General features: G+C 45.9%; 2 protein-coding genes across 5 annotated transcripts; one reads left to right on the forward strand and one right to left on the reverse strand.

Annotated features, from left to right (window-relative positions):
* Window positions 1-11,443: 11,443 nt before the first annotated feature.
* On the forward strand, window positions 11,444-25,010 carry MKS1 (MKS transition zone complex subunit 1). Of its 4 annotated transcripts, XM_010372925.2 has the most exons (18): window positions 11,444-11,592; window positions 12,016-12,125; window positions 13,701-13,771; window positions 14,178-14,333; window positions 15,587-15,684; window positions 16,649-16,777; window positions 17,169-17,273; window positions 17,948-18,056; window positions 18,608-18,664; window positions 20,023-20,065; window positions 20,321-20,386; window positions 21,852-21,922; window positions 22,260-22,329; window positions 22,432-22,539; window positions 23,215-23,348; window positions 23,895-23,977; window positions 24,063-24,160; window positions 24,262-25,010. In XM_010372925.2, exons 1-18 carry the CDS (start codon window positions 11,513-11,515, stop codon window positions 24,351-24,353), a joined length of 1,680 nt encoding a protein of 559 aa, XP_010371227.2. In that variant the 5' UTR covers window positions 11,444-11,512; the 3' UTR covers window positions 24,354-25,010. The 4 variants fall into 4 exon arrangements, with proteins under 4 accessions (XP_010371227.2, XP_030779915.1, XP_030779913.1 ...); XM_030924055.1 differs by lacking the exon at window positions 23,895-23,977 and having other exon boundaries at window positions 24,262-25,009; XM_030924053.1 differs by lacking the exon at window positions 16,649-16,777 and having other exon boundaries at window positions 11,458-11,592; window positions 24,262-25,009.
* A 264-nt stretch (window positions 25,011-25,274) lies between these two features.
* EPX (eosinophil peroxidase) lies at window positions 25,275-36,788 on the reverse strand. The gene is made up of 13 exons (XM_010372924.2): window positions 36,592-36,788; window positions 36,384-36,477; window positions 35,969-36,144; window positions 35,697-35,814; window positions 35,417-35,546; window positions 34,348-34,554; window positions 32,357-32,675; window positions 30,410-30,570; window positions 29,817-30,072; window positions 29,215-29,385; window positions 26,810-27,047; window positions 26,020-26,232; window positions 25,275-25,711 (listed from the first exon to the last, which is right to left on the reverse strand). The coding sequence occupies exons 1-12, from the start codon at window positions 36,665-36,667 to the stop codon at window positions 26,031-26,033; spliced, it is 2,148 nt and encodes a 715-aa protein (XP_010371226.1). The 5' UTR covers window positions 36,668-36,788; the 3' UTR covers window positions 25,275-25,711; window positions 26,020-26,030.
* Between the last annotated feature and the right edge of the window lie 20,945 nt (window positions 36,789-57,733).

The following is a 57,733-nucleotide window of genomic DNA, read 5'->3' on the forward strand; positions in this document are numbered from 1 at the left end:
AAATATGGGCAGACTCTAAAAGGTTGACCAAGATGTCATAGTCACATGATCATATTTCAGCCATTTTTAAATTGCAGTTCATAGGCAGAGAGAACCCTTTTTTTTCTTTTTCAGACGGAGTCTTACTCTGTCACCCAGGCTGGAGTGCAGTGGCGTGACCTTGGCTCACTGCAACCTCCGCCCCCTGGTTCAAGCAATTCCCCTGCCTCAGCCTCCCGAGTAGCTGGGATTACAGGCACCTTCCACCGCGTCCAGCTAATATTTGTATTTTTAGTAGAGACGGGGTTTCACCATCTTGGTGGTCTTGGCTAGGTTGGTCTTGTACTCATGACCTCGTGATTCACCTGCCTTGGCCTCCCAAAGTGCTGGGATTACAGATGTGAACCACCGTGCCTGGCCAAGAGAGAACCTCTCTTAACAGAGATGTATTTTCCTCTTTGTTTTCACATAGGCCAGTGTGAAACTAAGGGCCTGTCTCTGGTAGAACATTACTGAGGGCTGTAAGAAGTTGGTAACACAATCCAACATCCTGAATCTTCCCCACCATCCTCCTAATGCAACAGCCTGCATAGTATATGGTCCCCATTCCCAGGCACATCAGCGTAACTCCTTGCTATCCGAAGTGTGGTCCACGGCTCAGCAGCAGTGGCATCACCTGGCATCCTAACAAGCCTGCATTCTCTCAGGAATGCAGACTGTTAGGAATACAGACTCTCAGTTCCCACCAAATCAGGATCTTCATTTGAACAAGATCCCCAGGTGATTTTTTTGCACATTAAATTTCAACAGGCAGAGAAACCAGTTCTATTTCACAATCCTTAAACAGGATCGCTAACTTTCTAGCTCAGGATCAAGCCCTATCTCTTCAGCCAATTCCATCAAGTATAAGCCTGTTGATTGCAGGATGCCTACTTCCAGGCATACATTCCGTATTACTTAGCATATGTTTGCTGCGTCCAGGTCACCAACAAACTAGCTCAAATTGGCTTAACTAACAAGGCAAATTTCAAATTGAATGCTGGCCACATGGATGGTAATTATACAATTTGTTCCATATTTGTGTTGCTGTTGTTGGCATAATTTTTTTTAGTCGTGGTAAAATACACATAATATAAAATTTACCATCTTAACCATGTTTAAGTGTACTGTTCATTTTTGCCAAGTATTCACATTGCTATGCAACCAATAATTGTTCCATATTTTTTGATCATTTAAACAAACAAACAAACAAAAAACACCTCTAACAAGAGTCCAGGGATAGGATTGACTTTAGGGTTGACTTACTTCAATGGGCCTGGCTTCCTTCATCCTGCAGTTCTTCTGGCTTTGCTTCCTCTCAGCTTCAACTCCATCCTTCCCTCACAGGCAAAATGGCACACAACCCTCTGCAGGGGAAGGCAGAGAATCTCACAGAAGAGAAAGAATAGCTTTCCCAAAAATCCTGGCAAGGCTTTTCTTACATCTCACTGGTCTGAATTGGAACATGTGCCTGTTCCTTAATTGGCAAAGAGATTTTATGGGTCATCAGATTATTGCTCTAGACAGATCACTTGGCTTTAGGGTGGGGAAGAGTTGGAGGGTAGGACTGGAGAGAGGAAGGTCAGGAGGCACCCTGTTGCAATGATGAAGGTAGGAACTAATGGTAGTCCTGGTGGTCCTGGAGGTGGAGAGCTGGGGAAGGATTCCAGAGATGTTAATGCGATTGAGATCTTAATTTTCTTCTGTTCAAAGACTAAAAATACCTCTCCCTTCACCCTCTCTCAAGAGAGCAATTAAAGCTTTGTGTCCTGGAGGGCAGAATTTTCTTTGTCTTTAGGAAGATTAACAAGACTTTGTTTTGAAAAACAAAATAAACAACAAGCAAATAAACAATAAACCAAACTAACCAAATAAATAACAACAAACAAAAACACAACTGATAAACAAATGTAGCTCACAGGGCGAGGGAGCTCAATTGAGGTGGGTGGGGGCAGGAGGGAGAATGGAGAGGAAACTGGTAGGTTGCTGAAGCCTACAGGATGGAGGAATTGGTAGTTAACCCTGGAGATGCAGGACCAAGAAACGGAATTTCAGCTCTCATGCAGCATTCCTACATGGGACAGGACCTCTGACAGGGTGGCACATGGATATCTGGGACTGGACTCTATAGGCTGTGGTCTTTGGAGGCCAAGTTAGTCACAAGGAGGAAGACGGACATGGTAAGCAGAGAGCAGCCTGCTCAGCTGGGAGCTTGGGGCATGACCATCCCAGCACTGACCAGCATGGATTGGAGGCCCCTTTCTAGGGCATAGGAACTCTACACTGAGTCCAGGAAGTAGAAGGGGCCACAATAACAACATTGAACATCTCATCAGCTCTGCTGAAGGGGAGCTTAGAGACCAGTTTAATTTAACAACATAAACTATTCTAATTATTCATATATAATGATAGTAACAGGAGGCAGCCAAATGCCTAGACACACAGGGGTGGGTACCAGATGAAACCCCACCTCCAAGTCGAAGACAATTTAAAGCCTGAAAGCCAAGCTATAAGTTAAATCCTCAGACTGGATTGAGAACTTGTCCTCCTGTCTGATGTGCTTTCCTCTGATTGATCCCCATCCTTCACCTATTTCACATATATCTAGCTTTTCCTAAGTGGTTTTCTACACTGTCATGCCCACCTTTGAGTGGTGTTTTCACTTTAACTTTTTTTGCATACTCACAAACCAATCAGCACACGCTCCCCATCTTGTGCCTATAAAGACCCCAGGCTCAGTCGGTAGAGGGGGAGACCCCAGACTTTGTGAAGAGACAACCTGACTTCAGGGAAGATGACCTGCCCTTCTCATTGCCTCTCCTGCTCCCCTCTCCAGTGAGCCATTTTTATCACTTAATAAAATTCTTCACCCTCGCCATCCTTCAACTGTCCATGTGACTTCATTTTTCTTGGACCCTAGACAACAGCTTGGGGCCCACCAAGTGCGGGTACCTAGAAAGGTTGTCACACTGGCCCTTTGCCCTTGCTGGTGGAGGGCAGCTGCCCCACGTGATGAGGCAAGGGGCCAACTGAACTGTTAACATATCACTGTCCGTGGACGGTGGAACTAAAGGAGCACTGTAACAATCCCTCTGGGCCTTTAGGATTTTGGGCACCCTTAGTTGGGTGCCTCTGTAGGCCCTGCATGGAGGTTGCTCCTGTGTTGGCACTTGGAGTGGCTGGTTGGACCCCACACTCACTCATTCATGTGCTCCCTCGTGCAAAAGGTTGAGCATGGTGGGCTGAGTAGAGGGGGTACCCCTGCTGTGAGTCCAGTGAAGGGGCTGAGAAAAATCCTGCGTCAGTTTTAATGCAGTTGAGACAAAATACACCCATGCCCCAGCACGCAGCTTTGCATTTCCTGTTTCATCTGCCTGGAATGCTCATTCTCCAGATATCCACATGGCTCATTTCCTCACCATCTTTGAGTACTTGCTTATATATCACAGTCTTAGTTAGTGTTTCCAGATTTCCCTTTTAAAAAATGTCAAACTCTTCTTTTTCTACAATACTTTTTTTGCTTTTTTGAGACATAGTCTCGCTCTGTTGCACATGCTGGAGTGCAGTGGCATGACCACGGCTCACTGCAGCCTTAAACTCCTGGACTTAAGCAATCCTCCCACCTCAGCCTCCTGAGTAGCTACACCTATAGGCATGCACCACCACACCTGGCTAATTTTTTTTTTTTAATTTGTGTAGAGACAAGGTCTTGCCATGTTGCCTAAGCTGGTCTTGGCCTCACGCAATCCTCTTGCCTGGGCATCCCAAAGTGCTGGGATTATAGGCGTGAGCTACTGTGTCTAGGCCTTCCTCCCGTAATTCTTATTATCTTTGTTTTCTGTTGCTTATAACAGAATGCATGAAACTGGGTATCCCTATAAAGAAAAAGAGTTTCTTTCTCACAGTTCTAGAAGCTGAGAAGTCTAAGGTTGAGGGGCCACTCTGGTGAGGGCCTTCTTCCTGGAGGGGACTTTCCTTAGAGTGGTGCAGGGTATCACATGGCGAGGGGCTGAGCGTGCATGTGCCAGCTCAGGTCTCTCCCGGTTCCCCTCCCATGATAACCCATTAATCCATCAGTTCATTAAATCATTAATGCACATTGGGGATTAAGTTTCAACATGAGTTTTGGAAGAGACATTCAAATCATAGCATTATTTTTCCTTGCTTTATTTTTGTTCATGGAATTGACCACCATATATTGTAGTATGTTTTACTTTTTTGTTTGTTTACTGTCTACCTACCTCAACCATAATGTAAATTTCATGAAGTCAGAGACTGTTTAGTATACTACATATTCCAAGACCATCAAAAATAATTTTTTGAATAAATTAAGTGAATTAATTAATGAATTATGGCACTAACTCTTAACTACCACATCTTGTAGTCTCTGACAGGATTGCTGAGAATTCTTACTCAAAGCAATTTCAATGAACCACCTAATTTCAGTTCGAATAGCTGGAGCCAAATGATTCTTTTGAGACAAGAGCCAAAATTTTGACTTAAAATTATTGGGTAAATATGAATGTATACTTTCAAAATCTCACTGATGATTTAGAAAAAGTCAGTGGGCTATAATGAGATCAAACTTGAAAGAATCTTATAGTTGGTGGAAAGTTCTGGAAAAAGAAAAGGAGAAGACTGGCTTATTAGAATTTGCTGAAGAGATTAATTTCTTTGTGATTTCCAGGAGAATACCCAAGAATGGGAGGACCATGGAAGGTGGATTGTAAAATCCCTACATTTCTAAAAAATTGAATCCTCTTCTTGGAGGGGGAGGAGCCATAGGAGCCAATATTATCAGTGTGCTACTATTTAGAACACTGCTATTGCCCCAAGTCTTGACATGTCACTGGAGACCTGAGCTAACCTATTGGACACTGTAGGGAAAACAAGGCTGCCCAAGATAAAGCAATTAGTTATCAGAAGCTTAGTATGTTTCTTTGGAAAAGACATTTGAGATCTGGCTAGGACATACAAGTGACCTGCTTCAGAGGCTCAGTTCCTGGGTGATGCTGAACTATTTTATTCTCCTACTGATTCTGGTAATGTCAACATGGTAATACTCATGTAGTCTCACCTGTTCTACCTGTTGACACACTGCCTGGAAGGGGCCTGGGAATAAGCAGGGATACTCATGATTTTAGTGCCCTAAGTTGGCCTAAGTTTAGCCCCACTCCCATCCAATGCTCTCATTTGGGGTCACCTCCCCAAAATGTACTTGTAGCAGATGCTGTTGGTGCCCTGCCAAGATCTTTACCAGCTGCTAAGTATGTTGACTGTTAACAGCACATACCCGTACCCATATCAGGATTGTTTTTGGCTGATGGGAGTTATCTAGCCAAGAAGCGTCTAAGAGATTTCATTTTGCTGCTTCTCTGGGAATCAATCAATTCTCCAAGGAGCCCTGATTCCTTTGTAGTGGAGAATGGTCTTTAGAAACCAAGGTCTGGGTACTAGGTATGCTCATTTCTATTGAGGAGTGACTGCTTCTGGGCTCGCTTAGTAGACAGAGCTAGAAGTTCCATGTGTGGATACTAACTCATGCATACACACACACACACACACACACACACACACACACACACACACACATTTCTGACTCTGTCTTTTACATATATTTTTAAAATTTCTTTTTCTTTTTCTTTTTTTTTTTTTTTTGTGATGGAGTCTCGCTCTGTTGCCCAAGCTGGAGTGCAGTGGCACAATCTCGGCTCACTGCAAACTCCACCTCCTGGGTTCAAGTGATTACTGTGCCTCAGCCTCCCAAGTAGCTGGGATTACAGGCATGTACCCCAAACCTGGCTAATTTTTGTATTTTTAGTAGAGATGGGGTTTCACCATGTTGGCCAGGCTGGTCTTGAACTCCTGACCTCAGGTGATCCACCTGCCTCAGCCTCCCAAAGTGGTGGGATTACAGGCTTGAGCCACCATGCCCGGCCTATTTATTATTATATTTTTATTTCTTAAAAAAAAAAAAAAAACTCAACCAAGTGGTATTTATACATATATTTTAAAATACCCAGGAATTTTTACTGCTACCTCCAACTCTGATCCAGCATCACAGGGTCCATTCTTGCCTTCACCCCTTTCCTTATGTATAACTTTCTTCTCAGACACAGAAGTGTTACTCATTATCTACCATATATTTGCTTATTTGTTTAGTGCTAGTATGTACACAAGGTAGCTTTAGAATTGCTCACTCAACTCCTCTAAGGAACAAATTTACCAACTAGAGTACAGTGTTTGTAGACAGACCTTTCTGTCTTCATCCTTCAACTTTCAGCCAAAATAGTTTTCCAAAGTTACTTAGGTTGACTTTTTGCTTCCTCACTCCCTTCAGCATGGTTAGGTGAGTCATCTATAACAGAGTCATTTGTCATAGTCTGCATTCCATTTTAAGTACCCCTCACAACTGGTAAATAGCTTAAAATTCACATACAGTAAAATTTGCTCACTGATACATACTTCTGTAGGTTTTTAACAAATGCAACAAGTTGTTTAGCATTACCACAGATACACAACAGTCTCATCATCCCTAAAATTCCCTTACACTGCCCTTTATACTCAATCCCTATCCCCACACCCAATCCTTGGCAACCACTGATCTATTTTCCATCTCTATAATTTTTCCTTTTTAAAGAATGCCATATCGAATATATTGTATAGTATATAGTCTTTTATGTCTGGTTTCTTTCACTGAGCATAATGATTTTGAGATTCATCCATGTGGTTTTATGTATCAGTAGTTACTTTGTTTTTATTATGGAATAGTATTTCATTGTATAAATATTATACAAAGTATACAATTTGTTTAAACATTTACACATTGTTGGACATTTGGATTGTTTCCCATTTTTACTATTATACATTGTTATGCATATTTACATACGGGCCTTTTTGTGGACACATATTGTCATTTTTCTTGAGTAAATACTTAGGAGTGAGATTGCTGGATCATATGGTATGTAAATGTTTCACTTTATAAGAAATTTCCAGTTTCCCAAAGTGGCTGTACTATTTTGCATTCTGATAAGTAATTATGAGAGTTTCAGTTGCTCCACATCCTCACCAGCATTTAGTATGGTCTAACTTTTAAATTTTAGGCATTGTAATAGGTGTGCTGTGGTATCTTATTATGTTTTTAATATGTAATGTTCTGATGATAAATGATATCAAGTATCTTTTCCTGCGTTAATGTCATTCATATATATTCTCCGGTAAATTGTTCAAATCTTTTGACCATTTAAAAAATAAGATTGTTTGTATTATTATTACTGAGGTGTAAGACTATATATTCCAGATATAAGTCCTTTATCAGATAGGTGTTTTGCAAATATTTTTCAGTGTGTCTTGTCTTTTTATTTTCCTGACAGTGTCATTCGAAGAAAAGAAGTTTTGCAATTTGATGACAATTGATTTTTTCTTCTATAGTTTGTACATTTTGAGTCCTAAGAAAATATTCACCCAACTCAGGATCTCAACGATCTGTCCCTATGTTTCTGTCTAGAATTTTTATTGTTGTAACTATTACTTTTTAGGTCTATGATCCATTTTGCTTCAATTCATTAAATTGTGTAGGGTAAGGAGTTGAATTTTGTTGATCTTTGTATTTGTTTTGCTTATGGATTTATTATTCCAGCATTATTTGTTGAAAATGCTGTCCTTTCTCCATTGAATTACCTTGGGACCTTTGCCAAAAATTGATAGGCTATCTATGTACAGATCTATTTTGGACTCTTTTGCTTTTTTCTTTGAGCCAGAGTCTTGCTCTGTCACCAGGCTGGTGTGCAGTGGTGTGATCTCGGCTCACTGCAGCCTCCCGGGTTCAAGCAAGTCTCCTGCCTCAGCCTCCGGAGTAGATGGGATTACAGTCGCATGCCTCCACGCCCAGCTAATTTTTGTATTTTTAGTAGAGACGGGGTTTCACCATGTTGGCAAGAATGGCCTTGATCTCCTAATCTCTTGATCCTCCCACCTCAGCCTCCCAAAGTGCTGGGATTATAGGCATGAGCCACATCGCTCAGCCTATTTTGGACTCGTTACACTGTTCCATCAATCTATATGTCTGTGTTTATGACAATACCACACTGTAGTGATTACTGTACTTTTATATTGTCTAGAAATCAGGTCATATAAGTTCTTTTTTCTTTTTCAAAATTCTTTTAACCATGTAACTCCTTTGGATTTCCATGTAGATGTTGAGTCCACCTGTCAATTCTACAAAGAAACCTGGTGGGATTTTTACTGAGATTTAGATCATTTTGAGGATAATTATTTTAATGATATAGATTCTTCCAATCCATGGACATGTTATAGTACTCTACTTTATCCAGGTCTTCATCTTACCAATGTTTTGACATTTTAAGTGTACAAGGCTTGCACATGTTTTGTTAATTTTCTGTTTTGTTCTTTTTGATGTTACTGTAAGTGGTTGTGATTTTTAAAATTCAAGTTCGAATGGTTTGTTTCTAGTATATAGAAATACCATTGATTTTTGTATATTGACCTTGTATTCTGTAACCCTATTAGTTCTGCTGGCATTTTTGTAGATTCTTTAGGATTGTTTAGGTTCATACTGTATGTAGATAAACACAATTTTACTTCTTCCTTTTAAATTATGTTCACTGCAGCCTCAACCTCCTCGGCCCACGTGATCCTCCCACCTCAGCCTCCCAAGTAGCTGGCACCACAGGTATGCACCACCAAACCCGGCTAATTTTTTTATTTTTTATTTTTAGAGACAGGGTCTCCCTGTGTTGCCCCAGTGGGTCTAAACTCTTGGGTCTAAACTCCACTGTGCCTGGCCCAAGCCATTCTTGGTATCAGGGTACAAACTCCTTTGAGAATCTGATAAAAGCTATGAACTCTTTCTAGAAAAATCCCCCATTCAGAATTCTAGGGTAAGGATTCATAGACTTCTTGAATCCCACTCATGGAACTCAGTTTTAAGAATCCTGGTTCATGCAAATCAAGACCACAATGTGATACCATCTCACACCAGTCAGAATGGCAATCACTAAAAAGTCAGGAAGATTGTGGTGAGGCTGTGGAGAAATAGGAACACTTTTACGCTGTTGGTGGGAATATAAATTAGTTCAACCATTGTGGAAGACAGTGTGGGTATTCCTCAAGGATCTAGAACCAGAAATACCATTTGACCCAGCAATCCCATTACTGGGTATATACCCAAAGAAATATAAGTCACTCTACTATAAAGACACATGCACACGTATGTTTATTGGAGCACTAATTACAATATCAAATACATGGAACCAGCCCAAATGCCCATCAGTGATAGACTGGATAAAGAAAATGTGGTACATATATACCATGGAATACTATGCAGCCATGGAAAGGAATGAGATCATGTCCTTTGGAGGCACTTGGATGAAGCTGGAAGCCATCATCCTCAGCAAACACACACAGGAACAGAAAATCAAACACTGCATGTTTTCATTCATAAGTTGGAGTTGAACAATGAGAACACATGGACACAGGGAGGGGAACAACACACACTGGGGCCTGTCGCAGAGTGGGGGGCAAGGGGAGGGAGAGCATTAGGACAAATAACTAATGCATTCGGGGCTTAAAACCTAGGTGATGGGTTGATAGGTGCAGCAAACTACCATGGCACATGTATACCTATGTAACAAACCTGCACGTTCTGTAGATGTATTCTGGAACTTTAAAGTAAAAAAAAAAAAAAAAAAAAAAAAAAGACATCCTGACACATGCTACAATATGGATTAGGTATCTAAAGTAGTCAAATTTCATAGAGAGAAAATGTAGAATGGTAGTTGCCAGGGGCTGGAAGAGGGGGATCAGGAGTTACTGTTTAATGGGAACAGAGTTTCAATTTTCAAAAATAAGAAAGTAGTGGTGATGGATGGTGATGATGGTTGCAAAACAATGTAAATGTACTTAAGACCAATGAACTGAATATTTAAACATGAAAGGATCCTGATTCATAGAAATCAGTAAACAAAATATGAAAACTTAGTTTACCTATATAAAAATAATACTAATCATGGTTGCTTACTTGACAAATAGCTTATATCTCCATACCATGTGATATAGAAACTATTTTGCATATAATTATGTCAGATTAGCTTTGTTATACAATGGATTTGGTTATAAAATTAAACTAGAATCAAGCTCCACTTTATCAGCTGTTGTGCATGTGGCACAGATTGCCTACTCACAATTTTAAAAGGAAATATTAGAGAGACCATTTCTTAGGAGCTAGAAAGATGCCTTTTTTTTTTTTTATCTGTTAAAATTATTATTTTCCAGGTTGGAAATGTGTGCATTTATAGAATAAATTGGTAGGTGAGAGGCCATGAGGCAAAGTGGAAGGTGGTTAGGCTTCAAAAGACAGAAGAACTTGGGCTGGAATCCTAGTACTTTTACCACTTCCAAGTTTAGCAAGTCCTTTAAACCCTGGCCTTCACGAACTTCACTCTTAAAGTGAATAAAAATACCTTCTTGAGAGGCTTCTACAAGGATTTGGGACAATGAAAACAAAGTGCTGAAGCTGCACTAGATCCTAAATAAATGGTGCTATTTATGGTGAGTTGGTGTTACACAACTAGTGGCTATGGCACCCAGAGCTTCCAATGCCAAATCATCAAACTGGCATGAGATTCCTGAGTTCAGGGGACAATTGCTTACTTTGTTGGAGGAGGACCAGATGTGAAAAAGGCTGATAAATGTTGACATTCCCAAGGCGCCAGGGCGCCAGACGTGAGGTTACAGCACGTCCTTCCTTTGCTAGTCCAACGAAGCATGACTTGTTAATGTCACTTTTTTGGCTTTTCAGGAAGCCCGTGCAGTATCTAAAGTGGCTTAATGATCCAAAACTAACACACACAAGGTAAGAACTAGTTCAATAATAACATCTTTTCCTTCCTTACTGTTGACTTCCTTGTTTTTTCTTTCTTTGTTCAGTGAATATCAACACAAAGACTAAATCTTCTGACACTTTTTTTGTCTTCCAAGAACGTATTTTCTTGTTTGGCTAAGGGCCATCACCTTCCCTGTCTCCTTTGGGAATAATGGGTGCATTTCTTACAGTCACATCCACCGATTTTCAGGCCAAAGTTTTCACGCGTTCAGTGGAAGGCAGTGTGGCATGGTGGAAAAGGTAGAGGGCGAAGACTCAGATCACCTGGTCTCCATCATCATTTCTGCATCTGGCTATATGAGGTGGGCTGATGGCTGTGCCAGTTTCCTCATTTGTACCGCGCACGAGGTCCCGCTTTGGGTGAGCTTTTCTCGCATACATGGTAAGCGGTGATTGGCAGGACCCCGGAGCCCTCTTGGGCGTTAGGCTTGGGCTTCACTTGCACTGGGTGGCCTACTGCGACTGTGGCGCCGTGACGAGAACGACGGGTTGCGCGCGCAGCACCTCCGTCGCCTCCCGATCCAGAGTCTCCGTTGCCAGGAAAACAGAGCGGCGCGCTTTCCGGCGCAGTCGCGGCGCGTCGCAGCTGTCATGGCGGAGACCGTCTGGAGCACTGACACCGGGGAGGCAGTGTATCGCTCCCGGGACCCCGTGCGCAACTTGCGCCTCCGGTAGTCGCACCGCCCCAGCCCCGAGGCCCCATTCTTTAATGTCCTTAGATCATTCCAACCTGAACTCGGTGTTCCGAGGCCCCCACTTCTGCTTACAATCCCGACCACTTCTTCTCTGGGCTCCCCACTTCTTTCACTATCCGTACTCCCATCCACTCACAGCCTCCAAGAGCCCCTTACAGACACACCCAAGTCCATTCACGTCCTTGGTGCCCCCAGTTTCTCAGAGCCCTGTGTCCCCAGTACAGCCTCTCACCCTCACTCTTCCCCATAGGACCGCCCACCCACCCACCTCCTCTCCGTTGTCTGCACCCAGCACACCTTGGCAACCCCACCTCCTCTGTTTTGTTTCCCCAATCCTTGCTTTGTGTTCATCTCCCGGTTGCGTGTCTGGTAACAAATATTTTGGGCTTTTCTTGACAGGATTCACCTGCAAAGAATCACATCAAGCAACTTTCTTCATTATCAGCCTGCTGCCGAGCTCTGGAAGGACCTCATAGACTTGGCCACTTTTAGACCTCAGCCAACTGCCAGTGGGTGTTATGGTGATGATGTGCCATCTACTACTAATTTTGATACTAATCAGAATTGTGGCCAAATGTAGTGAGATAACAAGTACTATACTTCTGATATGTTATAGATTTGCCTGGCAATCTACATTCTATTTGTGGCATTTCTAAAAGAGAAAACGTGTCCGAAACTCTAAATACACATATAAACACCTTAAAAAACAATTTTTAAACTGGGGACTGCTTGAAAAATATACATATAATGTGCATATGAAGATCAACTGTATTCATGTGGTTTTCCTTATCTGGGAAACCGAAAGAATGAGAAGGAGAAGACAGAGTGGTTGTGTCAGGTCACTAGTCTGTCTGCCTTTATTGTTTCTCTTTGTGTTCAGAGCTGTTCCTGGGCAAGAGTGTGGGCTTGCGGGTTGTGAAACATGTGTCTCTGAAAAAGGCATACTCAGCCAGCCAAGAGTGTATTAGATTAGATTTGTTTTCTTTGTTTTTGTTTGTGTTTTGTTTTGAGACAGAATCTCATTCTGTTGCTCAGGCTGGAGTGCAGTGGTATGATCACAGCTCACTGTAAACCTTGGTCTCCCAGTCTCAAGCCATCCTCCAGCCTCAGCCTCCCAAGTAGTTGGGACTATAGGCTCACACCATCACACTCGGCTGATTTTTTAAAGTTTTAGTAGAGAAAAAGTCTTGCTATGTTGTCCAGGCTGGTCTCAAACTCCTGGGCCCAAGTGATCCTTCCACCTTAGCCTCCCAGAATGTTGAGATTACAGGCGTGAGTCACTGCGTCCAGCCAGATTTGGTTCTGTTAAAAAATCATTTATTTGCCTTCACTGTCCTCTCCTGACACTTGGCCTCCTAAATTTCAGTGTTTGTGATACTACATATATGGCTTTAGAAATAGTAAAAATAAAGATAAAAATGCCAGGGTTATTTTCTAGCAAATGCAGACAGTTGGGACTGCGGAAGGGCTGGCTATTCAGCTTATATCTAAATTTCAGTTTCTTATATCCAGTTAGTTAGATATTTCCTGGAGGAGGCTGGGCGCGGTGGCCCACACCTGTAATCCCAGCACTCTGGGCGGCCAGGACAGGTGGATCACCTGAAGTCAGGAGTTCAAGATCAGCCTGGCTAACATGGCAAAACCCCATCTCTACTGAAAATACAGAAATTTGCCAGGTTGGTGGCGTGTGCCTGTAATCCCAGCTACTTGGGAAGCTGAGGCAGGAGAATCGTTAAACCCAGGAGACGGAGGTTGCAGTGAGCTGAAATAGTGCCACTGCACTCCAGCCTGGGTGACAGAGTGAGACTCCATTCCCCCACCCCCAAAAAAATTCCTGGAGGGTATTTTCTTTTACTCAGAGTAGTGATTAAGACTTGTTGAGTTCTAATCTTGGCTTCTACTCATACCAGCTCTTATATACAGCCTCTCTAGCATTTCTCTAGGTTGAGTGCTTAATAAATTGCTGAATTCCAGCTGGTTTTTGTGGCAAATATAAGAATAGGAACTTTGGTTATAGTCAACCACAGAGCAAGAAGTGGTGCTGGTTCGGCTCAAGCATTTGACTCACTCTGTTGTCTTTGGAGGTGGACACCGCCCAGAGGAAGATGAAGAGGAGGAGATTGTGATTGGGTGGCAGGAGAAGCTCTTTAGCCAGGTGAGCCAGTGTCTTTTGTCTGCTCTGTCTGTTCCACCTGGTCTGCCTCCACATGACTGGTGATACATATTGCCAAAGTGATTTCCAGACAGGTTGTAACAGTTTATACTTTGCCCTGTTGTGTTTAAAGGGCAGTGTAACAGGGATTGCCACTACTCAGATGCACTTTTCATCTCTGGGCTATATGCCGTCTGTAATCACAAACTTGGATTAGACTATCAGTCTGGTTCCTTTTAGGTCTAATGTTCTTGGTTCCCCTGGCATCCATTAATTTAGTGTTGGTTATGAAAACGTGTCAGATAGCATCAGCTCTGTAAAACTGATTTGATTAAATAGTAGTTATAGAAGCAAAAGTTTGCTGTATTATAATGATGTACACATCTCTGTTTCCTTATGGTAACCTCAGTTTGAAGTAGATCTGTACCAAAATGAAGCAGCCTGTCAGAGTCCTTTGGATTATCAGTACCGTCAGGAGATCCTGAAGCTGGAGAATTCAGGTGGCAAGAAGAACCGACGAATCTTTACCTACACTGACTCTGATAGATACACCAATTTGGAGGAGGTATTGTTCTTTCCAGGGTCTCATAGCTTCCCTCTTTGCTTCCTCTAGCTTTTTCGCCTCACTGGATTCTTGTGTTACGTCAGAAGCCTAGTAAGGGGAGACAGGTAGCCTGTCTAGGAACTGCTGTGAGCTGCTGCTGCTGGCAGCCAGCCTGGAATAGAATGGGCACAGTCTACAGGTGGTGAGGCTGCTGCTCCCTTCTCTGCCTGCTGGAGGGCCTGGAGGAGCTGCCAGTATCTCTGATTATATGCTTGCAGAGTGCATACTGGGAGAAGTAACCACTGGGCTTGACTTCCTCCATGCATCATGAAAAAAGACAAGTGGTGGCATCTGGAACAATCTAGATAAAATTCATCAGGGGATTCGGCCCAAACTCTGAGTATATGAGTTCGAAGAAGAGTTCAGTATAGCTGTGGAAAATGGCGTATGTCCTCAATTTGCCAATGACAAAAATACCCTTGTGACCTTGTTTTGCATTTTCTTCAGTCACTGCATTTCAGTTGCTTCTGTCTTCTCAGTAAGATTTTAAACTCCTCGAGGGTAGAGCCTATATTTTTTTATTTTTGTCTATGACTCTGTAGGTCTCTGCAAGGAACAGGTATTCAATAAATGTTTTTGAAAGATTGACATGCTTTCATTAGCAGAGCTGTGGATTGATAACATTAGCTGGTCATGGTGGCATGTACCTGTAGTCCTGGCTACTTGGGAAGCTGAGGTGGGAGGATCACTTGAACCCAGGAGTTGAAGGTTGCAGTGAGCTATGATAGCACCACTGCACACTGCAGCCTGGGTGAGACACTGTCTCTTTAAAAAATAATATCAATTAAATTAACTTTGGGTTGTCTGTTTTGGAAAAACAAATGAAAATGCAGTTAGTGCGCAGTTACCATGTGAGGATTTCCCACAAAATACCTGTATCCCATTTGGCATTTTCTAACCACCTTATTAACTTCAACATCTACCAAGCAAACTAACCCAACATTTTGTTGGTTTGTGCTCAGAGAATGCAGACTGATTTTAATATTAACATAAATAACTCATTTTTAAAATCCAAAGGCACACCACGATGTGGTAGAAATCTTCTTTGGGTTGTTTGGCCACTGCTTCCTCCATTAGCATGTATAATTGTGAGGTGGCGGAATCTGCAGGGTTCAGGTCCTGGATGAGGTTTCAGAAGGAAGACTTCCCTTCAGGTATTTGGCCCCATGTGGCCCTGACCAGATGGCTTACACAGGGCTACTTGCTTTTCCCAGCACTGTCAGAGAATGACCACTGCAGCCAGCGAGGTGCCTTCATTCTTGGTTGAGCGAATGGCAAATGTCAGGCGGCGCCGGCAGGACAGGCGAGGGATGTGAGTGCGGGCATGGGATGGGGGGCAAGCTTTTATTTTTTATTTCCTAAAGTTGCATAGTTTTGCATTTTTATCAGTGGTTATATACAGTATTCAAGTATTACTTTATGGTTAATTTAAAAAATAAATATGGCCGGGTGCAGTGGCTCATGCCTGTAATCCCAGCACTTTGGGAGGCCGAGGCGGGTAGATGACCTGAGGTCGGGAGTTCAAGACCAGCCTGACCAACATGGAGAAACCCCATCTCTACTAAAAATACAAAATTAGCCAGGCATGGTGGCGCGTGCCTGTAATTCCAGCTACTCGGGAAGCTGAGGCAGGAGAATGAACCCAGGAGGCGGAGGTTGCGGTGAGCCGAGATCGCGCCACTGCACTCCAGCCTGGGCAAAAAGAGCAAAACTCTGTCTCAAAAAAAATAATAATAATAAATATAAAAACATAAAATGTCTTCCTCACTCTTCATGTGGACATTTTTCCAAAGTGCCTCAGAGAGAGGGAAGGGATGTCATTTCTGTTTGTCAAATATTTTGACTCTTAAAAAACAAAACAGGCCGGGCGCGGTGGCTCAAGCCTGTAATCCCAGCACTTTGGGAGGCCGAGACGGGCGGATCACGAGGTCAGGAGATCGAGACCATCCTGGCTAACACGGTGAAACCCCATCTCTACTAAAAATACAAAAAACTAGCCGGGCGAGGTGGCGGGCGCCTGTAGTCTCAGCTACTCCGGAGGCTGAGGCAGGAGAATGGCGTGAACCCGGGAGGCGGAGCTTGCAGTGAGCTGAGATCCGGCCACTGCACTCCAGCCCGGGCGACAGAGCAAGACTCCGTCTCAAAAACAAAACAAAACAAAACGAAACAAAGCAGTTTGTCCACCAGCTCAAACTTCCCATTCTGCCGTGGCTCTCCACTGGGCTGTGCTCCATTGGGGTGTGCCAGGGAAGTGACCTTTTTGCGGTGTCTCCCAGGGAGGGCAGCATCCTCAAGTCACGCATTGTCACCTGGGAGCCCTCAGAAGAGTTCGTCAGGAACAACCATGTCATTAACACCCCTCTTCAGACAATGCACATCATGGCAGACCTGGGGCCCTATAAAAAGTGAGTGGCGCTTCTCACTGCCAGCTTAGAGCCTCATCCTTTTCTCCTCTCACCAGCTCTCCCCTTCCTGTTAGTATCATCCTGGGTTATAGGGGAGGGAGGGACGGACTTTTTCTTCCTTTTTTTCTTAGTTGCGAGTGACACTTCTCGCTGCCAGCTCAGATCCTCATCCTCTTTTCCTCTCACCAGCTATCCCCTTCCTCTTATCATCCTGTATTAAAGAAGAGGGAGGACTTTTTCTTCCTTTTTTTCTTAGTTGTACTTGGAAGAAAGTTTTACCATGACAGCTCTCCCTGTAGCCTCTGTTCTCTCCCCTGAAGGGGGCTCAGTATCTCTTCCTCTTTCCCTGGAGGACCATTGACCTCAACCTTGGTGTTTTCCTGATTTCTAGGCTTGGCTATAAGAAGTATGAACACGTCCTGTGTACTCTGAAGGTAGATAGCAATGGTGTGATCACAGTAAAGCCTGACTTCACGGGCCTCAAAGGACCCTACAGGTAAGGAGAGGAAGAAAGGGGTAGTGGAGACTGACATTCCTTCCCTTGGTTGCACTTCTTGTCCCTAGTCAACTAGACTGTCAGAAAGTCCTTCATCCGTTCTAACTTGTACATTCCCAGGCAATGGTTCGTATTCTGTTCCAAGTCATGGGCTTTAGGAAACCGGGAACTCCTTTCTCAGAAAGTGTGCAACTGCACTAATTTGAAAGGGATCACTTCAGTGGTACATTTAAGTGACAGTGATTCTCTGTGCTGCTGAATGTAGGACCTGACCAGAACAGAGTGGGGTGAACTCAGCCAGGCTTTTCCTGTGGGCTGACTGTTCCTCATCTCTGTATCTTGGAAACGACAGAAGTGTAAATTAGAAATTATCTGGACCAACCTGTCCATTTTTCAGGTGAAAGAACTGGGTGGCAGGAATGTTGTGCCTTACAGTTTGACTATAACTTCAAGCCAGAAATGGGCCCAGAACCTATACTGTCTGAGTCTAGTCTGGTGCCCTCTCTGGTTTATCCTTTTGTTTCTCTTTCCTGGTCATCAATACAGCCATTTTTATCATCATATACTTCAAGTGAGGTGTATGGCCCCTGATCGCTTATCCCTGGGCTGGGAGCTATCCCCAGGCCCATCTCTCATTATTAGAGTCGCTCCTTTCTGTGGCTTTGACCTTACAGGATCGAGACGGAGGGAGAGAAGCAGGAGCTGTGGAAATATACGATCGACAATGTTTCTCCCCTCGCACAGCCAGAGGAGGAGGAGCGGGAACGGCGAGTGTTCAAGGATGTGAGTGCGAGTTCATTCCAAGTATCGAAGGGATGAGCCTCAGTGCCTGGAGCTGAGACCGTTTCTGGACTTGATGTCAGCAGTTGCTTGGGAAAAGCCTTGCCCTTCATAGCCCCTTCTGACTTAGGCAGCATTGCTGACATATCAGAAGTTTTTGATCATATTATAATAATAACAATAACCATTTATTTGAGCACTTACCATGTTCTGTGCTAGGTACTTTATATACCTTATTTCCTTTAGTCCTTACAACAACCCTTTGAGGTGAACACTTTTCTTATTACCACCTTATAAGTGGGGAAACTGAGATTGAGGAGCTAAGTAGTCTGCCCAAGGTTACATAGCTTGTAAGCACGAGAGTCAGGATTCTGCCCCAGACCAGCTGACTCCAGGGCCTCTGCTTCACAGTAAAATGGCGGTGGGTCAGGTGCTTGTGCCTCCAGCTCTTGGTGATCCTTCCCACTATTGTTTTTCTTCTTCTTCCCATTCAGAACCGAACTTTGGTCTAGCCTGGGTTGCATCTTGAGTTTTGGTTTGGTTTGTTTCCTCAGCTTTATGGCCGGCACAAGGAGTATCTCAGCAGCCTCATAGGCACTGACTTTGAGATGGTGAGTAGCTTGGCTTCCTGCAGCACTGTGAGCTGTGTTTAGCCGGAGCATTCTGACTGTGGATGGGTTACAGCACTTCTCTTAAAGGCCTCCAAGATATACTCTACGGGGTGAAAAGGAAGGCAAAGAATAGCACATATAGTCCTTGTTATGTGTTTTGCAACATTGCATGTTGATAGAGAACTGTTAATGCTGAGAAAAAGGCCTGAAAGGCTACGCATATGCTGTGGTTGGCTTTTTTGGGGAGGGTGGGATTAGATGTGGTAGATGGGTAGTGGGTGGTGAGAGGGATATATCAGGGATTTTTGCTTTTTATTCCCTAAACTCAGGTAGTTTTGAATTTTTATCAGTGGTAATGTATTTATGTATTACTTTATAATTAATTTAGAAAATAAATATAAGGATGAAAAATGTCTTCTTTACCTTTCATGTGGATATTTTTTCAAATATCCCCATAGAGAGGCAGGGGTGCTATTTCTGTTTGTCACATATTTTGGCTCTTAAAAAATATAGGCCCGATGCGGTGGCTCATGACTATAATCCCAGCACTTTGTGAGACCAAGGTGGGAGGATCACTTGAGGCCAGGAGTTTGAGACCAGCCTGGGCAACATAGTGAGACCACATCCCTACAAAAACTAAAAAAAAAAAAAAATTAGCAAGGCATGTTGATACATGCCTGTAGTCCCAGCTATGCATGATGCTGAGGCAGCAGGATTGCTTGATCCCAGAAGTTGAGTTTGCACTGAGCTATGATCACACCACTGCATTCCAGCCTGGACAACAGATCAAGACCCTGTCTGAAAAAAAAAAAGAAAGTGGTTTAGTTCAGCTATTCTGTTGTGCTGTTCTTTGTCTTTTCTCGTTCTAAATGTTCCATCTCTAGACCTGGAAACAAGGATAGAATTACTGGTCTCCCTCTCTTTCTCTGAAAAATTAACCTTCACTGTTTCCATATTGCATAAGCAACAGATATTCAGTATTTAAAAGTTAGATAAGACAGATGCACAAATAATTAAAAAAGAAACTCCCTGGTTTCTTGACCTCAGCTATGTAAAGGGAACCGGGCATTCTGGCTTCCTATTGCACACCACAGGGCAGTTGCTGTTGCTTGGTTAATTTCCCATAGTGCATTGCCCTTACTGCCATTTAAATTATGTACTTTCCCCTTACATTATGTATCTTAGGAATGAAGGAAACAGATCTGTGGAGAAGTGTTAGGGTGGGGAGAAAGTGCAGTAGCGACACCCAGGGTCTGACCCCCAGTGTCAGGTTGTCTGCAGATTTGTAGATGGGGCTGGAGGAGAAGTGCCAATTCCCTTCAGGCCTGCTGATCCTTTCCCACTTCTCTTCACCTTAGACTGTCCCAGGTGCCCTCCGGCTCTTTGTAAATGGAGAGGTAGGTAAGTGTCTTGCTAGCATAGATCTCTTGATGCTAAGGCATGTGCCTAGATGTAGCTGTGAATAGTCTCCTCCACCCTGGTAGAGGCCTTGTCTGCTGTACTTGGAAAACTCAATGGTGAGTCTTTCCTGGAAATGCAGAGGGTTCCTGGCCCTCAAAAGACTTGCTCTCAGGGTGTGTTGGACCCTCAGGACTGGGTTGGGTGCTGAGGGTGGTAGGATAAAAAGCTAAAATAGCTTCCTGTTTTCTCTCTTAGTTTCAGCCCAAGGCTATGAGTATGACAATCTCTACGTCCACTTCTTTGTGGAATTGCCAACTACTCGTAAGTAATATTCTTAAGTCTCTCCTTTTATACCCATTCAGACAGATCTAGAGGCATTTGGTCAGGCTTCCTTTCCCACTCCTGTGCTGAAACTGTTACTATTCTTGTCAAGGTTGTAGATCACATCCACTTTGCCAAACCCAGTGGGAACTTTCCTGCTTTCACCTCGCTTTACCTTCCTGAAGCATTTGCCAGAGCCCACTGTGCTGCATGACACACTTCTCTGGCTTCTGGCTCCACATTTCTCTCTCCTATCTCACTGGTGGCCCCTCACCTTCCTTGGGTAATGCCTTCTCTTCTGCTGATCTTATACCGTGAGGGTACCCATGGCTAAGCCAAGGCCTTCTGTTACTCTCTGTCTGCAGTCTTCCTGGGTGACCTCATCCATCCCATGGCTTAAATACCATCGATATGTCTCAGACTCCCAGGTTTCTGCCTCCAGCCTTAACCTTTCCCCTGGATGCCAGACTCGTATCCAGTTACTTCTTTGTCATTTCTGTCTAACATGATCAAAGAGAACTCTGGATTCCTCCTCTTCCTTCAAACCTCTCCTCCCTGGTCTTCCCCATCCTAACAGAATGGCAGTGTCATCTACTGAGTTGCCAATGCCAAAAACCTAGGGGACATCCTTGATCCCTCACTTTCCCTAGCTCCCTATAGCCAGCCAATCTGTCAACAGTTCCTGTGCGTTCTGTCTTCAAAAGCTGTTGTGAACCTGTCTGTTCTCTCCAGCACCCTACACCAAGCCACCACCGTCTCTCGTCTAGGCCAATGCATTCAACTTCTGACTTATCCCCCTACTTCCTGCCTTGCTCCCATTTGCAGTTCATTTGCCACAGACACCAAAGCCAAGTTGAGTTTTAAAAAATGTAAACAAGTTATGTCCCTTTTGAGCTGAAAACCCCCAAGAGCTTCCCCTCCCACTTAGAGTAAAATGTAAACTCAATACCCTGAGTGAGCCGGCCTCTGCCTATCTCTTCCTTACAACATTCCAGTCATTCTTCCCAGCCAGGTTCATTCCCCCCTTAGAACCTTTTAAGGGCCATTTCCTTTGTCTGAAACCCTTTCTGCCATATCTTAGCATGGCTGGTTCTTTCTGAGTTTAGGTCTCAGCCTGTGTCGCTTCTGAAAGGCCTTCTCTTACCACCCGGTCTAAATGAGCCTCCCAGTCACTCAGTCCCTTCCCGCTTTGTTTGAATAGAGCACTCATCACTGCCCAATAGTCTCTTGTTGGTTTGTGTTTTGTTTCCCTGCTTCCCCCAGAATGTCAGCTCCATGAGAGATGGGGATCTTTTCTATCTAGTTACCAAGATACCCCTAAGATATACTAGCACATAGCAGGCACTCAGGAAATGGTAAATGAATGATAGATTATGTGAATAAATGAATAAAGAAACTTTGTCTTTTTCTGAACGACTTGCTTTCCTCCCAGGTGAGCTTACTATATTTGTTCTTTGGCTTTCAGACTGGTCAAGCCCAGCATTCCAGCAGCTCTCAGGAGTAACACAGACATGCACCACCAAGTCCCTGGGAATGGTATGCAGAATGAGAGCGGGTATCTGGAAGGGAATGAGATCTGCTCCTGGGATGGCATTTGAGGTTTTGTCAGGCCAAGTGCTGTGCACCCTGGGGAGGATTCCGAGTTGGGTGACTTGTATGTGGGTTCTGCAGGGCTACCTGGCCCGGAGGTCCTCTCTGCCTTTTTGAGCATGGTAGCAGCTTGTATTTGGGTGTCCCTTTGCATCTCAGACTCCTATTTCCCACCTGGGTGATAATTTTTCTTTTTCCCTTGTGAAGATAACCTTGTCATTGGCCACAAGGAGAACAAATTCCAAGGGATGGCTTGCCCACCCTATGACACTCCTTTTTATAGGACAAGGTGGCTCACTTCTCCTACCCATTCACGTTTGAAGCCTTCTTCCTCCATGAGGATGAATCTTCTGGTGAGTAGCTCAGCAGTTGATCCTGGGCCTTGGTTCCCCTCAAGCAGTGCTATCTTGGTGAAGGCCCGCCTGTGACCTGGCCGCTTCTCTCATTTCTCCCAGATGCACTCCCGGAGTGGCCTGTGCTCTACTGTGAGGTCCTCTCACTGGACTTCTGGCAGAGGTACCGTGTGGAAGGCTATGGGGCTGTGGTGCTGCCTGCCACTCCAGGTAACCGCTTGTCCCCGCTCTTCTGTGGCTCACATGCCCTAGGCCCTAAGAGCAAGACTAACACTCGAATGCTTCTGGTGAGGGGTGGGGATAGCTGGGAATTAGAAGCATTTGGCTTGAAAGAGTTCCTGTTCCTCTGAGGACTTTCTGCCCCACTCCATTAGAGACAATAACGTGGCCTTGGCACTGACTTCCTGACAGTCTTTCCTTGTGCTTCGTGCTCCTCTGATTGGACTCAGGGTGAGAAGCTGTATGGCAAAATTGGCTCATAGCGTGTGTGTATTGAATGAATCAGCATTCAGTTTGGAATAAAAGCATCTGCCTTTTACTGTGTGCCAGGCATTGTGCCATACTTCTCACTTAATTCTCCCAGCCACTCTGTGAGGTGCAGGTGGTATTATTTCCATTTGACTAGATGAGGAGAATGAACTTCAGAGAGGTTAAAAAACCTGTCCTGAGTATGCAGGTAATAACTGGCAGAGCAGAAATTTGAATTTCTCCCCGATTGACTTCCAAACAGGTGCTATGGGTAACCATGATAACCTTCACCAGAGGCCAGGTCATCACCAGACCAGGTGTTTTAGCGAAGTCTAGGCCTGTGTCATTGCTGGGGAGTCAGTGAGGGGCCACATGCCCTTTCTGGACCTGGCCCCAGTCTCCTCTTCCCTTGCACAGGCTCACACACCCTAACAGTCTCCACATGGAGACCTGTGGAGCTTGGCATGGTGGCTGAGCTGAGGAGGTTTTTCATTGGCAGTTCTCTGGAACTGGAGGACCTCTCCTATGTGCGGATACCAGGATCCTTCAAGGTGACTTTTGTCTTTGGAGCGACTTCATGCTGGGAACTTATGGTCCTGTCCTTCTGTTCTGTAGGAGGTGGGATCTGGGTCAAGACCCCTTAGTTGTGCATTGCTTCAATATTAGCCCCTTCCTTCCTATGGCTTAAGCTGGAAGTCATGACCACATTTTGAACCAGGTTGCAATATCTACACTGCTATCATAGGAGGTCTCTGGAAAATAGCATAGTTAGAGATTTCCCTTGGTCCCCATCAGAATAACGGGCTCTTTCTTTCCCCTGTCACTGAAGGCCTCAGTAATCAGATGTGGGAAGGATTCATAGTAAGCATGTAAGATCGCTGCCTCTCAAATGAGGTTGGAATGTTCCCTGGTATAGTTGGGGGAGCCCAGTAGCCCAGTATTAGCCTTGAGGTAATAGAGTCTGGGTGACGGAATAAGGTTTCCCCAACAGAACTGCGCTTCCCAAGAATGGGAATAAGAAAGGGGACGAGGCCAGCATACTGCGGGGGTGTCTAGAGACTGCAGAAACCTGATGCTCTCCCAATGGCATGCCGCAGGGGGAACACTTGAGCCGCTTTGGACTCCGCACAGAGACCACAGGCACTGTCACCTTCCGCTTGCACTGTCTGCAGCAGTCCAGGTGAGGGACCTGGCCCTCTGTCTCGGGGCACCTTATCCCTGAGGGGTGGAGAACAGCCGTAACCATGTGGCTGGCTTCCCTGCAGGGCCTTCATGGAATCGAGCTCCCTTCGGAAAAGGATGCGCAGTGTGTTGGACCGTCTGGAAGGTTTCAGCCAGCAGAGTTCCATTCACAATGTGCTGGGTATGTCCCCTCCCCAAGCCACCCTGGGTCAGCCTGGGTCTCATGCACTGCAGAGAGAAATACCATATGGCAGCCAAATACCATATCTCCTTTCCTTACAGAGGCCTTCCGTCGAGCCCGGCGCCGCATGCAGGAGGCCCGGGAAAGCCTCCCGCAGGATCTAGTGAGCCCCTCTGGAACCCTGGTCTCCTAGCTCACAGCAACCCTGGGCCACAGTGCAAGAGGACAAGATGGGGGATATTTGAGGCCAGTGCTCTCCTGCCTCTTCGTCTGTCTGATCAGAGACCACGTTGGTCTGCTGAGAACCAGAAGAGCTGGGAAATTCTCAGCTGGCCCCTCTGACTAGCCTTCTGCAGGGTCTTCTCCCTACCCTGTGGAAATAAAGCCAGAGACCCTGTGGCCCACCCCCCCCCTTCATATTTGCAGTCACTGTAAATGGGCATCACAGCAAGGCAGGCTTTTTGGTCTGAAGCTGTTTGGGGTGACCCCATAGTGAGTGTGGCCTTGACTCACTTTTCTGGCTTGTCTCATAGTAGCAGGGGGATGCAGGGATCTGCTGTTCTCCAGCCTTTAAAAATGGAGCCTTCCTTCTTGCAAGACCAAAGAAGAAGGAAGGTGGACGGTGAGAGGGGTCTTAAATCCCCAGCCTGTGAGTCTCAGCCTCCTCTTTCCAGGGCAGCCTCATTCTACTGCTTGGGGCTTGCTGAGGTTGAGATATGTGTTATTTCTGAGTAGGTGAAGGTTGAAGGCAGTGCCGAGTCCTTTCTGCTAGCTGGATGGTATCTTTTACTGTGTTCTTTTTGTTTTTTGGGTTTTCTTTGGTCCATAAACCCCTTTTATTTTGACTGATGTTCTGTTGGCTGTTTGTCTGCTCAGGTTGCTGGTATGGCTGGGGTGTTCTTCTTAATGTCAGGGCCCCTACCATGTCTGCCCTTCCCCTTTTCTGCCTTTCCCTACTCCACAGTGTTTCTTTGGGCTCTTCTAATTCAGTCCCCGGGAGAGGCTTAGATGGTTGTGCCAGCGTGCGTGTTAGCAGCACTTCTCTTAAACACCTGGAGCCAGGCATGGAACTGAGGCCACGTCCTCCCTAGCCCAACACAGAAACAGCAGCCCCTGCCCTTAGCAGTGCTTTATTGGTAGAAGCAGAGCATGCTGCCCAGCCTCAGGCTCAGAGGAGGACTGTGGGGTGTCTGGAGGCAAGGACTGAGTGGTCTCTCAGTCACGGTGAGGGAGGGGAGGGAGGGCTGGGAAACAGTAGAAAGTGCTATAAACCCTCCAGCTGACTTTTCTTGCCTGGGGTGCAAGACCACATAGCTTGGCTCCTAAGCCTTTGCACGTGGCACTGATTCATAACCTAATACCTAAGAGACTCCCATGGCGGGAAGGTCCATTGCTGCTAGGAGTCCCCAGCTCACTCCCGGCTGGGGAACCCAGCTCTGAGCTGTAGCCAGCAGAAGCGTCAGCAGGCTGCAGTTGCTCCAGGGGGACAAGGCAGCTTCATGGTCCTCCCCTTCTCCTTGTCTCCAAAAGTTGGAGGCTTGGGATAGACTCCTGTGGAAGTAACAGAACAGATAAGTGAGGAATTTACTGGACATTTAGAAATGGAGCTGTTTTCGGGTATTAGTGACCAAACTGAGGATAGTTGGATGCTCCTAATTTCCTCGCCAAAGTCCTAGGGCCTGGGATTGACTGTCAGCCCAGAAGATAGTACACTGGGAAGCCACTTGGAAAGAGTACTGTATCCCTCATGACAAGTTCTGTTTTCTCTGCTTAGAGACCTAAGAGGACTCAGCCATCCATCCAGGGAAGGATATGAGGGCTTAACCCAGCCCAGGGTGCTGGAGGTGGCCTCCCCTTACCTGCAGAAGCCTCATTTCCCCCGCCAGGCTGACAGGTTCAACCTGGGGATACAGCTGCAGCTTACAAAGCCCCGGGGATAGATGTTGGCTCTGAAGATGTCCCTTGAAACCATGGTGATACCGGTATTGTCACATATAATTCGAGACAAGGAAATTCTGCTCAGGGCCTGGCGCTGTCTTTTGGTGAAAACACCTCGTTTCTGCCACCAGAACCTACCAGGCAGTCAAGAGATGTGGGTGAAGGTTGGGGAGGAATTACCTTGTAATGAGCACCTGTTGTGTGCCAGGCACTTTACATACATTATTCCATTCAGTTCTCACAAAAATTCCTGCAAGATTGGAATCTTAGAAATGAAACAAATTCAGTGGCCAAATAAATTGCCCAGTATTCAGTGCACAGTAATTTAAGTGGCCAGGGCTGGATTTGAACTCAGGCAATACCAACTCCAAATAAGGAGTCAGGTCTTAAATCACAAACTTACTGGAGGGAAACCAGATTTAGCCCTTTCTGCTCATGTTTTCTGGGATCTACCAACCCAGAACAGCGAGGCTGCCAGGCTACCTCCTGGGTTTAAGATGACTCTGGCTCAGGCAATATGGGCCTTGCCTGGGTCAGTGTCTCTCTTCCTTTAACCCAGCTTTCCAGAGAGGAGCCTCCTGATTTCAGATCCTGTGAACTTGGAAGAAATGATACTAAAAAGAGCAGTGATCTTTAATGTTTAGTCTTGAAATGCTAGTGTTTTTCTGCTCTGCCTCTTGTGCTAATGTCTTTTATGATAGGGTCACTGACCTGTCTCCGTCTCGGGCTCTCCTGAACTGGTTCTCGAACAGACAAGCCAGAAGGGGCCCCACTCGAGCCCCTGGCAAAAGGGGCTCAGCGATGGCCCCAATCCAGATGTCAATGTTGTCAGGTGTTCCATACAGATTCAGGAACTTCCTTGCCAAGTCCTGGTTTTTCAGCACCCGGCTAAGCTGTGCCAAATTCCGGGGCTGGGAGAGCCCACAGAAGCGCCTCCAAGCATTGTACCCTGCAGGGGAACAGGGAGAAGCAGCTTGAGTCTTGCTGACCTCCCATTAGCTTCTGCTTCTCTCCACCAGTCCTCTGGGAGGAAGCTGTGGCCAGTCAATATTGGGCAGACCCAGAAGATCCTGCTGGCAGAAGAGGCCCTAAACCTTCCAAAGACCAGGTTTCTGTCCTCTGATTGAAAATGTGAGTGGACAACCGTGCTCAGTGTGCATCAGACTAAGGAGTGTGTCCTAACCTAAAAAGCTGTTTTAACCCAAAACACATAACCACAAATCCAACACTTAATGATATTATTACTGGGCTCGAGTGCATTCATTAGACACAAGTAAGACGGTACCCAGAACATAAAAGACTCTCCATCAGGTTTGTAGAATGAATGAGTGAGTGAAAGAATAAATGAATGAACAAACCAACAAATGGAGAGCGTGGATAAAATTCATCTACTCAGAAAAGGATGGCACACTATGATTCCTTTGATATGAGAGGTCCTGCATAGGCCAATATAGAGACACAAAGTAAATTAAGAGGTGATTGGGGCTGGGGTCAGGATGGGGATTGACTGTTCTTACAAGATTTCTTTGGGGAGTGGTGGAAATGATGTGATATTAGATCATGGTGATGGCTGCATAACTCTAAATACACTAAAATCATTGAATTGTCCATTTCATATGGGCGAATTTTATGGTATATCTCAATAAAGCAGTTTTTAAAAAGTTTTCAAAAACTTCCAAAGACCAGCCGTACCAATTTGTCAGCCATCAGGATCCCACACAGGGCCAAGCCACATCATAAGATGTGACAATCAAGGTAGGAGATAGCTTGGCCATGTCCCAAAGGGATACCAGCCCAACATCATCCATTGAACCACAACTCACACACACCATCCCCCAGCAGAACACATGAAAACAACACAGGGTTTTACCATACTGAGCACTGGGGTGAATATCTCAGGACCCTCACAGCACCTTTGTGAGGTGCTTTTATGGCATGCTAACTATATCTGCTATGTTTACTAAAGTTGAGCAACCATGGTCTTCAGGGTCACTTTACTGTTCAGTGGAGCTCAAACCAGGTTGTCCAGTTCCCAGTTTGATGTTGGACTTGGGAAGGGATTAGAGGAGATTGTAAGCTAGTGTCAGGATAATATTTCCCCGCACAGCTATTGCGGGGAGCAGAAACTCGCAGTGTGGAAACTTGGGTGGCTAGCGATCTCAGCTCTCCAGCAGGGAGCGCCCACAGCTCCTTAGCTGCCAAGAGCACCCAAGTTTAAGGAAGGAAAGAAGCTCAGGTTTCTCGAGTGCCTGCTGTGCTCTACCAGGCGCTGTGTGAAGTGGGGTGGGCAGTAGGAGGTGCCACCACTGCTTCACACGTGGGCAGATGGGCCTTCAGGTTCTTTCTAGACAGGGAGGTAGGAGGTGGGAAGGAGAGAGGAGCGAGGCAGTGGCCAAAGCCTTCCCCTACTGGGGTTGAACAGGGGGAAGAAAGGAGAAATTGTAAATTTAAATTCAGATTTTACTACTTCTTATTTATGTGACCTTGGGCAAGTTACTAGCTGTCTCTGAACATAGTTCCTCATCTATAAAATGACTGTAATCATTGCTTCTCAAGGTGATTGGGAAGACAAATTAATGTACATGAAAGTGACTAACAAAGTGCCTACATTTTCTTCTTTCCTGGGATAAAGTCATTTGTGCCCTCACCAAACAGCCACTGCAGCCTTAGTTTTATTCCACCTATTCCCTGCCTCTAAGACTCTTTGCCTTTCTCCACTTAGAGCAAGGAACGTTTCTGTAGCTCTGAAATTTTAGCCTTCCTCCTTGGAACTTGCCAGAGTGTTGGGAATGGAGCAGTTCTTCCCTGCCTTTTAAGCCTATTGCTTTTTTTTCTACTTGGAAATTTCAAGCCTCCCTTTTTCAGCTCCTGGGCCTAAGTCCTGGTCCTGTGGTGAACCTAAAGCTGGAGCCCCTACAGTGGTTGGGGAACCATGGCAGGACAACAAGTGGAGTTCCAGGGGTGCTTTGAGAAATCGACCTTGGCCTTGCATGGCTTTGCAACCCTGTACATCCTGTAGATAGTCCCAGTCAGAAAGGAGGTACTAGGGTCTTCCCAGACCCCTTGAGCAGCCTGGCCTGAGCAAAGCTGGGAGAAGAGGCGGACAGCGTCCTCACCTGGAAGGCCATGGTCCCGGCTTCGTTGCATGTTGAGAGCTGCCAGGTCCAGCCCGATCCTCCTCACTTGCCGAAACAGCCGGTCCCGGAGCTCATCCACTAACATGGCATCCTGACGGTTCAGCTTGGCAGGGGTGGCCATGAGTCCCCGGAGGATGGGGTCGATGCCACCTGGTGGCAGGGAATGTGAGTAGTACAGATTGGACCAGCCTCTGGGAAGTTACTTGGGTTATCACATGATGCCAAACTAGCCCAGAGCTGGACAAGCCAGTTGGGTATGTTCAGTAATGTTTGTCAGGAAACAGAGTTCTGGAGAGACATGAAGCAGCTGGAGCTGGGAGACACTTCTTAAGGAGGGGAAGGTGAGCTCCCCATCAATCTGACATTAGTCTCCACCCCTTTAAAAAATCCTCTCATTCCACAGAGGATGGGAGGCCTGTGACTGAGGGTCTTGCTGGCACCTGCCTTGTTTCCACTGTCCTGGGGAGATTTTAGCAGTGGCTTCTGCAGCAGTCTGGCTTCCTGGCAGTAAGCTTGTCCCACCTAGGGGAGGGCATGCTCCCCACCCTTACCCCCATTTGCCCCCTGGAAAACCTGGTCACCTTCATACACGATCCGCCAGCTGGCAAAGAAGGCAGAGCTAAGTGGGACGTGTGAGTTGGGTGCAGAGGCCCGGTACTGTCTGTCCAAGCGGAACATGAAGGGCTGGAGCATGGTGTGGCCAAAGCGGAAGGCCAGGGTGAAGACATTGGCCACTCGTGGGTCCACATTGGAGCAGTACCCCCTGTAGGGTCCCAGGGTTCTCCTGGCCCGGGCCTTGCCCAGAACCAGGGGCAGAAAGTCTCGGTAGGTGATGATCTGGAAGAGAAGACAGGAGGAACATTCCCTAGAGGCCACTCACCCACACCCTTGCCTTTTCAAAGGGTGGCTCAGACATATTCTTTATTGTCATCATGTCAATTGTGACAATATTAATTTCCTATTAGTGAGTGGAGATACAAAGCCCAGAGAGGGTGAGTGACACAGACAGGGTCACACGGAGTTAGAGGCAGAATCGGGGGAAGAGGACAGATCCAGGCGCACTGCCAGTCACACAGACCCAGCTGGTTTTAGGCACATCCCCAAGGATGTGTTAAGGACTGCTTCTCATGCCAAGCTTGTCATCTGGGGGATGCTGGGATGCAGAGCTCCTTACCTGGACCATGGCCCCCACGATCTTCCGAGCCTCATTGTACAGCTTGTCTCCAGTCCACCGGGGATTCAGGCGTCTCAGCTCGGTGGCCAGCCGGTTGTGCTCTCGCATAAAGAGAGTGTGCATGGCTGCCAGTTTGGGGGTTTCCGTTGATCGGGTGTCACCTTGAAAACCCCAAGCTCAGATTTACTGCAGCCTTTCCCAGAGCAATGTCCTTCTACTAGGGCAGACCCAGGGCTGGGGACTGGAGAGATGGGGTGGGCCACACTCCTGGCCCTCACTGGACCTCCATCTCTTCAGCTGTGCTGAGGCTCCTCATCTCCACTCTCCTCCCTAACACAACAGGTCAGGAGCGGGAGGACCAGGGGTTCCTAGGAGGCTTGGGTTAGGTGGGAAAGTACAGGGCAGCTGCTGGTCTCAGGCAAGGGCTTCTTTGCCCAAGGACTCTACTCTATAAGACAACCAGAGCCATAGCGTGGACCAGCTCTGGGCAAGAGCACCTTGACTTTGGAACTGCGAGCCCACCTGTCCATGAGCTGCATCTGCCTACATGTTCTCTGCCAAGGGCTGGTGTACCTTTTTCCATCTTTGGGCTTCGTATAACACTGCTCTCCCCCGTGAGCCAGAGGGAAAGAGGAAGAGAGGGAGGGTTGGGCAGAGACTGTTCTTAGGAACAGACCTTCTACTACAGGCAGGGAAGGAAAGTTAATTCCATCATTTGCTTGCTTTTAACTAAACCCTTTTGCACAAGGTCTTAGTTCAGTAGACCTCTCCTGAAGGCACACGCTGTTCTTCCCAGGACACACAAATATACAATCCTTCAAAAGAGGGGCTGGGGCCGAGTCCCTGTGAGGAAAACAGTGGAATAGAGTGGACTGGGCAGAGACCTGGAAACAATACCGACTGTATTCTCAAGTGGACTCTGCCATTTGAAACTGTGTGCTTTTGGGCGCATGATTCACCTTCCCTGAGTCTCAGTTTCTTATCGTAAAATAAGACCAATAATATTTCCCTCCTTTCAGGGCTGTTGCAAGGTTTAGAGATGACACATTTAAATATCTTAATAAGGTTGGGTGCGGTGGCTCATGCCTGTAATCCCAACACTTTGGGAGGCCAAGGCAGGTGAATCATCTGAGGTCAGGAGTTCGAGACCAGCCTGGCCAACATGGTGAAACTCTATCTCCACTAAAAATACAAAAATTAGCCAGATGTGGTGGCAGGCACCTGTAATCCCAGCTACTCGGGAGGCTGAGGCAGGGGAATCACTTGAACCCAGGAGGTGGAGGTGGCAGTGAGCTGAGGTCGCACCACTGCACTCCAGCCTGGGCAACAGAGTGAGACTCAGTCTTAAAAAATAATAATAATAAAATAAATAAATATCTCAATGAGAAATGACTACCATTATTTTTGTAACCATGTACACGGGGCAAAAGACCCTGAGGAGAGTTCAAATTATGCTTCCAGAAGAAGGTATTAACTGTCTAGCAACAGGTGGGGACAAGGAGGAACTAAGGAAATTTATCCCAGAGAAGAGGAAAAACATGGAGATGGAAGTAACAGCTACTTTGAGGTATTCCTGTGTGAAAGAGAGACAGTGTCTTTTCTGAGGTTCCAGAAGCATGATTAAGGGGAATAGGTGAATATTTGATCAAAATAAGGAGACCTTTCTAACAGTCGGAGCTGCCTGTGGCTGAGCTGGGGCACCATATAGGTGGTGAGAGGCTTCTCACCAGAGATGGTTAAGCAGTTCTCTCTGGGCACACACAGGGAGCTTGGAAAGGGACTCCAGCGTCCTGATTCTGTGATGACAGTGCACAGATCTATGCCTATTGTGTGCCTAATACTGAGGTCCCAAACCATGTACCTTCACCACATCCCACCATGACTTCCCAATCGGGACCCCAGGGATGGCTGTTTCCTGGGAAGACACCACCTTCCTCCCAGTCTGACCTGCCAGGAAGCAGGGGATGCGCGCCGAGCGGTTGGTGAGGAGACAGGGGTCGTCACGCAGGTTGTCGAAGGGCAGCAGGGCCCGGCCATTGTCTTGGAAGCGCTGGTTGACAGCCAGCAGCCCCAGGTAGTTGGTCCGGTTGCGGAGCCGCAGCGAGAGGGAGACCTCGCTGCCATACACCATGCTGGCGTCCACGAAGGAGGTAAGCGCGTTGATCTGGTTGCGGACTCTGTTTTTGTTTTGGGGGCATGAGGGTGCCGAGCGGAAGAAGGGGATGCAGTCACGCTGGTTCTTGATGCGGGGGTCATTGGGTGGTATCTGAGATGGAAGAGGAGCCAGTGACATGGGGGGCCCTCAATAGCAGACTCACTCCTCTCCCTCATGTCCCACCTCTCTCAAAACCTTGCTTAAAACTCCCTTCCTCCAGGAAGCCCTCCTTGTCTCACTCAAGCTCATGCTGCTCACCCCTTCAGTCTGAGTGTCCTTAGCATTTTGTTTCGTGGAGGCTCAAAAGGTTAGGAATGAATGAGGCTTTGGAAACAATCTCTATCCTCATTTTACAGCGAGGAAAACAGCCTCAGAGAAGGGAAGTGACAACTAGTTAGCAGGAAAGGTGGGATTAGAACTTAGTTGTCTTGACTCTTAGGCCTGAGCTTCTTTAATTCTGTTCAATTCGACAGACCTTTTCTAAGCCCCTTTCTTGCTTGGTGCTTTGGAGACTATGAAGGTCAAAAAACACAGGAAAGGTTGCAGGAAGCTGGCAGTTCAGTGGAAAAAGACACACACATAGAGTTAAGAAACTAGATTGAAGTGGCATCTCCTGTGCTTGATAGAAAAGCCATATGTGGGCCGGCCGTGGTGGCTCACGCCTGTAATCCTAGCACTTTGGGAGGCCGAGGCAGGTGGATTACATGAGGCCAGAAGTTTGAGATCAGCCTTGTCAACGTGTGAAATCCCATCTCTACTAAAAATACAAAAATTAACCAGACATGGTGGCACGTGCCTGTAATCCCAGCTACTCAGTAGGCTGAGGCATGAGAATTGCTTGAACCCAGGAGGCAGAGGTTGCAGTGAGCTGAGATTGCACCTCTGAACTCCAGTCTGGACAACAGAGCGAGACTCTGTCTCAGAATAATAGTAATAGAAAGAAGAAAGAGAAAGAAGAAAAGAAAAAGAAAGAAAACAAGAAAGCAAGGAAGGAAGGAAGGAAGGAAGGAAACAAGGAAGGAAAGAAGGAAGAAAGGATGAAAGCAAGAAAGAAGAGAAAGAAGAGAGGGGAGGGGAGGCCATATGTTAAAAGTGTAAAAGGAAGATCTGAGAAGGCTCTCCAGAGGAGGTGCCCCTGAGCCAGGGATTGAGGAATAGATAAGATTGCTAAGGAAGAGGCCATCCAGAGGCCCTCACATGTCATCCCTCATGAATGTGGCCCCACCTATTAAGGGCGACTGTGTGTGTACGTGGGTGTATGTGAGAGTGTGTGTGCACGTGTGTCAACCCTATGTCCCTAGCAGAGACTCTGCTCCCTGGATTCTATCTTTTCTTCCCTAGTACCCCACACTGTCCTTGCCTTCTAGCCTGAAGGTTAGGACCCTACTCACAGCCCAAGCCCAAGAAGTTGGCAAGAGCTGCAGGGTCCTTAGACCACTCTGGGAAGGAGAGAAGGGCAAGAGCTAAGAGGCCCTTAGGTTGCCAAAAGCAGGGGCCCAGAGGCTTCCCCTGTTGGATTCAGACCCATGGGTCAAGACCTGTCTCGAGGACTTCCCACCCCATGAAGCCTGACCTGAGCCTCCTGGCAGATTGCCCTACCCCCACCTCTCAAACACACAGGGTGCGGGCTCTCTGCTCAGCTGTGTTTCTTGTGTCTCTGTCTCATACCCCAGCTCCACAGGCAGCTGCTTAACGATGGTGCTCCAGTCTTCCAGATCCCCACCCCCAGCACCTTGCCTTTGGGGGAGGCCACACAGGGGCGTGGGGGATTGGCTGAGGGTACCTTGATGGGAAAGCAGGGGGGCAGCTGGGCACAGGTCTTCTCACAGTCAACGCCCTCAGTGAAGGCCACTCTGGCTGGGGACTCCGGGGAGAAGTCCAGGTCGTGGTCAATGAACTGGCCCCACTGCATGAACATGAGGGCCCGGCCACGGTCGGAGGTCAGTCTCTCGCTGGGGAAGCGCACAATCTGGTTGGAGACAGCCCGGACCTGGGGGGAAATAACATCAGCACGGGACATGGGCTCCCTGACCCCACAAGGTATTACAGCCAACCCAGGACTCAGAGAGCAGCAGCTGCCCTGCTGGAATTGACAGCCTCTCCTCTCTGCCCTCCATGCCCCCTTTGTCCCTGGAGATGTAGCCACCTCCTGCTCTGATTCCTAGAAGGATGGTTTCTGGCTGGGCTCCTGAGGATTCTGGTGGTAAAGAGAAGGAGAGGGGCCAGGATGACTGGCTCAGAGCTCACCAGCTCTTCCAGAGGGGAAGGCAGATCAAATAGATAGATCAATTTATAGACTGATAGCTACCCAGACGATAGCACTGATTCACAGGTGCACGGGCTGGTTACCAGGTGATGGATAATGCATGTAGGGAGTACTGGGTCAGTGGATGGGAGGATGGATAGAAGAAAATTAATTAATAGATGTTGATAGATGGGTAGACCACTATATTGGTATATCAATAAATAACTGATGACTTGATAAATGTGAAACAGATCAATAGATAAAGTCAGATTAAGGTATAGAGCTGTTTATATTTAGCAAGACTGGACACTAATTTTCTCAGAAAAAACTCTACAACACCGTAATGGTTAGCATGAATAGAGCACGTCCTTTATAGCTATTTATACCAAGGACTTCCATATTCACACACTATTCTACGAGGTAGGTTTTAGGGCCATTTTACAGATGAGGAAACTAAGCCTCAGAAAGCTGTATTATTTGCCACAAGTCACTGCGCTGGTCAGTGGAAGGGCCTGGGTTCAAGCCCTGCCTGGCTGACTCTAGGCTGTGTTTTACTCCCCACATTTAAGAGATCAAGCAACCTCCCACGCCCTCAGCCCCAACTCACAAGAGGGAGGAGGAAGCCATTGCGCCTCCTGCCGGGGGTCCAGCCAAAGGGGAGCGACAGCCCATCCTCATACTCGGCCGGCAGCCAGCGAGCCAGAGCCTGGTTGGAGGCCCCTAGCCAGGGTCTCCTCCTGCAGCCATCGGTGGGGTAGGTCAGCAGTGGGCAGAGCCTGGAGATGGCTCAGCATGGAGGGAGAGGGTGGGTGCAGGAAAGGAGGGGTCCCCAAGCCGGGGCAGCTCCCCGCACATATTTGTTGCATCGTCCCCCGACCCGCACATACTTGTTGTTGCATCGTCCAGTGATGGTGCGGTACTTGTTGCTGCAGCGCTCGGCCTGGTCCTGGAGAGCACAGCCACTGGCCTGGGACAGCAGCCGCAGCTGTGGTTCTGTTAGTACATCTGTGGGAAGGCCGGTGGGCAGGCCTGAGTAAAGGCCATCCCTTTACCCTCTCTCCTCCCCACACCCCAAGCCTGTGCACCCTGCCTCCCTCTCCTGGCTTCCTTCTACTCCAGGCCAGGGCAGGCCCAGGGGGCTCAGTGAGGATCAGAGTACCAGTGACATTGAAGGGTCCGGACCGCTGGGGTTGTAACTTCTCTTCAAGCAGCCCCAAGGCCACATGCATATAATCTGCGGCCCGAACAACTGTCCTGGTGGCTGCTACCGGTTGCTTGAAGTAGGACAGGAGGTCCATGGGGCTGGCTGAGCCGCTGCGAAGCCGCTGCTTGATGCTGCCCAGGGGAGGAGAAGTGAGGGCTGGAGACAGGGTGCAGACCCTCCTAGCAGAGGCCCAGTCCTGGGGGACAGTCAGGACAGGGCAAGCGGACAGAAGGGTGGATGGAAGGGAGGCTCTACCAACAGGAGAGGTTCATGGGGTCCAGAGGTGGGTGATGAGTGAGATGACCTTGGCTGGGGCCCATGCCCCTCACTGATCCTCCCAGGCCCATGCAGCCCCCAGACCCAAGTCCACCTCTTCTGGGTCCAATTGTAGGCAGCATCCACCAGCAGCTTGGCCTCTGCTATGCAGTCCCGCAGGACCAAGGTCTCCACTGCCCCAGGAGAGTCTGTTCAAAGGGATGGGGACTCAGGGTTCAGCGAGCCACAAGACCTCCATCAAATCCCAAGTGCTTCCCCTTCCATTTCCCTTCCCTCCTCCTTGGCTGTCTAGGGGCCATTACCTGTGTCACTGCCCTCACAGGGCTGGGCAAGGATGAGTGTGGCCAGGACCCCTGCCAGGGCGGGGAGCAGATGCATGTCTGCAGTGAGGCTTCACCAGCCGGGATGTGAGTGACATTCACAACCTGCGAGGGAGGGTCCTCTGCTCCCCTCTCCCTGTGAGGACCCCCAGCTGACCTCTCACCTCCTCCTGCTCTTCTCTGGACGTAGCTTGGAAGGGACTTTTATAGCCCATTCTAGGGTAGGGGAGGGCAGCTCTGGGCCTCAGAAACCCAGCCTCTTGGGTGGAGTTCTGGAACTTCCCTCTGGTTTTCAGGGGAGTTTTGAGACTGAAACCTCCCACCCCACCCCCTGCCAGCCTGGGGACATTCTTCTTGCCTACCCTTCACTCCGTCCATACCCTCTACTACCCAGCCCACTGATGCACTTCTCTCAGGGCCCAGAGCAGCGCCTGGGACACAGGTGTTGATCAATGGATATTTGTTGGCTGACAGGAGCGGTGCACCTCAGTCACCACTGCCTGGCTGCATGGCCTTGGGCAAGCCACTTTCCCTCTCCAGGCCTCAGTTTTCACATCCCTAGAATGAGAGCTGGGCCAGATCATTGGAAAGGTGCCTCTCCTCCCACAACAGGGCAGAAACTGAATCTGCCTTACTGTTATACACACCCCTAGACCCAGCTCAAAGCCCAGCATTTAGTAAGTGCTTAGCAGGTGTTTGTTGAGTGAATGAATGATCTGTGATGAATGATTTGGCTCCTTTCCTTATCCCCTAGCCCTACTCACTCCCTCCAAGGTGCCAGGGAGAGTATGAGGCTGTGGCCGAGGCAGGGCCTGGCAGTGAAATTCCTCATGGGCCGTTTTGGGGACACAGTGAGATGTCACAGGTGAAACATCCAGCTGAGTGAACTGCTGTGGAGCCTAAAAGTGAGCACCCACCGTGGGCTTTATTCTCTTGGCATTTCTTCATTGCCAATCAGTAGTAGGTTTACTCTGAGAAGTAGGTTTCAATTCAGAGTTCCTACTGGGCTTGGTGAGAAGTAGCTTCTTTAGAGGTAGTGTGCTGCACCAGGGTCTGATTGGCCTGGGTTGAATCCAGCCCTGTCACTAGCTTCATGGCCTTGGGTGAGCCTCCATTTCCACCTTAAGTGCAGAATGCATCCCAGTCGGCCTTCTGACAGGGCCCATCCTCTCTGCACCTAAGCCTTCCTCCTGCAGTTTCCTGCCCTGGATGAGCCAAGTTCATCCTTTGCCTCTGACCTCATCCCGGCTGCCTGGAGAGCGCATGCTCATCCCTGAGACAGTTCCAGAGTCACCACTACTGCGGCCAGCAGCTTGCGTGTCCTCGCCCCTTCTTCAGGAGGACACGTCCATTCCTTCCTCAATGTGGACCCCATGCCTGCTCCAGACTCCCAGGGAGGCTGTTCCAAGTATCCTTTCTCCTCCCCGACCCCCACACCCTACTGAAACCCTGCCCAGTGCACTCCACAGCCTCCTCCTCCCACAGCAATGCTACCAGTCCAACAGTTGCTCTTGAAACAACCACTTCTCTTTGGCAACCCCTTTCACAAGCTCCAGTTGATGGCCTGAGCCCTCCTAATCTTATCTCCTTATCTTTAGCAGAGGCCCCTCTCCTGTGACAGGGGGCCTGGGTAGAAGTCACTGTGTAGTAGCTGAAAGCATACACTGGGTTCCTTGATGCCGACCCACTGCATGCCTGGGTAAATCACACACCTCCATGGGCCTGTTTCCAAACCTGTGTGATGGGGACAGGGAACCTCATGGAGGAGAGAGATTGTATAAATCACAGAGCGCTCCTCAGCTGTGTGTCACCTCCCGGCCCTCAGGGAGCCAGGTGCTCCCCGGGTGGAGCCAGGTGGAATGCATGTACCCCAGGTTGGAGCTGGATGGGGTGTATGTACCACAGCTTGGAGCCAGGGTAGGGTGTATGTAACCCAGGTTGGAGTTGGGGTGGGCTGTATGTACCCTAGGTTGGAGGCAGGGTGGGGTGCCTGTACCCCAGGTTGGAGTTGGGGTGGGGTGTATGTTCCCCAGGTTGGAGCTGGGATGGGATGCATGTACTCTAGGTTGGAGTTGGGGTGGGGTGTATGTAACCCAGGTTGGAGCCAGGGTGGGGTGCATGTATCCTGATTGCTGTACTTCCAGGGTCCCCAGCACTCAGAGTGAGCTCTGCTCTCCCTGCAGATGTTCTTCAGCAATAGTGAGCAGGGCAAAGGTTTCTCTATAGCTATGGGCTGCTGTGGGTTATTGGGACAAGCCTGAGACAGAACCCTGGGCTCTAAGCCCAGCTCTGCCATGCTGGCTGAGCTCTTTAGGATTTGGGCCTATTGATTGCTCAGGATGGTGAGGAGAGGCTGCTGCCTGGCTGTCCTGGACTCTGACTCTGGATGTCTCCTTAGTCTACTTTCTGCCACGTTTCCCCCACTGGACCCTGCCCCTAGGCTCCAGTCATCCTAACCTTCCACATATAACCCTCACCTTTTCTCTCCTTCCAAGCAGCTCCTAATTCTGCTGGAAGCTTCCCCTTCCTCGTAGGTCCCTCTGGGAATCCATTTCTGAATCACCCCACAAGCTGGGCTGGGTGCCTAAGCCACAGTACTTAGCAGGCAGGAGCTCCTTGAGAGCAGTACAGGGAGGTGGCGACAAACTGACCTGGGTCCCCATTCCAGCACCGTCATCCACTTGGGCAGGCTCCTCAACCTCTGAGCCCACCTCCTCACAGTCAAATCCATTGCACCCACTGCCTCCACCCTTCAAGCCAATGGCAATCGCTGCCCTTGACAGACAGCCTCAAGGGACCTCAATAAAGGAAGCAACAATAGAGCAGAAAAACAAGGTGTGTTCAACAACACTTTTGAGCACCTGCTATGTGGCAGGCACGGTGCCTCTGAGGTAGACTAGGAAAGCCTCCATTTGACTGTGAGGAGTTGGGCTCAGAGGTTGAGGAGCCTGCCCAAGTGGATGACGGTGCTGGAATGGGGATCCAGGTCAGTTTGTAGCCTGCTACAGTTTGAGGTGATGTAGAGAACGAAGAGCCTTAGGGTGGGCACCAGGTGGGTCCTGAGGCCATCTCCAGTGCAAGGCTGACCAGGTGGTTGGTTAAAGCGGGTGCTGTCCAAGGGAGGTGAGGATGGACAACCCACTGGACATGGAGGCCACCTGCTGGAGACATCACTTGGGACACCTCCCAGGGCTGGGCGTGTGGGAAGCCTGGCTCCCTTCAAGGTCTGTGGGAGCTCTTCCCTCAATAAGTGGAGTCCAGAACCCGCTGCTGGGCCTGGGCCAGGCTCCCTACAAGCCTGGGACCTGGTTGCACCTCAGAGGCTGGGGAGTTGTGTGGGAGAGCTCTTCCCCAGAAAGGGAAATGGGCAAAAGAAATGTCCAAGACTGAGCCACGCAGGAGGAAAGGTTTCTAATGAGACTCATCAGAAAGACTGCTCTTGGGGTGACAGGAGAAGACAAGGCTGCTTGGAGACTGGGAATGAAGAGGACAGAGGAAGTAGAGGTGTTTTTGGCAACAGGGCCCTGACCAGCCAGCCCTCTGGTTGCTGCTGTCCTTCCCTCCCTGGTGGCTGTGGGAGTATGAGACCTTGGGAGATTTGGCACCACTGGCCCCGTAAACATCCAGTCTGCTCTGCTGCAGTTGCTCCTAAGGAAAGGGAACCCGCAGGGATTCGCACAGTCTGGCACCTGCCACTTTCCTCTCCAGTGTCCCATCCCCTCAGTCTCTATTCCTCTGCCCTCTGAACCCACTGGCTTTCGGTCCCCAAAACAGGCTTATTTCCTTTCTGCTTTGGGTCATAACCACAAAGCCTCCTCCGTCTGTTTGCCTGACCAACTCCCATTCATCCTCTGGGAGCTTTTCTGTCCCACCTCCATAGTCTGGTCCTTCCCATTCCTTACTTTTTAGCCCCTTTCCTAGACAGTAACATCATTAAACACATATCTCTAGGGTTGGATTCGACTGAGCTCCAGTCCCTGCAGGTCTGTGAGTGTCACAGAAAAAAGGTGTGTGCCTGTTTTGATGCTCACTGTAACCTCATTACCTAACACAATGCCTGACAGAGGCTGAATATGTATTTGTGGAATGAATACATTTGCTGTCACCTTGCCTTTCATGGCTCTTGAGTCAGGGAATAGATTGTACCTGTACATCCATCAGGATCCAGTGCCTTTTTTCAGGGGCATTCTTCTTCCGGGTCCAGGCCAGCCCTGGGTCAGTGGATGCTGTGGCAGGCCTGGCCCTGCCTGGTCGGTATCCACACCCTAGACCATGAGGGAGCTTTCCTTCCTGGGCATCTTTCAGCTGCAATACCCAAGATCCTCCACACCTGCCTACCCTCCACTGGCCAGCTCTAAACCTCAAGCTTCTGCTTTCACAGGAACCGTCCATGGTGGAGCTGCTGGCCACAAGCCTGATTAGATCTCTTTATCTGCTCAGCTCCAACGGCCCCCACCGAGACAGCAGGGACTGGCCAGAGTGCAGGGCCTGAGGGGTCTGCTTCTGCTCCCAGGGCTTCCTGAGAATGAGGTCCTTGGCCCTATTTTCATGAGAACACTGAGGGTGTGTGGGGAGAAGGGTTCTGGATCAAACTGCAGTGGCCCCACACTGTACCAGAGGCGGAGGCAGGCCAGGAGTTCGTGCACATGTGTGCATGTGTGCATATGTACACATGTGTACATGTGTGCATGTGTGCATATGTACACATGTGTACATGTGTGGTCCAGAGCTGGGGACTCTCCTGACCAAGGAAGCTCTCAGTCCTCTGCCTTTAGCAAGGCTGAAGAAAACTCAGTTCGGGGACTTGGAGAGCTGGCCTGGGAGTCTGGCACCACTTCTGACTGTGTGACATAGAACAAGGGTTTGGCCTCTCTGATCTGCTAGTAAAGTAACTAAAAGCCAAGAAGAAGATTGCGGGGGCAGGAGGGCTCTCTAGTGAGCACTTAGGAAGTGCACAGGTCCACGCTAGAGGGCCAGCTAAGGGCAAGCGCCTGTCCCCTCTCTCCTCCCTCCTGCCTTGGCCTGACGTGAGAGTTTGTACCTTACCTCCTCCATCAGACTAGGAGCTCCCAAGGGCAGGGCCTGGGGCATGGAAGAGAGTTTGTGGACTTGCAGAAGAGACAGACCTTGCTTTAGATCAATGAAGTAATGAGTGGGAAGGCTCAGTGGGGCATGTGACCCATGGGGCACTGCCAGTGTGACTGGAGCCCTGGTAGTGCTGGACTCTAGCAGGAGGGGGCACGGCTGACTGGGGCGATTCCTTGCCCCTTGCCGTATGCCAGCCCGGTGCCCTGTGCTTTACTGCTGTTACCTAAGTCTTCGTAACAACCCTCTGAAGTGGGAGCTGCTGACTAGGACTTGTTGGATGGTTGAGGCAGAGAGAAAAGAATGTGCCATGATCTTGGAGCCAGGAAGCAGATTGCAACCTGGGACTAATTCTAAACCAAGCTCCCAGATGCGACCGAATGGAGGGAAGCCACCTCCCAGAGGTTGGGAGGATGCCTCAGGCCTGAGTAGGCCAAGGCAGGCCTGGTGTCCCCTGCGTGGATACTGTTCTTGAGTGGAGTCTTACAGGTGGTGTTGGCTGCACCAATTGTACTGACTCTACAGCTAGCCAAGAGGGGCTTCCTGGGACCCCCTCCTGGGTGAGGCACGTGGGCTGGTTGCTCCTATCCTGAGGAGGATAGAAGCTACTTAGGAGCAGGGGAAGCAGGGAAGGGGAAAGAACACAAAAAATGCAGGGGCTGGCAGATGCCTGGGAGGGAAGGCTGCGCCCCCACCCCAACCTCCCTTGACTGGCACACTTTTTATTTAAAAAAAAATTTTTTTTTTTTTTGGAGAAGGAATCTCATTCTGTTACCCAGGCTGGAGTGCAGTGGCAAGATCTCAGCTCACTGCAACCTGTGCCTCCTAGGTTCAAGCCATTCTCCTGCCTCAGCCTCCCAAGTAGCTGGGATTACAGGCGCCCGCCACCACACCTGGGTAATTGGTATATTTTTATTAGAGATAGGGTTTCACCATGTTGGCCAGGCTGGTCTCAAACTCCAGCCTCAAGTGATCTGCCTTCCTCAGCCTCCCAAAATGCTGGGATTATAGGCATGAGCCACAGGGCCTGGCCTGACACACTTTAAATACAAACCCAACACAGTCTCTCCACGAGAACAGGCCTATGCTGCTGCATTTTTGCCTCTTAGCATCTCAATACACCTAGAAAGAATGAAGGCCTGAAGGTTACAGGGATTTAGACACCCTGTTGAATGAAACAGTCTCTTACCTGAGCATTCAGAAGGCTCAAAAATGCAAAACAGCAATTTAAAAAAGTATGCAGTGCCCCACCCCCAAGTCCCCAGCCACAGCTTCCTCAGTGTCTCTCTGACGGTGGTGGTGAGCATGGGGGCGGTGATCTTGGCAGTCCCAACCCCTCGGCAGCCCTGGAGATGGTTGCAGCCAGTGTCCAATGTCAAGGGCAGGAATCCCACTAGCTGGGGCTCTTTGTGCTAGGGAGGGCTGCTCTCTCTCTCCACTCCTCCTGTTCTGCCCCCGACGGTGTCATCTTCTGGTAGGTGTCATGGGAAAGGGAGAGGCTCCTCTCGCCCCTCCTCATTGTCCCTGGAGAGTGCATCAGCCAGCCATGAATGTGCCACTTCGTGCTGCCTATAGTCCCCAGAGCAGGCTCTCCTGGGTCTGCCACCCATGCTGGGCTCTGGGCAAGAGCTGGCCTTACTTTTCCTTGTGTCTCTCTGGGCAGTGGTGATAGTTCTGAATGAAATCAGACCTCATGGACTTGAATTTAAGATGGGGCATGGAATTACATCAGAAGAGATGGAGCCCAGAGCCTCCCCAGTGTTCCTCCCTGGTGCTACCCAGTTCCTCAAAGCTTGTTGGGTTGGTGGGTACACTCCAGATCTGGAAGATCAGAGAAGTTTGACCTCAAAGGCTAACGCAGGGTTCACAATATTATGTGTTTGCTTACTCTTTTAACAGATATTTATGGAAAGCCTCCATATGCCACAGCCCATGCTGGGTACTAGGTACATGGTGGTGAGCAACAACAGGCACCTGATGGAGAAGGACATGAAACAAACACTTTCCTGCAGGTCTTAGGTAAACCCTCATATAAACGCAAGAGAGTATCCCTACACCCGTGTTAGGAGACTTTCCCAGGGTAACACAGCCAGCTAGTGCAGGAACTTGTACTTGAATCAGGTCTCCTTCTCCAAGTCAGATTTTTACCCTGCTTCATTAGGCTTGACTTCTATAACCCATTCTCTGCCTAGCAGCCAACATGACCTTTGTAAAGCGTAGATTAGATTATGCCACCACTTACCACCCCAAACCCTTCAATGACTTTCCATTGCACATAGAACAAAATTCAAGTTTTTAAAAATGACCTGGCTCCTGTCTTCATTTATGGTAATTTAAAAATATATCCACAAATTCTTTGACATGCCTCACTTAAAGTGTGAGGTCTGACTCCTTTTTCTTGAACGTGGGCTGGAGTTGATAACACACTTCTTTCTAACAGAATGTAGTAGAAGTGAGGCTATGTGACTTCTGTGGCTGAGTGGTGGAAAGGATACTGTTGCCACCTGGCTCCTATCTCAGGATACTTGTGCTTGGAATGTGGCAACCATGCAGTGTGGAATCCCAAGCCACGTGGAGAGATCAGTTAACAGTCCCATCTAGCACCCAGCTGACATCAACATCAACAGCCAGATTGAATCACCACATGAAACTGCAAATGATTTTATCCCTGGCCTTTGAATCTTCTGGCTGGGGCCCAGGAAAGACATCATGAACCAGAAATAAGCTGTCTGCTGTGCCATTGGAGTTGCTGGTCCATGGCATCCATGAACGATGGTAAATGATTACTTTCTTTTAAGCTTCTAGGTTTTGGATTGATTTTTTTCTGCAGTGGCAGATAAATGATGCAATATTAGACTTCACCTCCTCCCAAGATCCTCTTTGCTCATTACACACCCGTTACAACAGCCTCTTTTCTTTTTCCTTTAACACCAAGCTGATTCTCACCTCAGGACCACTGCACTTGGTGTTTCCTCTGTCTGGAATGCTTGCCCTTCATTCAGATCTTTACCTGACAGGGTTCTTCTCATTGCCCAGGTCTTTTCTTAAACACCTCCTCCTCAGAGATTGCTTCCCTGACCACCTTTCATGATGCTGCCCACCCTACCAGTGACATGACTCCATGCATCTGCTCCACAGTTCTTGTTAGAAGAAATTATTTTTCCATTTGTTACTTGTCAGTCTCCCCCATAGACTATATACTTTATAAAGGCTGAGCCCTTGTCTGCTCAGTTCAATGCTGTATCCTCAGTATTTAGAGCTGTGCTTGGCACCTAGAAATCGTGCAAACATTGTGGGTAGAACTAACACGGTGGTGTGTGGCCTCAAGGCGCAGGAGCTGTTACAACTGAGGCCGTCCCCGGAGAGGCTGGCCATGGAGCTCACTATACGAATGGGAAGAAAGATCCTGATGTAGGAAATGTGGCTATGGGAGAAAGCAGAATTGTGTCTATCTAGACGCCAAGACAGGGTTAGAAGAGGGCAATGTCCGTGAGAGAAAGAGCAGAGAGGGCAGGCATAGGCAGGGGACGCCTTCAGACTGCAGCACAAGCCCAGCGCCAGTGAACAGGAGGGAAAAGGAGTGAGGAGTGGGCAGGAAGAGTCACAGACCGTGGTGGGGCTCTGAGAAAGCTCCAGCCAGACGAGTGAGGAGCCCCGGCACAAAGACAGCCAGAAATAGGGGGCCCTTCACCCACTGCCGTGCTCAGTCATCAACTGGGGCTGCCTGGGAAGTGTGTGGCCTTAGCTCCAAAGCTGGGGCAGCCCCTGATGTCACCCTGTCAGCTGATCCTGTCAGCTAACTGCCTTCCTTGTGGGGACATTGGAGTGGCACCCCTCCAATTTGGGAGGCTCTGAGGGTGGAACGTGGTTGGTGGTACAGGACTCTGCTCTCTGACACTTCCTCCTTCTTTCCAGCACCTCTTGCCTGGTGTCTGTGTGGGGAGGAGGAAAAGAGAAAGCGATGTCTCCTTCCTTCTGAGCTCTCACTGCAAAGCAGCCAGCCTCCAGGTCTTCATGGCTTTTCTGTCAGTTGTGGGGTCAGGCCTAAAGGCCCGTGGGCCCCATTTCCGAGTTTCTGGAGGGCTGTCCAGGGGCTCCCCCTGTATACTCCCTGTCTTCAGAGGCTGGGCTCCAGCTCAACCTCCTCCCCCTCAACCTTAACCTCAGTGGTCACTCGCAGTCTCGCTGCTCGCTTGACACCTGTTCAGTGAGAGGGCACAGAACCCCTCTCCCCATTGCTCATGCTCCCCTCTATTGGCAGGCCCCTGGGCTTCAACCCTCCAATTCTGATTCTTTCCTTGCTTTCTCAGATCCCCTCTGAATCACACACACACAGCTCGTGAACGGCAGGGCAGTGGGAGCAAATCCACAAGGCAAGGAGGAGTATTTTATCTCTAACATTGCCCGGGCATGGTGATCATAAAAATCCATTCTAAATAATTGCTGCTTTTACATTCACGGAAAAAGAACCCCCTATGGGCTGCACAGAATTTTACAGATGGTGCTATAAAAATGGGTATGGATTAGAAATTGCCCTTGGGGTCTGGTTGGTAAAATTTAAAAAAAAAAAGAGGATTTAAGTTTCCAATATAACATACAAACATTTTCCCACCTATTACATTGCCCAAGTTGAAAATTTTTTTTTAAAAGAAAGCAAACAAGTTGTCTCTGGTGCTGTGTGAGAGAGCTGTCCGTTGTGCTGAAGAACACTGAACAATGAAACTTGAAGTCTGCAGTCTCAAATTGTGGCCCCCAGATAAGCAATATGAGCATCACCCAACAACTTTCTGGAAATGTATATTCTCGGGCTCTACCCAAGACCTACTAAATCTGAAACTCTGCATTGGGTTTCCAAGTTTTAGCAAGCCCTCTCGGTTGATTCTGGTGCATGCTCACACCAGTGAACCAGTGTTCATTTTCTATAGGTCCGTCCAAAATTTGTTTCATGAGGATAATTTTGTCCTTTCTGATCTTGACCTGATAATCCTACATTTCAGAAATCTCTGTGATTTTCAATTTCCTTGGCAGACCTCTCTAATGGTAAGTGTTTTGAGAGTCTTAGAAACTTCTTAACAAAGTTAAAATAATTAGCTGGGCATGGTGGTGTGCACCTGTAGTCCCAGCTATTTCAGAGGCTAAGGTGGGAGGGTTACTTGAGTCCAGGAGGTCAAGGCTGCAGTAAGCCATGGCTGCAACACTGTACTTTAGCCTGAGTGACAGAGTAAGATCCTGTTTCCAAAAAAAAAAAAAAAAAAAAAAAAAATAAGTGAAGTTTGAAATTTTTTTCCATACATAGAGGTTCAAATCAGCATTTTATTGCCTCACTCTTAAATGTAGCTAACCAAAGATCACTGGGAGTTTAAGAAAGGTCTCCAACACAAAAGAATAAATAAATAAGAAGAAAACAGAAGTGACATAGAAAGCAAAAGAAAACTTGAGAAAAACCTTCAGCTTATGTAATTAGTATCATTTGAGAGAAGCAAGAAAATATAATATCCACAAGATAAGAATAGAATGGCATAAAAAGGAGAACATGCAAGAGTTCTTGAAAACTAAAATTTGATTTAAAAATATAAACTTTAATAAAAATATTGGAAATTAGAGTTGAAGAAATCTCCTCTTAATGTAGAACAAAAATACAGTGTGAATAAGGTGTCCACGAGATGTGGCCCAGCATGGGTTGCCAGAGTCTGGGTGTCCACTCCTGTGAGCTGCCCATTGTGGGTGTTAAAGCAAGGTGAAGAGGGTATCCCAGCAAGGGCTGACTCACTATGGGGAGTCAGAGCATGGGAGGGCTAAGAAATGCATCCACACAGAGGTACAGTTGAACATCAGGTGTTGGAGCTCAAGCAAAATGAGGAGGAGCATGGAAAGTGTCCTAATGTGGGATGCTGAAGCATGTGTGGGATAAGAAAAGTGGCTGGAAAGGGTGCTGGCCTGAAGCAGGATATCAGAGCCCAAGTGGAGTGAAGAAAGTATCTGGTGAAGGAATGGAAACAGATATGGAGCTACTAGGAAAGACTGGTTGCATAGAGAGAAGTGAATTAAGTAAATTAATATGTTAAATACGATGATGTCATAAAAATAGCAGTCTGGGAATCCAAGGGCTCATCTCTCCATAGAAATGAAAAAAGATAAAAAAAAAAAGAAAAAAAAAAGAAAAGTGATCAGAATCAACCTTGTTGGAATTCTGGAAAATTGTCAAATAAAATAGTCAAATAACAACTAAATGAACTTTGTTTCAAAAGATGACTGAAACACAATAGGAAAACTTCGAACTTATAGTTGTTCCACACTCCTCCCAGCTTAGTGGTCTTGAAGATGGCAATGTATGTTCCTGGTGTGAGTCCCTGGTTTCAGAAGGAGCAGAATGAACCTTGTTCCCTAGGATTGTATTGTCTGTTTTGAAATGTTTGGGGGTTCCCTGAAGGACTGATGTGAGAAGTTTGCTTTTGTTTTACCTAACTCAGAATTCACTCTGGCCAGAAAAGGTGCTACATAAAAAGTATTCCTCAAAAACACTGAAAATCAAATGAATAAGCCTCTGCCACCTGGGCAAAAAATTACAGCTGGGGCGATCAAACACACACCAAAAGCTTGGGAGGAAAAGTTAGGAACAGAGACACTTTGGTGAATAAGAACTTTGGAAAGTTCCTGTATACACTATGAAATCTAGAGTGCCACATGCTGCATATAAGGACAGGATGAAAGCACAGACTTGAGACAGTCCTCTGATATAAGTTCTGGCTAATCTTTAGGCTCAATGCAAGCAGGAAGTGAAGGCTAAGGCAGAGCTGTAAACATCCTTGTTAAATGTTGAGGGAGTATCCAAACACAGAGCCAATCTGGAAAAATTGGGATAATATATTTTCTTTCTTTCTCTTTTCTTTGTTGTATTAGTTCATTCTCACATTGCTGTAAAGAAATACCTGAGACTTAGACTGGGTAATTTATAAAGAAAAGAAGTTTAATTGGCTCATGATTGTGCAGACTGTATAGGAAGCATGATGCTGGCATCTGTTTGACTTCTGGGGAGGCCTCAGGAAACTTACAGTAATGGTGGGAGATGAAGTGGGAGCAGGCACTTCACATGGCTGGAGCAGGAGGAAGAGAGAGTGAGAGGGAGGTACCACACACTTTTAAATGACCAGATCTCATGAGAACTCACACACTATTGTAAGGACAGTACCAAGGGAGGGATGGTGCTAAACCATTCGTAAGAAATTTATCCCCATGATCTAATCACCTCCCACCAGGCATCACCTCCAGCACTGGGGATTATAATTCGACATGAGATTTCATGGGACACAGATCCAAACCATGTCATTTGTATCCAGGCACTTAACAAAGTTACTGTAAAACCATTAGCTGACTATGAACAAAGGAAACAGAGATTTCAGAGGTCATATTTGACAAAAAAAGTTTTACCAGTCACTAAACAAACAACTGCAACTCACAGCAAGAAAAAACAACAAATATTAGGGAGGGGGAAGAAAATTATTTCCACTCCTACTACATTATAATATTTAAAATGTGCAGTTTTCAACAAAATATCATGAGACATGCAAACAAACAAGAGAGTATGGCTCTTTCAAGGGAAGAAAAGAAATTAGCAGAAATTTCCTGAGAAAAAACAGACATTTGACTTAACTAGACAAAGACTTTACAGCAACTTTCTTGAACATTCTCAAAGAACTAGAGTGAACTATGGATAAAGAATCAAAGGGAAGAAGAAGAATGTTTTACATAGAGAATATCAAAAGAGAGAGAAATTGTTTTAAAATAAGAAATAGTCTGGAGCTGAAAAGTACAATAAAAGTAACTGAAATGAAAAGTTCACAAGACAGTTTCAATAGCAGGTTTTGAGTAGGTAGAAGAAAGAATCAGCTAGACCTGGTGGCTCACGCCTGTAATCCCAGTACTTTGGGAGGCCAAGGCAGGTTGATCACGAGGTCAGCAGTTCAAGACCAGCCTGGCCAACATGGTGAAAGCCCATCTCTACTAAATATACAAAAATTAGCTTGGTGTGGTGGCACGTGCCTGTAGCCCCAGCTACTCAGGAGGCTGAGGCAGGAGAATTGTTTGAACTGCAGTTGCAGTGAGCCAAGACCACACCATTGCACTCCAGTCTGGGCAACAGAGTGAGACTCTGTCTTAAAAAATAAAAATAAAAATAAAATCAATGAACCTGAAGATAGGTTAATTGAGTTCCAAGATTTCTGTTTGACATTTTGGAATCATTTCGATCTCTTTGTTAAATTTCTAAATTGCTTTTCTGTGTTTTCTTGGAGATCAGTGAGTTTTCTCGAAACTGCTATTTTGAATTATTGGTCAGAGAGCTCACAAATCACCATTTTGTTAGGATCAGTAACTGGATTTTTGCTTTTTCCTTTTGAGGAAGTCATGATTCCCTGTTTGCTGTTGTTTCTTGTGGGTATGTATCCATCTTTGCACTGAAGGATTATTTATTCCAGTTTTCTCTGTACAGCTTGTTTTGGTTTTTATTGAATACATTTGTTTATTGAATCTTCACTACTAGGTCACTGCCTCCTATTCGGCACTAGGTGGCGCCTTAAGCCCAGGTTCACCTCGGGACTAGTGAGTGGTTGAAGCACTCCCTGTCTCAAATCAAGGAGATCCCAAAGAGATTATTCTGGCAGTGTGGGAAGGCTGGCTAGGGGTTTGTGCTCAGGGGACTTGAGGAACATGCCTCCTACAGCATGGTGCTGCTGGACAGCAACTCTGAGTTGGTGTCTCCTTTGACTGAGTTACAGAGCAGAATTTCTCTGCCTTTCTTCAGGGACATTTCTTCTTTCAGGCAGTCATGATGCTATCTGTGGATTAAGGCAAGAACAGGTCTCTTACCAGGGAACCCAGGGAGGTAAGGAAGGTGGTGGGCGGCCTCAATTTCAGTTTTTCCAGTGTAGAAACTGTAGTTGGGAGGAGATTTTTTGGCACTTGGTGCTGGACAGAATGGGGATGAAGGATGTCCCAGATGTGGAAGTCTGATTCTCCTATTAGCTGCTTGGAGTTTTTCATCTCTCTGTGGCCCCAGGAACTGTCTCACACTTATACTTGAGCTCTGGGTTGTTTCTGGTGTAGATCTCAGTGCTATATATTTGTTTTTAGCTCTGTGGAAATGGGGGAGTCAATCAAATTTGCTCTATGCTGGCATTTCGGAATCAGAAGTCTAGAGATATTATAGGTCAATGGAAATCATCCCGTCTAAGGAGCAAAAAGAAGAATAAAGGAAAATGAACATAGGCTAAGAAGCCTGTGAGACACCATCAAGGATACCAAGACACACACATAATGAGAATCCTGGAAGAAGAGGAGAGAAAGGGGCAGTAAAAATAGTTTAGGCAATAATGGTCACAACTGCCCAAATGTGATAAAATACATTAATCTACACATCCAAGAAGCTCAAGGAACTCTAGTTAGAATAACTCAAAGAGATCCACACTAAGATACGTTATAATATACAAGGTGCTGGAAGCAAAACACAGAAAGAATCTTGAAAGCAGCAATAGAAAAGTGACTCATCACATACAAGAGATCCTCACTAAGATTAACAGCTGATTTCTCATCACAGAGATCAGATTCATAAGATGATATATTGAAAGTTCTAGAAGAAAAAAAATTATCCATATAAATTCAATATCTGGCAAAAATGTCATCCAAAATTCAAGAGTAAATTAAGATATTCCCAGATAAATGAATGCTGAGGAAACTCAATATTAGTGGACCAACTCTGTAAAAAAATGGTAGAGGGAATCCTTCAGCTGTAATAAAAGACTACTAAATAGTAAGTCAAAGCCATATGAAGAAACGAAGAACACTGGTAAAGATTACATAGGTTAATAGAAAATCCAGTATAATTATATTTTAGTTTGTAACTCCTCTTTCCCTCTATGACTTAAAGGACAATGCATAAAGCAATAATGATAATCTATGTTAATGGACACACAACACATAAATAAGTAATTTGTGATAATAACAACATAAATGGAAGGGGTTAGAACTGCATAGGAGCAGGGTTTTTTTTAATATTACTGAAATGGAGTTGCTATTCATTCGAACTAGATTGATATGAGTATAAGATGTTAATTGGAATCCACAAGGAAATTATTAAGAGATTTTTAAATCTACTGAAAAGGGAATAAAAATGATATACTACAAAAGCAATTAAACAGACAGAAATAATTAATGGAAGAATCGAGAAATAGAAAAGAGATAAGACATACAGAAAACAAACAGCAAAATGGCAGAAAGAAGTTCTTCCTTATCAGTAATTATTTTAAATATAAATAAATTAAATTCTCAATGTTAAAAGATAGACAACAGATTGGAAAGAAAAACATGGTACAACTATGTGCTGTCTATAAGAGAGTCACTAGATCCAAAGACACAAATGGGTTGAATGTGGATAGTGGAAAAAGAAATTCCACACACAAAAAAGAAAGAGATTGAAAGATTTCCCCTTAAGATCAGGAAAAAGACAAGGATGCCCACTTTTGCCAGTTGTATTCAAGTTCTATTCAGTTCTTATTCCATTATACTCAAAGTTCTAGCCAGAGCAATTAAGCAAGAAAAAGATATCAAAGGTATCCACATCAGAAAGGAAGAAGTAAAACTTTATCTATTTGCTGATGACATAATCTTACATGTAGAAAATCCCAAAGAATCCACAATAAAACAAAAAGCTAACAAAAACATTCTGCAAATATTTAGCATATAAGATCAACATGCTAAAATCAGTTATGTTTCTTTTTTTTTTTTTTTTTTTTTTTTTTTTTTTTTTTTTTTTGAGATGGAGTCTCGCTCTGTAGCCCGGGCTGGAGTGCAGTGGCCGGATCTCAGCTCACGGCAAGCTCCGTCTCCCGGGTTCACGCCATTCTCCTGCCTCAGCCTCCCGAGTAGCTGGGACTACAGGCGCCCACCACCTCGCCCGGCTAGTTTTTTGTATTTTTTAGTAGAGACGGGGTTTCACCGTGTTAGCCAGGATGGTCTCGATCTCCTGACCTCGTGATCCGCCCGTCTCGGCCTCCCAAAGTGCTGGGATTACAGGCTTGAGCCACCGCGCCCAGCCAGTTATGTTTCTATACACTAGCCATGAGTAATCCAAAAAGCAAAATTTTAAAAATGTTTCAATTTACAGTAGCATCAAAAAATAATAAAACAGTCACAATAAATTTAACCAAGGAGGAGTAAGACTTGTACACTGAAAACTACAAAACAGTGCTGAAAGAAATTAAAGGCCTAAATAAATGGAAAGACATCCCATATTCATTGATTGGAATACTTAATATTGTTAAGATGGCAGGACTCCCTAAAGCAATCTACGGATTCAGTGCAATCACTATCAATTCCCACCAGCCTTTTTTTTTTTCCAGAAATTGGAAACATGATCCTAACTCTCATATGGAATTGTAAGGAATTCAGAACAGACAAACTAATCTTAAGAAGAACCACAAAGTTGGAGGACTCACACTTCCCTATTTCAAGATGTACTATAATGCTACAGTAATAAAGGCAGTGAGGTACTAGCACAAGGATAGGTATGTAGACCATTAAAATACAATTGACAGTCCAAAAATAAACTCAAAAGTCTATGGTTGTTATTTGACAAAAGTGACAAAATCATTCAATGGGAGAAAAATGGTCTCTTCAACAAATGGTGCTGGAACAACTGGACATCCACATGCAAAAGAATAAATTTGAGCCACTACCTCACACCACATACAAAAATTAACTTAAAATGGTTCAAAGGCCTAAATGTGAGAACTAAAACTATAAAACTCTTAGAAGAAAGCATAAGGGTATATCTTCATTAACATGGATTTCACAATGAATTCTTAGATATGATATAAAAAGCATGGGCAACAAAATTGATAATAGATAAATTGGACTTCATCAAAATTTAAACTTTTGTTTATTGAAGAACATTATCAAGAAAATAAAAAGACAACATAAAGAATGGGAGAAAATATTTGTAAATCAATATCCAATAAGGGTTAAATATTCAGATACATAATTAACACTTCAAATCAACAACTAAAAGACAAACAACCCAAATTTTTTAAATGGGCGAAGGACTAGAACAGACATTTCTCTAAAGAAAGTAGACAAATGCCAACACATGAAAAGATGCTCAATATCATTAGTAATTAGCAAAATGGAAATAAAAACCATAATGAGATACCAACCACTTCACACCCAATAGGGTCATAATAATAATGATAATGGTAATATAGGTTGAGTATCCCTTATCCAAAATGGTTGGGATCTTCTGATCCCAGCCATGAAAAGTGTTTTGGATTTAAAGTTTTTCTGGGTTTTTGAATATTTGCACATACATAATGAGATATCTTGGGAATAGGATTCAAGTCTAAATACAAAATTTCTTTTTCACGTACACCTTATACAAATAGCCTGAAGGTAATTTTACAAAGGATTTTTAATAATTTTGTGCATGAAATGAAGTTTTGACTGTGACCCATCACATGAGGCCAGTGGAATTTTCCACTTGGGGTGTCATGTTGATACTCAAAAAAATTCAAATTCTGGGGCATTTTGGATTTTAGACTTTTGGATTAGGGATGTTCAACCTGTAATAATCATAATAATAATGAAAAATAACAAGTGTTAGCAAGGCTGTGAAGAAATCAGAACCTTAATGCATGACTGGTGGTAATGAAATATGGTGCAGCTCATGAGGGAAAAAGTTTGGCAGTTCCTCAACAAATTAACTGCAGAATTACCATATGACTCAGCAGTTCCAGTACTAGATATATGCCTAAAAGATTTGAAGACAGGCACTCAAACAGTTTACACAATTGTTAGTAGCAGCACTGTTCACACCAGGTTAAAGATAAAAACAACCCAAATGTCATTCAACAGATGAATGGATAAATCAAATGTGATATATTCATATAGTGGAATATTATTCAGCCATGAAAAGGAATGGAGTTGATACATGCTACAATGTAGATTAACCTTATTAAACACTATGCAGAGTAAAAAAAAAGCCAGGCACAAAATGTCACATATTATATGATTCCATTTACATGAAATGTCCAGAACAGATAAATCCATAAAAATCGAAAGCAAGCAGATTAGTGGCTTCCAGGACCCAAGAAGTGGAGGTGGGGGACTGCTTAAGGAGTATGGGGTTTTCTTTAGAAGTGGCAAAAATGTTTTGGAACTAGATAGGGGTGATGGCTGTACAACATTGTGAAAATACTAAAGGCCACTGAATTATACACTTGAAGGTGGTTATTTTTGTATGAATTTCATCTAAAAAATAAAGATATTAAGAATTATGGGAGTCAGCTTGCTCACCACCAGAGAAAGGAGTTACGTGTAGAAAGTGGAAAGCGGAATGAATTCTGTGGTGTTGGACTGGAATTGGAAGTATCTCTGTGAACATATGGTTAACACTACATACAGAGGATCGGGTGCAGTGGGTCACACCTGTAATCCGAGCACTTTGGGAGGCCAAGACGGGCAAATCACCTGAGGTCAGGAGCTCGAGACCAGCCTGGCCAACATGGTGAAACCCCGTCTCTATTAAAAACACAAAAATTAGCTGGGCATGGTGGTGCACACCTGTCATCCTAACTACTCGGGAGGCTGAGGCAGGAGAATCGCTTGAACCCAGGAGGCAGAGGTTGCAGTGAGCCAAGATCACACCATTGCACTCCAGCCTGGGTGACAAAAGCAAAACTCCATCTCAAAAAAAAAAAAAAAAAAAAAAAAATTACATAGCTAGAGAAAATAAATATAGATTGATTGTGTTAATGTATGTTCATGTGCACACGTGTGTGGATAGATACATAGCAACGAGCACACTCGGCACCTAGATATTGACTTCTAAATATCATTCTCCACTAGAAGGAACCAGGACTGTTTAGAGAAATCATTCATTCCAGACCAGGAGCACAGAAAGTAAACATGGGACATATCATTGTGTCACAAAGTAAGGAAGTGTTAAAAGAGTAAAAAGAACACAGAAGCCAACTTGAAGAGACTCCTACTGGCAAAACCTGGGACATATTGTGCAACAAAATAAATAATAATAATGGATTATAACTCAATGAATAAAAGAGGAACACATGAGTTTGTACAGATATAAGTAAATAAATAAATAAATAAATGGAAACTGATAAGAAACCAGAGAGTCTCCAAGTACTTACCCACAAAACATTTACTAATATCCAAGGGAAAATGAGTCACCTAACAGGTAAGAAGCCTAACATTTCCTTAGTCTAGTAACCAAAGGGATGAAACATCAGTCATTGCACAAAACAAAATCACATGCCTCATAGGATGCAATGAGAAAAACACTGCGTAATTTCTGTGATATCCCTGACAAAGATGCATCAGCAAAATCCAGTCATTGTAAAACATAAGACAGACCTAAACTGAAGAACATTTTACAAAATAACTTATCTGTAATCTTTGAAAGTGCTAAGGTTATCAAATTTCAAAAGAAACCCTTACAGACTAAACGAGTCTAAAGAGTTATGACTACTAAAAGCGACAAATGATTCTGAACTAAATTCTCTCTCTGTAAAAGACTTTACTGGGACATTTGACCAAACTAGAATAGGATCTGAAGACTGGATACTAGTAATGTATTGACACTGTAACAATTTTGATGACTACATGGCAGTATTGTAGGAAAAATGTCTTTTTAGAAAATGTACATTAAAGTATTGAGTGGTGGGTGTCAGACTGTTGACTTACCCTCATACCTTCAGGGAAAAAATAGTACTTTATACTATATTTGCAATTTTTTTTGTAAATTTGAGATTTTTAAAGTTAAAATAAAAGAATTGTGTAGAAGAATATCTTTATGCCCTCTGGGTAAGAAACAACTTCTTAAAATTAGATCCCAATAGTATTTTATACTAAAATAAAATATTGATATGTCTGATTATATTAAAATTAGTGCCACAAATAGAGAAGACAAACCACAAACTGGGAAAAGGTATTGTAATAAATATAACTGACAGTAGATTAGTCACTAAATTATATAAGAACTCCCCCATCAATTAGAAAAACCCAATAGAAAAATGAACAAATGACATTCATGAGAAACCAGAATACAATAAAAACATGGAAAGAAATATTAGAGAATAGAGAAAGGCAAATTAAAACTACAATGAAATACCATTTTTTACTCACTAAATTGGCAAAAATTATGAGGTCTCACAATATCAATTGTTAGAAGGGTGTGAATCAATGAGAACACGTAAACTGCTGATGAACTTGTAATTTTGTACTACAACTTTGGAAAACTATTTGGCACTATTTTGTAAAATTAAATCTTTTGAAGACCTTATGCCTTAACAATTCCTCTTTCAAGTATACGAACCAGAACACTTCAACATAGCAACTGGAAACAACTAGAGGAAGTTTTTAAAAAGCACTCTTTGGTCCGGGCGCGGTGACTCACGCCTGTAATCCCAGCACTTTGGGAGGCTGAGGTGGGCGGATGGCTTGAGGTCAGATGTTTGAGACTAGCCTGGTCAACATGGAGAAACCCTGTCTCTACTAAAAATGCAAAAATTAGCTGGGTGTGGTGATGAGTGCCTGTAATCCCAGCTACTAGGGAGGCTGAGGCAGGAGAATCACTTGAACCCGAGAAGCAGAGGCTGCAGTGAGCTGAGATCGCACCACTGCACTCCAGCCTGGGCAGCAGAGTGAAACTTCATCTCAAAGGAAACAAACAAACAAACAAAAAAGCACTCTCCAGTAGCCAAAACCTGGAAACAACCCAAATAAGTTTATTCTCATGGTGGAATATTCTACAGCAGAGCAAATGAATGAATTACAGCCAAACATGAACATGTGGAGCTTAGAAACATAACGTGGAGTGAAAAAAGCAAATCCCAGAATATTATGTACAGTATGATATTTTTATAAAACTGCAAAGTAGCAAAACAATATACTGTTTATATAAAAAATGTGATAAAACTATTTTATACAAGCAATGAAATGATGAACATGAAATTCAAGAGAGTGATTTCCTCTG

The sequence above is a fragment of the Rhinopithecus roxellana genome, chromosome 19 (genome assembly GCF_007565055.1).
Source record: "Rhinopithecus roxellana isolate Shanxi Qingling chromosome 19, ASM756505v1, whole genome shotgun sequence".
Classification (NCBI taxonomy): Eukaryota; Metazoa; Chordata; class Mammalia; order Primates; family Cercopithecidae; genus Rhinopithecus; species Rhinopithecus roxellana.

Coding starts and splice junctions, on each gene's coding strand:
- MKS1 (XM_030924055.1), top strand. CDS start 11,513: ATGGCGGAGACCGTCTGGAGCACTGACACCGGGGAGGCAGTGTATCGC. Junction 13,772..14,177: donor AGGAGAAGCTCTTTAGCCAG/GTGAGCCAGTGT, acceptor TGGTAACCTCAG/TTTGAAGTAGATCTGTACCA. Junction 21,923..22,259: donor CCACCAAGTCCCTGGGAATG/GTATGCAGAATG, acceptor TCCTTTTTATAG/GACAAGGTGGCTCACTTCTC.
- EPX (XM_010372924.2), bottom strand. CDS start 36,667: ATGCATCTGCTCCCCGCCCTGGCAGGGGTCCTGGCCACACTCATCCTT. Junction 36,478..36,591: donor CTGTGAGGGCAGTGACACAG/GTAATGGCCCCT, acceptor CCCTTTGAACAG/ACTCTCCTGGGGCAGTGGAG. Junction 27,048..29,214: donor CCGGGACCATGGCCTTCCAG/GTGAGGACGCTG, acceptor GTTCCCCTGCAG/GGTACAATGCTTGGAGGCGC.